At 41.6% G+C, this 72,089-nt stretch overlaps 2 protein-coding genes across 2 annotated transcripts in view; both read right to left on the reverse strand.

The window, feature by feature from the left end:
- Positions 1 to 14,281: 14,281 nt before the first annotated feature.
- On the reverse strand, positions 14,282 to 41,000 carry cavin2a (caveolae associated protein 2a). Its single transcript, XM_014163910.3, has 2 exons — positions 40,167 to 41,000; positions 14,282 to 19,253 (listed from the first exon to the last, which is right to left on the reverse strand). The coding sequence occupies exons 1-2, from the start codon at positions 40,710 to 40,712 to the stop codon at positions 18,453 to 18,455; spliced, it is 1,347 nt and encodes a 448-aa protein (XP_014019385.1). The 5' UTR covers positions 40,713 to 41,000; the 3' UTR covers positions 14,282 to 18,452.
- A 27,683-nt stretch (positions 41,001 to 68,683) lies between these two features.
- Positions 68,684 to 72,089, reverse strand: part of tmeff2a (transmembrane protein with EGF-like and two follistatin-like domains 2a) — a 196,949-nt gene continuing 193,543 nt past the window's right edge. Inside the window, exon 10 of the mRNA XM_014163911.3 lies at positions 68,684 to 69,354. Coding sequence (XP_014019386.1) covers positions 69,258 to 69,354 — 97 coding nt within the window. The 3' untranslated portion in view covers positions 68,684 to 69,257. The remainder of the gene's footprint in view (positions 69,355 to 72,089) is intronic.

A 72,089-nucleotide genomic window follows, 5' to 3' on the forward strand; every position in this document is an offset into this window, starting at 1 on the left:
AAGCAGAAACCAGCTTGAATTATGCACTAACTTTTGTCAATCTCCATCAGATGACACTCCTAGGACATTATGTTATACAATACATGCATTTTTTGTTCCATCAAGTTCATATTTATATCCAAAAACAGCATTTTACAGTAGCGTGAAATTCAGATTTTTTTCTTCTCTGAAATGCTTCCGGTGAACATAACAAAATTACTATTCGAAAACATTGGTAAATTATAATATTGTCATTCAAAGAATAATATATTATCATCTCGTAATTGCTACCGAATGGCCAGATCTCAAAATAACTTTACTGGGAAATCACATTTTGCAATAAACGGGGTGCTATGCTAAGAACAACAGGCTATGCTATACAGTTAGCATCATCTAAAATCGATAATAACATTGTAAATATCCCCTTACCTTTGATTATCTCCATCAGAAGGCAGGCATCCCAGGTCCGGAAGGCATCCCAGGTCCGGAACAAATGTGGTTTCTTTTGACAAAGTTCATAATTTATGTCCAAATAACACCAAGTACTTAGCGTTCATTATGCTCCCACAAAACGTGGTGGGGGGACTGTAAAATCACGCCGAAAAGCTAAAAAAAACTAGTAAATAATCTATTTATGTTCGTTCAAACATGTCAAATGTTGTTTAGCATTAATCTTTTGGTCCATTTTTAACGTTAAACATCAGTAATATTTTCACACAACCTATCCTTATGTCTAGATAAACAATGAAGACAAAACTCACGTTTCTCAGATTTATGCGCAGGCGCAAAAAAATGAAGTGATGACATGTCAACTTCCTTGGATTCTAATTTGCTCTCTGTTTATCATAGACGCTTCAAACAACTTTATAAAGATCGTTGACATCTAGTGGAAGCCGTAGGTGTTGCGAAATGAATCCTTTCTCACTATGGTATCTATAAAACAATGACACTAAATAGTACAGTCACAAAATTCAATTTTTTTTAAATCTATTTTTCACAGGTTTTTGCCTGCAATATGAGTTTTGTTATACTTACAGACACCATTCAAACTGTTTTAGAAAATTCAGAGTGTTTTCTATCCGAATGTGTTAATAATATGCATATCCTAGCTTCTGAGTTGGTGTAGGAGGCAGTTAAAAATGGGCACATATTTTTTTCAAAATGTCTCAATACTGCCCCCGAGCCCCAACAGGCTAGCCAACGTTTAATTACTTCTGCGTTATGAAAGGAACTAGACACGGACACGAATGATCCATTGGTAGTTTGTTGTAACCAAGTATTGGTGCTAACCGTGTGTTATAGCATGCTAGTTAGCTACGGCATCATAGGACACGGTGCACTGGGTGGGTTTCACGGAAGAATACTGTACCAAGTTATCTAGCTGAATAAACTAAGTTTGAGCCTATTCCTGGAAACATTGAACCACTGTAGTTTACATCAATTATAATTTCTAAAGTGGAAGTTGGAAAAGTTATATTTGAGTGTTTCAGTGAATGGTTAGTGAGGGAGGCCCTGCTCTCTCGCTTCCCCAGTTGTTTAGTTAACTTTCATTCCAATCTCCTTTGCATTAGCGTAGCCTCTCCTGTAGCCTGTCAACTATGTGTCTGTCTATCCCTGTTCTCTCCTCTCTGCACAGGCCACACAAACGCTTCACACCACGTGGCCGCCGCCATTCTAACCTGGTGGTCCCAGCGCGCACGACCCACGTGGAATTTCAGGTCTCCAGCAGCCTCTGGAACTGCCGGTCTGCGGCCAACAAGGCAGAGTTCATCTCAGCCTATGCTACCCTCCAGTCCCTCGACTTCTTGGCGCTGACGGAAACATGGATTACCACAGAAAACACAGCTACTCCTACTGCTCTCTCCTTGTCTGACCACGTGTTCTCGCATACCCCGGGAGCATCTGGTCAGCGGGGTGGTGGCACTGGAATCCTCATCTCTCCCAAGTGGACATTTCTCCCCTGACCCATCTGTCTATCTCCTCATTTGAATTCCATGCTGTCACAGTCACTAGCCCATTCAAGCTTAACATCCTTATCATTTATCGCCCTCCAGGTTCCCTTGGAGAGTTCATCAATGAGCTTGACGCCTTGATAAGGTCCTTTCCTGAGGATGGCTCACCCCTCACAATTCTGGGTGACTTTAACCTCCCTACGTCTACCTTTGACTCATTTCTCTCTGCCTCCTTCTTTCCACTCCTCTCCTCTTTTGACCTCACCCTCTCACCGTCGCCCCCACTCACAAGGCAGGCAATATGCTTGACCTCATCTTTACTAGATGCTGTTCTTCTACTAATCTCACTGCAACTCCCCTCCAAGTCTCCGACCACTACCTTCTATCATTTTCCCTCTCTCTGTCCTCCAACACTACTCAGTCTGCCCCTACTCAGATGGTATTGCGCCGTCGCAACCTTCGCTCTCTCTCTCCTGCTACTCTCTCCTCTTCCATCCTATCATCTCGTCCCGCTGCTCAATCCTTCTCCAACCAATCTCCTGATTCTGCCTCCTCAACCCTCCTCTCCTCCCTTTCTGCATCCTTTGACTCTCTATGTCCCCTATCCTCTCGGCTGGCTCGGTCCTCCCCTCCTGCTCCGTGGCTTGACGACTCCTTGCGAGCTCACAGAACAGGGCTCCGGGCAGCCGAGCGGAAATAGAGGAAAACTAGCCTCCCTGCTGACCTGGCATCTTTTCACTCCCTCCTCTCTACATTTTCTTCCTCTGTTTCTGCTGCTAAAGCCACTTTTTACCACTCTAAATTCCAAGCATCTGCCTCTAACCCTAGGAAGCTCTTTGCCACCTTCTCCTCCCTCCTGAATCCTCCTCCCCCTCCCCCCTCCTCCCTCTTTGCGGATGACTTTGTCAACCATTTTGAAAAGGAGGTTGACGACATCCGATCCTCGTTTGTTAAGTCAAACGACACCGCTGGTCCTGCTCACATTGCCCTACCCTATGCTTTGACATCTTTCTCCCCTCTCTCTCCAGATGAAATCTTGCGACTTGTGACGGCTGGCCGCCCAACAACCTGCCCGCTTGACCCTATCCCCTCCTCTCTTCTCCAGACCATTTCCGGAGACCTTCTCCCTTACCTCACCTCGCTCACCTCGTCCCTTCTGTCATGACGTTGGCCTGTGGGTAAGGTTTATGACCCCCCATAAATACCTTTCTCCCTTCCCCTCTTTTTCTGACCCTACTGAAGGACTGCTGTCCTGTTAAATATAGAGTCTGGGAACATCAAACAAATGGGGAAAGGAACCATATTTTGGTAATAAAACCAGTTGGAAATATGCTTTGGAACGTAATGAGTATGGATGTCAGTTCGGTTGTCATCTGAGACATTATGACTGATGACAGGACGACATAAAATGTACCTGGGAAAGTACACATCCTCTAGTTATCAGAGTCACATGGAATTGTTATGCAATTGAAATGTTTGATATTGAAATTGTTTGTTAGGAGATTAAATGTAATTTTAGCTTCCAAATGAGAGAATTGGGTTTTCATAAGGAAAGTTCCCTGCTTGATCAGTGGCCCACCCCTGTGAAGAGACAGGGGTTATAAACGATGAAACACATCCTTCCCCCTCTCCACTATATAAGCCTTTGACGAAAAGATAACCACATGTTCCAGTACGTGAGGTCTGCAGCCTCTACGTTAGAAGGACACACGTCAAGTACAGAACTAAGCCAACCTCGGCGTGAGCTTTGGTGGCGAATGGTATGAACTTTGAGCTTATTCACTACAGAAGTGATACTTCCTAGCCGTTGAGTTAGCAGCGGCCACTGTAGACGGGGGCTAGGAAAGGACGGACGACGGATTCAGTCTAACAGACAGACAAAGATACCACCACGTATCCAATTTACCACCAGAGACATTCTTCCGAGGACAGGAAGATCTGTTGGCCAACCCGGCCAGCATCTACGACCAATCTACCGAAGCGCAGCTCAGAGTAAATATTTATTGCATTTTCCTTTTCCAAATGGGCGGTAATTTAGAATGCATAAGATAATGTATTTACGATAGCATAGCTGCTGTTTCTTTGTTCCTAAGTCTTCCCGCTCTTTCATTCAAGCCCAACCCCCTTTCCTTTGTGTAACCAGCCATCATGTATGACATCATTTGTATTCGGTGTATTTGTAATTCTGTGTGATTAGTTTAGGTATTTAGTAAATAAATAATTAAACCCAATTTTTGTATTGCTGATTCAACTTGTTAGCCAGGGTTTGTGAAGATAGCCAAGAATTTACAACTTTCATTATGAGACTGAAAATTAGATAAGGGTTAATATTGACTGCTATCGATGTAAAATATGAGTTTATTCGGAAGATAACGGCTCTATAAACGTTCTTCCGTGGTGCCCCGACTTTCTAGTTAATTACATTTACATGATTAGCTTAATCAGGTAATATTAATTACAGAGAAAGGATTTTATAGGTTAGCATGTCATATCACTTAATCCGGCATAGCCAAAGACACGACACTTCCGTCTTCAAGAGAGCGACAGTTGCAACCCTTCTCAAAAAACCTACACTCAATCCCTCCGATGTCAACAACTACAGACCAGTGTCCCTTTTTTATTTTCTCTCCAACTCTTGAGCGTGCCGTCCTTGGCCAGCTCTCTTGCTATCTCTCTCAGAATGACCTTCTTGATCCAAATCAGTCAGGTTTCAAGACTGGTCATTCAACTGAGACTGCTCTTCTCTGTGTCACGGAGGCTCTCCACACTGCTAAAGCTAACTCTCTCTCCTCTGCTCTCATCCTTCTAGACCTATCTGCTGCCTTTGATACTGTGAACCATCAGATCCTCCTTTCCACCCTCTCCGAGTTGGGCATCTCCGGCGCGGCTCACTCTTGGATTGCGTCCTACCCGACAGGTCGCTCCTACCAGGTGGCGTGGCGAGAATCCGTCTCCGCACCACGTGCTCTCACCACTGGTGTCCCCCAGGGCTCAGTTCTAGGCCCTCTCCTATTCTCGCTATACACCAAGTCACTTGGCTCTGTCATATCCTCACATGGTCTCTCCTATCATTGCTACGCAGACGACACACAATTAATCTTCTCCTTTCCCCCTTCTGATAACCAGGTGGCGAATCGCATCTCTGCATGTCTGGCAGACATATCAGTGTGGATGACGGATCACCATCTCAAGCTGAACCTCGGCAAGACAGAGCTGCTCTTCCTCCCGGGGAAGAGTTTATCGTTGCCTCTGATAGGGGAAATGGCTACCTAAATATGATCCCCAGAGGCAATGCATGTTAGAATCAGCGATTACAGCTGTGAGTCTTTCTGGGTATGTCTCTAAGAGCTTTCCACACCTGAATTGTGTAACATTTGGCCAATTATTATTTTCAAAATTCTTCAAGCTATGTGAAATTGGTTGTTGATCATTGCTAGGCAATCATTTTCAGGTCTTCCAATATATTTTCAAGCAGATTTAAGTCAAAACTAACTCGGCCACTCAAACATTCATTGTTTTCTTGGAAAGGAAAATTCGGTCTTTGTGGGTGAATCTGTTTGAAATTCACTGCTGGACTGTATGTGTGTATTACCTGTATGTGTGGGGTACTGAGATGAGGTAGTCATTCAATAGTTATGTTAAACACTATTATTGCACACAGTCAGTCCATGCAACTTATGTTACTGAAGCACATTTTTACTCCTGAATGTATTTAGGTTTGCCATAACAAAGAGGTTGAATACTTATTCACTCATGACATTTCAGCTTTACATTTTTTATTAATTAAATTGTAAAAATGTCTAAACATAATTCCACCTTGATAGTATGGGGTATTGTCTGTAGGCCAGTACCCCAAAAATCTAATTTGACTCTATTTTAAATTCAGACAAACAAAACAAAATTTGGAAAAAGTCAAGGGGTGTGAACATTTTCTGAAGGCACTGTAACTCTGTAAGCCACCCTGCACTATCAATGAACCAACAGTATCGCCTAGGCCTATATGTTCTCTCCCCGACTCATGTATAGAAAGTTTGGAGCGTAGCATGAGTTAACCAGTCCATCCATTATGCATATTAATACAGTCTACACTCAAAAGCAATTACAAGAATATGTTTAATTTCGGGGTATCAGCTAGACCAATTATGTACATATTTATGTATTTCTGCCATGCTTAATGTGCGGTTGTCACGCCCTGACCATAGAGAGCCCTTGGTTCTCTATGGTGTAGTAGGTCAGGGCATGACTAGGGGGTGATCTAGTATGTTTATTTCTATGTTGGTGCTAATATGGTTCCCAATTAGAGGCAGCTGTTTATCGTTGCCTCTGATTGGGGATCATATTTAGGTAGCCAGTTACCCACCTGTGTTTTGTGGGATATTAATTGTGTTTGGTTGCCTGTCATGGTGTGTTGTTGCTTTATTGTTTTGTTTCACGGAGATTAAAAATATGTGGAACTATACTCACGCTGCGTCTTGGTCTGCTCATTTTCAAGAACGTGACAGTGGTAGGCTAGGTATTCTATAATGGCACAATCATTACTTTAACTCTGGGGTTTTTTTCAGGCTTGGGCTCATATTTAGGCCAAGCCTTTGCATAAGCTCTAATATGCATATGGCTGTTTTGAATTAATCATCACCTTAGAAAGTGCTGTCCATTTCGTTTTTAGGCTTTGAAACAACATCCACAATGACCATGTTTTCCATTAAGTTTAAACCTGTTGAACTTCATTCTTCAGACTGATTAATCACAGTGATGTGAGTTCTAAATGCATGATACTGTTTTGATGATCAATGTTTGATGTGATTTTTGATTGGATTTGAATTGATGTCAGAGTGGTTAGCGGGACAATAGAGCCCTAAGTAACAGGCAATTAGTGACCTGATGGTCATTAGCAAGTTGGGTACTACCATAAAACGAGATTACCGTGACTCGGTCACGTGGAATTTTAATGCGGTCATGACTCATGAGTGCCAGTGTGACGGTAATATGGTCACCATAACAACCCTAGGTGTGACAGTGTTAAAAGATTAGAACCAATAGGCATTGTAATTTGTCCCTATGGGGGAACCGTTTTGGGTGCAACATGAAAGTGTTTGATTTGTTCCTGTAGGTAGGGGAACCATTTTGAGTTACTTTTAGAATCCTCTTATGAAGAACCCTCTGGTTAGAAGGTAGAAGCAATGACATGTTTTACAGTTATACTTATAGGATACTTCAGATGTGCTTGTGGCATACACTGTTAAAAATTACCTGTTATTTGATAGTAAGTTACCAGCTACTGAGTTGCAGTAAAATTACAGTATATATATGTTTTACAGTTGAATGGTGTTATTGTTAAATCGTTGTTTACCTTTCATGACACTTTGAAATATAGATGGGGCAATGTGCCTGGCTGGGCTCATAAGCATATTTGGGGGCATGGTCTAAAATATGTTACATTTGTGCCAACCGTTAGTGGAAGTGTTGTACCAGTTTAAGGGGGTTTATTGTTAACCTGTTAGGGCTAGGGGGCAGCATTGACACGGCTGGATAAAAAACATACCCGATTTAATCTGGTTACCACTCCTACTCAGTAACTAGAATATGCATATACGTATTACATATGGATAGAAAACACCCTAAATTTTCTAAAACTGTTTGAATGGTGTCTGTGAGTATAACAGAACTCAAATGGCAGGTCAAAACCTGAGAGATTCCTTTACAGGAAGTGGCCTGTCTGACCATTTCTGGAACTTCTTTGCCATCTCTATCATTTACTAAGGATCTCTGCTCTAACGTGACACTTCCCACGTCGTCCATAGGCTCTCAGAGCCCGGGAAAAAAGAGAATGTCGTCATTCCAGCCCCAGGCTGAAACACATTATCGCCTTTCTCAAGTGGCCCATCAAGAGACACTAGCTTATGCGCGTGACCCCGACCGCCCCCGCCTTTGGGATTTTTTCCTCTGTTTGCCGAAAAGGAGATTCCCTGTCGGAATATTATCGCTTTTCTACGAGAAAAATGACGTAAAAATTGATTTTAAACAGCGGTTGACATGCTTCGACGTACGGCAATGGAATACTTTGAATTTTATTGTCAGGAATTGCGCCAAGCGCGCGACACTTCTTTACTATTTCGGATAGTGTCTGGAACGCACGAACAAAACGCCGCTATTCGGATATAACGATGGATTATTTTGGACCAAACCAACATTTGTTATTGAAGTAGACGTCCTGGGTGTGCATTCTGACGAAGACAACAAAAGGTAATGACATTTTTATAATAGTAAATATGATTATGGTGAGTGCTAAACTTGCCGGGTGTCTAAATAGCGAGCCCGTGATGCCTGGGCTATGTACTTAGAATATTGCAAAATGTGCTTTCACCAAAAAGCTATTTTAAAATCGGACATATCGAGTGCATAGAGGAGGTCTGTATCTATAATTCTTAAAATAATTGTTATGCTTTTTGTGAACGTTTATCGTGAGTAATTTAGTAAAATGTTAGCGAATTCCCCGTAAGTTTGCGGGGGGTATGCTAGTTCTGAACGTCACATGCTAATGTAAAAAGCTGGTTTTTGATATAAATATGAACTTGATTGAACAAAACATGCATGTATTGTATAACATAATGTCCTAGGGTTGTCATCTGATGAAGATCATCAAAGGTGAGTGCTGCATTTAGCTGTCTTCTGGGTTTTGGTGACATTATATGCTGGCTTGAAAAATGGGTGTCTGATTATTTCTGGCTTGGTACTCTGCTGACATAATCTAATGTTTTGCTTTCGTTGTAAAGCCTTTTTGAAATCGGACAGTGTGGTTAGATTAACGAGAGTCTTATCTTTAAATGGCTGTAAAATAGTCATATGTTTGAGAAATTGAAGTAATAGGATTTTGAAGATTTTGAAAATCGCGCCACAGGCTGGCAGTGGCTGTTACGTAGGTGGGACGAATTCGTCCCGCCGGTCCCATAGAGGTTAAGTTGATTAACCTCTTGGGGCTAGGTGGGACGCTAGCGTGCCACCCGTGGTGCACTCCATCAACAGCAGGTGCATTTCAAGAGCGGCAAATTTGAATCCAAATAAATGTCAAAATTCAAATTTTTCAAAAATACAACTATTTTACACCATTTGAAAGATAAACATCTCCTTAATCTAACCACGTTTTACGATTTCAAAAAGGTTTTACGGCGAAAGCATAAATTTAGAGTATGTTAGGACAGTACATTTACAAGAGTTGTGTGTAATGTTTTGTCAAGTCAAAGACAGGGTCACCAAAACCATAAAACCAGCTAAAATGATGCACTAACCTTTTACAATCTCCATCAGATGACACTCCTAGGACATTATGTTAGACAATGCATGCATTTTTAGTTCTATCAAGTTCATATTTATATCCAAAAACAGCGTTTTACTATGGCATTGATGTTGAGGAAATCGTTTCCCTCCAATAACCGGCAGTCAAGTCAGCGTCACAAATTAAATAATTAAAATTAGAAAACATTGGTAAAATATTATATTGTCATTTAAAGAATTATAGATTTACATCTCTTGAACTCAATCAACTTGCCAGATTTAAAAATAACCTTACTGGGAAATCACACTTTGCAATAATCTGAGCACTGCGCCCAGAAAAATACGCGTTGCGATACAGACTAGACGTCATGTTGGGGAGATCTAAAATCGAAAATACTATGTAAATAATCCATTACCTTTGATTCTCTTCATCAGATGTCACTTCCAGGTATCACAGGTCCATAACGAATGTAGTTTTGTTCAAAAAAGCTCATCATTTATGTCCAAAAATCTCCGTCTCGTTAGCACATGATGTAAGCCAGCCGGACTTCTCGTCATGAACGAGGGGAAAAAATATATTTCCGTTCGTTCAAACATGTCAAACGTTGTATAGCATAAATCATTAGGGCCTTTTTTAACCAGAACATGAATAATATTCAAGGTGGACGAATGCATACTCTTTTATAACGTATTGGAACGAGGGTACCCAACATGAACTCGCGCGCCAGGTGTCTAATGGGACATCATCGTTCCATGGCTCTTGTTCGGTCAGATCTCCCTCCAGAAGACTCAAAACACTTTGTAAAGGCTGGTGACATCTAGTGCCAAAATATTCCTAAGCCCCTGTGTTTTTCAATGGGATAGGTTTAAAGTCAATACAACACATCAGGTATCCACTTCCTGTCAGAAAATGTCTCAGGGTTTTGCCTGCCAAATGAGTTCTGTTATACTCACAGACACCATTCAAACAGTTTTAGAAACTTTAGAGTGTTTTCTATCCATATATAATAAGTATATGCATATTCTAGTTACTGGGTAGGATTAGTAACCAGATTAAATCGGGTACATTTTTTTTATCCAGACGTGCAAATGCTGCCCCCTAGACCCAACAGGTTAAGTTAGAGCACCTGATTTGTCTATGGCCAGCGGTACAATTTTTTTGTAAGAGCTTGTGACAATCAAGAGCTGAACTGTTTAAAGGTTACTCTGCTTTTTTCTGTAAGTTAATGGAAGTTGGTCACTGGGAAGTTCATGTTTAAATGTGAATAACTTACTGTCAGCTTGCTGCAAGTAGTAATTGTAGAATTCACAGAAACTTACTTTGGCTGATTTCTGTCACACTCACTGACCTGATGGTGTGGCAGGAAGGTCAGTTTGCTGCCAACCTAGATGTTGATGCCAGGTGAGGCTGGGTCCCCAAGTGTGCTCATGCCAAAGACCACATAATAGTTGTCACCTAATGTCATAAGCGTTCTTGTAATCAGAAAAGTTCCCTGAAGTTACAGTGAGCTACTGGCAGTTAGTTGCAAATATGTTACTGTGCATTTTACAATAACTAACTGGCAGCTTAATTAACCTGTTAGTGCTAGGGGGCAGTATTTGCAGGCTGGATAAAAAAATGTACCCGATTTAATCTGGTTACTAATCCTACCCAGTAACTAGAATATGCATATACTTATTATATATGGATAGAAAACACCCTAAAGTTTCTAAAACTGTTTGAATGGTGTCTGTGAGTATAACAGAACTAATTTGGCAGGCAAAACCCTGAGACAGATTCTGACAGGAAGTGGATATCTGATGTGTTGTATTACCTTTAAACCTATGCCATTGAAAAACACAGGGGCTGAGGAATATTTTGGCACTTCCTATTGCTTCCACTAGATGTCACCAGCCTTTACAAAGTGTTTTGAGTCTTCTGGAGGGAGATCTGACCGAACAAGAGCCATGGAACGATGATGTCCCATTAGACACCTGGCGCGTGAGTTCATGTTGGGTACCCTCGTTCCAATACGTTATAAAAGAGAATGCATTCGTCGACCTTGAATATTATTCATGTTCTGGTTAAAAAAGGCACTAATGATTTATGCTATACAACGTTTGACATGTTTGAACGAACGTAAATATATTTTTTCCCCTCGTTCATGAAGTGAAGTCCGGCGGGCTTAGATCATGTGCTAACAAGACGGAGATTTTTGGACATAAATGATGAGCTTTTTTGAACAAAACTACATTCGTTATGGACCTGTGATACCTGGAAGTGACATCTGATGAAGAGAATCAAAGGTAATGGATTATTTACATAGTATTTTCGATTATAGATCTCCCCAACATGGCGGCTAGTCTGTATCGCAACGCGTATTTTTCTGGGCGCAGTGCTCAGATTATTGCAAAGTGTGATTTCCCAGTAAGGTTATTTTTAAATCTGGCAAGTTGATTGCGTTCAAGAGATGTAAATCTATAATTCTTTAAATGACAATATAATATTTTACCAATGTTTTCTAATTTTAATTATTTAATTTGTGGTGCTGACTTGAATGCCGGTTATTGGAGGGAAACGATTTCCTGAACATCAACGCCACAGTAAAACGCTGTTTTTGGATATAAATATGAACTTGATAGAACTAAAAATGCATGCATTGTCTAACACAATGACCTAGGAGTGTCATCTGTTGGAGAATGTAAAAGGTTAGTGCATCATTTTAGCTGATTTTATGGTTTTGGTGACGCCTGTCTTTGAATTGGCACAACATTACACACAACTCTTGTAAATGTACTGTCCTAACATACTCTAAATTTATGCTTTCGCCGTAAAACCTTTTTGAAATCGTAAAACGTGGTTAGATTAAGGAGATGTTTATCTTTCAAAGGGTGTAAAATAGTTGTATGTTTGAAAAATTTGAATTTTGACATTTATTTGGATTCAAATTTGCCGCTCTTGAAATGCACCTGCTGTTGATGGAGTGCACCACGGGTGGGACGCTTGCGTCCCACCTAGCCCATAGAGGTTAACCTGTTATGGATAGGGGGCAGTATTTTCACAGCCGGATAAAAAACGTACCCGATTTAATCTGATTATTACTCCTGCCCAGAAACTAGAATATGCATATAATTATTAGCTTTGGATAGAAAACACTCCAACGTTTCTAAAACTGTTTGAATGGTGTCTGTGAGTATAACAGAACTCATTTGGCAGGCCAAAACCTGAGAAGATTCTGTACAGGAAGTACCCTGTCTGACCATTTCTTGGCCTTCTTTGCCATCTCTATCCATTACAAAGGATCTCTGCTGTTACGTGACACTTCCTACGGCTCACATGGGCTCTCAGAAGGCGTCAAAAAGCTGAATCGTGGCTTTGCAAGCTCTGGTTGAAACAAAGTAGCGCGTTTGGATAGTGGCTGGTTAAAGTACTGTGAGACTCAGGCTCGTGCCCGCGTCGACCGAAAGCATTGTTTTCTTTCCTCTGTTTACCTAAACGGAGATTCCCGGTCGGAATATTATCGCTTTTTTTACGAGAAAAATGGCATAAAAATTGATTTTAAACAGCGGTTAACATGCTTCGAAGTACGGTAATGGAATATTTAGAATTCTTTTGTCACGAATTGCGCCATGCTCGTAACCCTTATTTACACTTCGGATAGTGTCTAGAACGCACGAACAAAACGCCGCTATTTGGATATAACGATGGATTATTTTGGACCAAACCAACATTTGTTATTGAAGTAGCAGTCCTGGGAGTGCATTCTGATGAAGACAACAAAGGTAATCAAACTTTTGTAATAGTAAATCGGAGTTTGGTCAGGGCTAAACTTGGTCGGTGTCTAAATGGCTAGCCGTGATGGCTGGGCTATCTACTGAGAATATTGCAAAATGTGCTTTCACCGAAAAGCTATTTTAAAATCGGACATATCGAGTGCATAGAGGAGTTCTGTATCTATAATTCTTAAAATAATTGTTCTGTTTTTTGTGAACGTTTATCGTGAGTAATTTAGTAAATTCACCGGATGTTTGCGGGGGGTATGCTAGTTCTGAACGTCACATGCTAATGTAAAAAAGCTGGTTTTTGATATAAATATGAACTTGATTGAACAAAACATGCATGCATTGTATAACATAATGTCCTAGGGTTGTCATCTGATGAAGATCATCAAAGGTTAGTGCTGCATTTAGCTGTGGTTTTGTTTTTTTTACATTATATGCTAGCTTGAAAAATGGGTGTCTGATTATTTCTGGCTGGGTACTCTGCTGACATAATCTAATGTTTTGTTTTCGCTGTAAAGCCTTTTTGAAATCGGACAGTGTGGTTAGATTAACGAGAGTCTTGTCTTTAAAATGCTGAAAAATAGTCATATGTTTGAAAAATGGAAGTTTTCGGATTTTAGAGGAATTTGTATTTCGCGCCACGCCCATCATTGGATATTGCAGCAGGTGTTCCGCTAGCGGAACGTCTAGATGTAAGAGGTTAATTAACTGGCAACCTAACTGTCAGTATGTTCCTAGCAGTTGCTGTGAATTTTACAATAATTGAGCTGTTAGCTGTTTGCCAATTCAGAGGCACAAAATTCAGTAACAACCATATAACTAACTTCCATTAATTTACTGTCAAATACAAAGTAACCTTTTAACAGTACAGCACTTATTTAATGTCACATGCTCTTACAACAACTGCAAAACTGACCATGTTAAAAGAGGTATTCAACCTTTGATGACAACCAACCACTTAATCTGGTACACTTCCACTGATGGTTGGCACAAAAACACATATATTAGACTATGCTAATATACAAGAACAAATTCACATTTTCAATGACGGCCTAGGAACAGTGGGTTAACTGCCTTGTTCAGGGGCAGAATGACAGACTTTTGCCTTGTCAGCTTGATCTTGCAACCCTCCGGTTATAAGTCCAATGCTCTAACCACTAGGCTACCTGCCACCCCGGAGATGAGGTAGTCATTCAAAAATCATGTTAAACACTTAATGCACACAGAGTGAATCCATTCAACTTATTATGTGACTTGTTAAGCAAATCTTTACTCCTGAACTTATTTTGGCTTGCCATAACAAAGGGGTCGATTACTTATTGACTTAAAACATTTCAGCTTTTAATTTTTAATTAATTTGTAAAAATCTTGAAAAACATAATTCCACTTTGACATTATGGTGCATTGTGTTAGGCCAGTAACAAAATAAATCACAATGTAATCCGTTTAAAATTCAGGCTGTACAAAATGGGGGGAAAAGGTCAAGAGGTGAATACTTTCTGAATGCACATGTTCTTGGTAACAAAGATGTACCTGGTGGCACTGCTGAAACATTAATACATTTCCGCCTAAAGGCTTGTAAGTTCAAATCCCCAAAGCGTTTATGCACACATTACATCAAGTGTCCCTGAATACTGATATTTTCACATTGGTGTTGTCAGATAATTATAAAATTATTGACTTGATTCTGGGCAACTTCTAGCAGTGTGCAGAACTGTTTTCTCGCCATTACATCTGTGGCCAAGCTCTGTCATGCACATAGAGCTGGTGGTGTAGCAGGAAGTTCAGGTCATTAGCAACAAAGAGTTTGAGTTCAAATCCCAAGTGAGGTATAGTCTTAGGTAACTAGCATTCAGCAGAATGCTGTTGTTTTACAGCAATAACACCTTCATTCAGCTGTAAAAAATCAGTAACTTGTTGTTTACCTTCCTTTCACTGCAATCAGTAGCCTATAGTGTACCATGCAATTAAAGGAACTTTGCAACAGTGTAGCATTACATGGCATAAAAGGAAAACACCGTGGAGAGGGAAATAACGGGATGGTTCTGCACAACTATCACAGCAGTGAAGAACCCTTAATATGAAAAATAAAATTACCCTCAGCCCTGGCAAATACACTTTTTTTTCTTCTTTGGGGTGTATGCTGGTCCAGCATGGTCTAGCTGGACAAGCTGGTCTGCTAAACTACACTCATCATTGTCATATTTCCCAGCATGCTATATTGCAGTTTGATTTTCTAGAAAAGTTTGTTTTAATTAATCAATTAATTTATCTTATGCTACACAAAGATACATAACATACGTACTAACCCAATATCTTAGTTGAACTTATTGCACCCGTTACTGAAACTGTTCCAGTTTAGGTGGTGAACATTATTTTGTAGTAAGGGATACGTGGAGAAAATGGGATCTTTCTGAAATTATTATGGACAGTCCTACCTTCATCAGTTACATTTAAATTAAACCCTCCCTGAATGCTTGAAAAAAAAGTGACTCTCCCTTATACCCCAAATAATAATAATTAAAACAAAGTGGATAGTGGAGAACATGTCTATACCATTTATCCTCACATCTTGGATAGACCAGAGCCTTCTAGAAACAGTTTTAGAAAGTGTTCTTCTTCCTGTAAGCATTACATGGCAATGCAGGAATTTTGATAGCGCACAGGGCTGCTGGCCAGAAGGTTGTGGGTTCACAGACCACCATGGGCAAGAGTAGGGGTGGAAAGATCTCCTTTATAGTAAAAGCATTGCATGAATCTATCATCGTATTTGCAGGTCTGAGAAACAATAGCCCTTTCCCGTGGCTTAACCCAACGAGAGATGGTCACAACTGTTTCCCTAAAAGTTGTCTGGGTTTAAACATTTGTTGTACAGAAAGTGAATTGCTTAATCAATTGATAGTGAGAGAATTAGATTACTTCCCAAGCAAAGTATATTTTTTTGGTCCTCGGCTATAGAAGGTTGTGTCTCAGCCTCTGAATGTCAAAGAAACCAAAGCGCTCTAATATATCACGTTATATAATCGGATCAGTTTTAAAATCTTAAACTAACAAGAGGTAAGCTTGTGCTTTTTGCCATTTTCTTTCATAAAAAGTAGGGCTATAGCATACCCTCATACCCCCTCAATTTGAGTCTTGGTTTTAACCTAACAGCCCTTCACTGACATGGAATTGACTGACAAATATATCTATATAGCAGCCTATTGCCTAATTTAATCTGCCAAACAGATAGGCCTACCTCTTATTTCTTAAATATGAATAAATAGGCTCCAACACAAAGCCCTCTTGTTGTTAATGTCTAATTAATTATGCCTACTCAAATTTGCCCACTTTCAGCACCATGAGCAGTCAATTTCCAGTTGATTGTACCACAGCTGCTGTTTCAAGTTTCAGTCATCACAATGTAAGTTACTCAAATCTGGCTGATATTGAGGCCAATAACTCTGATCAATACACTTTCAGAATGGAAGAGTAACATTGTTTTTAATAAAATAAATTATAGAAGTAGCACGCAATCAAAGTTGATCTCAGGTCCTCGTCATCTTTGCGCTCTCCTTCTCAAACTGAACTGAACAGAACAAAGGCTTCAGGATAGTCCACACGCAAGAGTGCATTTTTGGATTAGGCCTAATCAAAATCATTTTTAGAAAAAGCCTTTGACTCTCCTCCTGAACTGCCACCATAGGCCTACACAGCACAGCCATTGGTTAAGTTTGTGCCATTCTTTAGTTTTTTATCTTGTGTTTGTTGTGTAGTAAATATTTCACCTGTATTTTAATCATTTTCAATTTATTTTTTCCTGTAAAGCACATTGCGTTGCATTCCATGTCTGAAATGTGCTGTATAAATAAAGCTTGATTTGATGTTGAGGGCAAAACCCTGGGCAGTCATTCTGAATGCAAATCGTTGGTGAATAAACATTACAATTGTTGGATATCCCCGTTCAGGCTGGATTCCATTAGGAATTAGACATCACTTTGCAAAGCCACCATAACGTAACTTGATGCGGGTTTTGCGGGTGGCCACCATATGCTGGAATGCTGGTGACCAGTGTCCAAAACACAATGAAGGCTGGTCACCAGCCTATGCTGGTATATGCTGTTTTTTTTCAACAGGGCTTCCAAAACAGGAATTCCTCACTCCAGGATGGCAGCCTGTATAAATTTGAAGAATTCCGTGCGTGTATAAGTGTGTGTGATTGTCTTTGTGGGTGCCTCGGTAAATATGTGCTAGTTAAGCAAGTGTTTGTGTGCATGTGTGTTTCAACCATATAGGAATGTGTCAACATTGTTCATGTGAGTGCTATGCTAATATTAGGTGCACCGAATGCACACGTAATCAACTCCAACATTACAATTTTTACAGTATATTTATGAAAGCCAGGTGACAGTACTCAAACATGAGTCTATATAAGTCGTTACGCTTACTGATATTTCACTCCCTACAATCAAATGTATACATAAACGTAAGATTATGATTGCCCTGATATAGGGTGTTTTAGGAAAATCCCAGTTTGTAAAGCCTTAAGGTCCCAAGTCATCTTCTGTCTCAGTGATGTACCCAGTAGACCTTACCCTAAAACAGAGATATCAACTTACCCTCCCCCAAAACCTTAACCACTTACCACTTTCAAGCTGTGTTTTTCCAGCTGTTTTTGTCAAGAGAGCTCTGATTATATATATTATGGCAAATAAATGAACTAAGGTAGGGATGGCATGAAATTGCCTTAATGCTATGGCTCCATTTTAACCCTGCACTCAGGTTGTATGGTTACATCCAGACCTGGGTCAAATGCATATGTCACAAACCTCAGCCTTACACCAACCTTGCTTTAGAAACATAGCTACCACCCCATACCAATGCCCAGACAACCTGGCAATGGGCTACCCTTCCCAAGCTGTGGGCTTTACCCTCTTTGCCAAAGATTTACCGGCATTCAAACGAGGCAGGAGAACAAAGAGACTATCCGTCAGACAGAGAGGCCCATGCAAAGACAGATACACAGAGCGAGAGAGTTGGCTCAACATCCTGGAGATGTGCTGTTCAGAAGCCCAGGTTCCAGTTGGGAAGGTGAGTTATAGTCCCTTGGCTTGTTGGTTCTTTTCCTAAGGTAGCCCCAAAGAAGGGTAGGTAGCTATACACACCAGGCAGGAGCAACTGATGCAGGATATCTTGATCACTCTTGATCAATCAGGATCTCTGAAATGGAAGCTTGGGATCTGGGATATGTCCATGGATCTCCTGGATCAATCGTACATGCAGGGCTGGAGGCATTGGAGGGCCAGGGATGCTTAAGGGCTCCGTATCATTAGCACTGGAGCTTGAGATTTTTCAGAAATTGGTAGGCTGGAAAGATGGAGGGATGACTACAGTGTTGGCATGTTAACATAAAATGGCCAGGGAATGTGCAGGAGCAAAAGATGAGAGGGATGAGATTGAGGCTTGCTCCACAGCAGATATGGGGGCCTTTACCTCCACTGGACTTTCCTACTCCTCTACCTCTTCCTCCTCCCCTATATCATCATCATGCTCCTGGAGAGCAAGCCCCGGGGGATGATCGGTGGTCAGGTCACATTCAAGGCTCCCCGCTTCTCCGTTGATGGTCAAATCGGCCTGCACGCTCTCAGTGGTAGAAGGACTAGCTAGCTCCTCTCCCCCCTCCACACCCAGCCCTTCCTGGGAGTACATCTCAGCCAGGGGCAGATCCCCATCCATGCTACCCAGGGGAGGGATCTCCACGTGGGCTTGCCCGCTAGGCGAGCCTCCGGGCTGTGTCGAGGCCTCCCCTTCGCCTCGCAACTTCTTCACATTGAACGTCATGGGCGACACCTTGAAAGAAGAGCTCTTGGCGGCGGGACTCTTAGGGTGGTTTGGTGTAAAGCTTTTCTTGATCTTCTCACGGCTCGCTGGCGGCACGATCTTGGTGCTGATCTTGGTCATCTTCTTCTCGATGCTCTGGCGCGAGAAGGCCTTCTTCAGGCTGTCCACCTTCTTCAGGCTGGAGCGCTTCAGCCGGTCGGCTCTGGATCTCTCAAAGGAGGGCAGGTCCACTTCTAGGTCCAGCTCTTCCTCTCCCTCCAGGGCTTCGTCGTCCTCGTGGAGACCCCTGGTGTCATTGTCGGAGGAGTACAGGCTGATGTTATGGAGACCCTCCTCCTGAGAGCGGTTGGCATCTGTGCCGGTGACGGCCGGGGCAGGTGCCGCAGGGGCGTCGTCCTCAAGCTGGCTGGCCTGGCGGGTCTTGGGGGAGTCCTTGATGAACATGCTTGAGGGGATCTCGTTGTCTTCCTGGAGAACAGAGAGGAGAGGACGGTGTTAGGATTAGGAAGGTGGTCATGTGAAGTTATGGGCTCACTTGAAACAAGCCTCAGGTCATTAATTTATTAATCAAGCAGATGAACACAAAACCATGCACACTATAATTGTATATGGTTATCAGATATAAGCATCAGCATTAAACATACCGATAACTGCCAAAATAAAGGAAACAGAACATTGTGTGTTATTAGGACATTGGACCACCACGAGCCACCGGAACAGCTTCAATGCGCCTTGGCAAAGATTCCGCAAGTATCTGGAAATCTAGTTATGCGACACCCGTCTTCCACGATAAATTCCATCATTTGGTGTTTTGTTGATGGTGGTGGAAAACGCTGTCTCAGGCGTCGCTCTCGAATCTCCCATAAGTATTCATTGTGTTGAGATCTTGTGACTGAGACACTCACACTCAAACACATTAAACCCCTTATGTTCCTTTGAGACCCCTCTTTCAAAGTCACTGAGATATTTTCTCTTCTAACCATGGTAGCCAAAATAATGGGTACAACTGGGCATTTTATTAATTTCTTAATTAACTCAGGAACCACACCTGTGTGGAAGCAACTGCATTCCATATACTTTGTATCCCTCATTTACTCAAGGTTTTTTCTTTATTTTGACAGTTACCTGTACATATGTATATACTGTATATCAGAAGCAGATACAACTTAGTCTAGTTAGATCTTAACTTAAATCAAACCCTGCATGTGCACTGCTACAGGACAGTGCCTTCAGAAACTATTCATACCCCTTGACTTATTCTATATTTTGTTGTTAGAGTCTGAATTCAAAAATTATTTCTCCCTGTCTACACACAATACCCCATAATGAAAAAGAGAAAATATGTTTTAGAACTCTTTGCAAATTTATTGCAAATTAATAACAGAAATATCTTATTTCAAAGAACCAGTCAAAAGGTTTTTCTTTATTTGTACTTTTCTACATTGTAGAATAATAGTGAAGACATCCAAATAACCCATATGGAATCATGTAGTAACCAAAAAAGTGTTATACAAATCAAAATATGAGATTCTTCAAAGTAGCCACCCTTTGCCTTGATGACAGCTTTGCACACTCTTGGCATTCTCTCAACCAGCTTCATGAGGTATTCTGCCCATTTTTTAAATTTGGAAATGTTATATGAATGTAGGAAAGAATAACGTAAAAATGTAAATGTAAAAAGATAATACAAAGAAAATAACATGCGCTTTGTTTTGTGTTTTTTTTGTACCATCTTTGAAATGCAAGAGAAAGGCCATAATGTATTATTCCAGCCTAGGCGTAATTTTGATTGTGGCCACTAGATGGCAGCAGTGTATGTGCAACATTTAGACTGATCCAATGAACCATTGTATTTCTGTAAAAATGTTTATCTATACACCCTTAAATGTGCCTAATTGTTTTATTAATACATTTTCAAGATCATAACTGTGCACTCTCATCACACAATAGCATGGTATTCTTTCACTATAATTGCTACTGTAAATTGGACAGTGCAGTTAGATTAACAAGAATTGAAGCTTTCTGCCAATATCAGATATGTCTGTCTTGGGAAATGTTCTTTTTACTTACAACCTCATGCTTACAACCTGTCCCATGGGGGACCCACCAATCCTGTAGAGGTTTTCAACAGGTGTGCCTTGTTAAAAGTTTAATATGTGGAATTTATTTCCTTATAAATGCATTTGAGTCAATCAGTTGTGTTGTGACAAGGTAAGGGTGGTATACAGAAGATAGCCCTATTTGGTAAAAGACCAAGTTCATATCATGGCAAGAACAGCTCAAATAAACAAAGAGAAATGACAGTCCATCATTATTTGAAGACATGGTCAGTCAATGCGGAAAAATTCAAGAACTTTGAACATTTCTTCAAGTGCAGTCACAAAAACCATCAAGCGTTATGATGAAGCTGGCTCTCATGAGGACCGCCACAGTAATGGAAGACCCAGAGTTACCTCTGCTGCAGAGGATAAGTTCAGAGTTCAAGTAACAGACACATCTCAACATCAACTGTTCAGAGGAGACTGTGTGAATCAGGCCTTCATGGTCGAATTGCTGCAAAGACCCCACTACTAAAGGACACCAATAAGAAGAGACTTGCTTGGGCCAAGAAACACGAGCAATGGACATTAGACCAGTGAAAATCTGTCCTTTGGTCTGATGTCCTAATTTGAGATTTTTGGTTCCAATCCGCGTGTCTTTGTGAGACACAGACTAGGTGAACGGATGATCTCCACATGTGTGGTTCCCACCGTGAATCATGGAGGAGGAGGTGTGATGGTGTGGGGTTGCTTTGCTGGTGACACTCAGTGATTTATTTAGAATTCAAGGCACACTTTACCAGCATGGCTACCACAGCATTCTGCAGCGATACACCATCCCATCTGGTTTGCGCTTAGTGGGACAATCATTTCTTTTTCAACAGGACAATGACCCAACACACCTCAAGGCTGTGTAAGGGCTATTTGACCAAGAAGGAGAGTGATGGAGTGCTGCATCAGATGACCTGGCCTTCACTCTGCGGTCCAACTCATCCCAAACCATCTCAATTGGGTTGAGGTTGGGTGATTGTGAAGGAAAAGCATCCAACAAGTGCTCAGCATATGTGGGAACTCCTTTAAGACTGTTGGAAAAGCATTCCAGGTGAAGCTGGTTGAGAAAATGCTAAGAGTGTGCAAAGCTGTCATCAAGGAAAAGGGTGGCTCCTTTGAAGAATCTCAAATATAAAATGTATTTTGATTTGTTTAACACTTTTTGGTTACTACATTTTCCATACGTGTTATTTCATAGTTTTGATGTCTTCACTATTATTCTACATCTGTCTGGGTTTTTTTTTTAACTAAGAAACCCTTAAATAAGTAGGTGTGTCCAAACTTTTGACTGGTACTGTAAGTATTCACAATACAGGTTAAAAATCACCTTTATCAGTGTTTACAACTGTGGTTCTTTCTGGGTAAGTTTCTAAGAGATATTCACACCTGGATTGTACAATATTTGCACATGATTCTTTTAACGTCTACAAGCTCTCAAGTTGGTTGTTGATCATTGCTAGACAGCCATTTTAAAGTCTTGCCATAGATTTAAGTCAAAACTGTAACTAGGATGCTCTGGAACAATCAATGTCAGTGTATATTTGGCCTTGTGTTTTAGGTTAGTGTCTTGCTGAAAGCTGCATTTGTCAGTGTCTGTTGAAAAGCAGAATAAAACTGGTTTTCCTTTAGGATTAGGCTTTGCTCTGTTAGTTTCCTTTTATCCCCCCCAAACTATCCTTAGACAAGCATACCCATAACATTATGCAGACACCACCATGCTTGAAAATATGAAGAGCGGTACTCAGTAAAGTGTTGTGCTGGATTTGCCCCAAACATAACACTTTGTATTCAGGACATAATGTTAAATTCTTTGCCATTTATTTTTTTCAGGTTTACTTTAGTGCCTTATTGCAAACAGGATACATGTTTTGGAATATTTGTATTTTGTACAGGCTTCTTTTCACTCTGTCATTTAGTTAGTATTGGAGTAACTACAATGTTGTTGATCCATCGTCAGTTTTCTCCTATCACAGCCATTAAACTCTGTAACAGTTTTAAAGTCACCTTTGGTCTGGTGAAATCCCTGAGCAGTTTCCTTCCTCTCCGGCAACTGAGTTTTGAAGGACACATGCATTTTGGTAATGACTGGTGTGTTGATATCATCCAAAGTGTAATTAATAACTTTACCATGCTCAAAGGGATATTCAATGTCTGCTTTTTTACCCATCTACCAATAGGTGCCCTTCTTTGTGATGCATTGGATAACCTCCCTGGTCTTTGTGGTTGAATCTGTTTTCAAATTCACTGCTCGACTGAGGGACCTTACAGATAATTGTATGTGTGGGGTACAGAGATGAGGTAGTCATTCAAAATCATGGTAAACACTATTATAGCACACAGAGTGAGTGCACATTTTTACTTCTTAACTTATTTAGGCTTGCCATAACAAAGGGGTTGAATACTTATTGACTCAAGACATTTAATCTAATCACGAATATAATCCACACAAATATTAAATAAAATAAAATGTTATTGGTTGCGTACACAGGTACAGTGAAATGCTTATGAGTCTAGCTCCAAAAGTGCAGTAATACCAAACAATACACACAAATCCCCCAAAAATGTAAAGACATAAATAAATATCATAATGAGCAATGTCAGAGTCTGGAATATAAATATCAACTTCACAGTACATAATTTGCCGCTGTATGCTTTGGCAGCCATAAACGGATGTCATGTTTCAAGTGTTTAATAAATCCCCAAATGACAGTTGGTGGTTTGCAATTTCAGAGCAGTAGTTATTCAACAGTACCAGTTACATGTACCAGCCACAACACCCTATAGTTCACAATCTACAGAACTGTGTGTGTGTGTGCGAGCGTGTGTGGGCCTCTCCACTGACTGTGAAAAAACTAAAACCCTTCCTTATGGGCTTCTCGCCACCCGCACTCCCACACACAGCACTCCTTCACACACCATGGATATTTAAACAGAGTAAGCCCCTATTCAGTTAGACTAAAATAGTATTCTATTGTTGCTGAAAAAAGTTTGGATTCTTGCACTCAACAAAACAGTGCAAATACACACTACGCCCTGGTCAAACAAACCAATCAAAATCAGATCAATCAAAACATGTCTGGAGATGAAATTAAAAGAAACTTGTCTTAATGTTGATACAAACATGTATTTTTCATACAAACTATCTCCTTAAAAATGCACTCAGGGCTCAAGATATGTCAGTATAACATGAACTTCTATGTAAATCATGCGTTGATGTCAAAAGTGGATTTGCTCAAAAGTTTGAGTAATATATCTCAAGTCAGTGGAAAGTGGAGTGGAAAGTAAGTGTATTTGTGTGTGCTTGTGCATGTGTGTGAAACTAGGAGTTTTTGTGCCCTCCGGAATCTATTACACAGCATGGAAGAATGCTGGAAACTAGAGGAAGGATGCCACACATTGCTTTTAGGACCATATCATGTGTCAATAGGCTGTCATTAGTGCAAAGTTAGGGACTGGACCAACCAGAAGGACAGGAAGAGCCCCTCCCACCCTGTCCATCACTCACTCACCACCAATTGCATGCCCTCCCTGGAAAGAACACCAATCAGTCACCCATTAAAAGTCAGACCAGTCAACCAATAGCACGTTTTTCATAAATTCAAATTATTCTTGATAGACTAAAGGCCTCTCTTTTTTTGAGTTGGTGACTGTGACACATGGATAATGTGTATTTTAAGCGTAATACGTTACAGAAAACACAAGTATGTTAATGTGCCATGTTACTTTGTGGGGGAAAAAACCTGGGTTGTACATTAGGGCATGCAACTTAAAATACTTTAAAACGCTGGGCGACAGGATAAAACAAAATGAGTCCAGGTATTCACTCCCTGTTTCAGTCCGTTCACATCCATTTGGTGCCTAATTAAGGTCTATTGACCAAAACATTGCTTTGACAGCCAATAAACACATTGTGGAGCATGCACGAATGCCAGTGTGCTGGAGTTTATTTTTTGTCAAACATTGAGATTCTATGCACCTGGATCTCTATATAAGGTGTGTGAACAACTCTTTTGATTTTATTTACTTTTGTGGTGGAAAAGATTGTACAAATTGTGTAGGTCTAGTGCTCAGAAGATAACACATGAAATGATCACGTAACACTTATTTGCAATGTGGTCCTGAACAGTGCATCGTATCAGACATACCTCATAACAAAGCAACCAATAATCAATCATAGCAAATCAATCAATCATAGCAAACCAATAAACAAAATAATTATACATTACCGGCCCTAACTAAATATTTGGAACTCTACTCCACCGTGAGAAGCCAAATGAAATACCATAGATACTCCTGATTGTTTTATTAACCTGCAGATACCAGATACCCAGGACCTTATCTAAGCCACGCACTGCATGATTCACAGCTCAGGTGGAATCAGGCGGATGCCAAGCATGTGCAGCTTCCAGTGACGGTGGAGGTAAATCTGTCATCAGTGTTCTGTTCTCTTGAGTTCATCATCAAGACTAAGAAAGCTTTTCATTTAAAGGCCTGCTGCACGGATTCACAGTTTCACTAATTTGTGCGTCCTATGGATAGACCAATCTTGTCAAAGCCTCCATTCACAGTCAATTACACAGTCAATAGCAAAGCTTCCAAGCTTTATTGTGGTATCCTTGATGATATTTTGATACACCTGAAACCCCACCTCTTCAAGGAATACCTGGGATAGGATAAAGTAATCCTTCTAACCCCACCCTTAAAAGATTTAGATGCACTATTGTAAAGTGGTTGTTCCACTGGATATTATAGGTGAATGCACCAATTTGTAAGTCGCTCTGGATAAGAGCGTCTGCTAAATGACTAAAATGTAAATGTAAATGTAAATGTAAAATGTAAATTTTAAATTGTATGAGGAGGCCTCTTTGGCTGAAATGCTCTTATGTATGTTTAAAAAAAATTGTCAAATGAATCAATCAATCCACGCGGTATACAATAGAACAGCACTTTTAATTTAGAGGAGTCAGTTTGAGGCAATGCTGCTCAGATTCCCTAATCTGTACGTCATATGGATAGACTCATGTTATCAAAGCCTCCATTGACATGGCAAACCATGTGATTGATGTTAGAAGACTCTGCTTTGAGGCAATGCTTCTCACATCCACTAAAGTGTATTTAATATTGATTAGGTCAATTAACATTGACAGGATTCTCAGGCTTTCCAGGAGCATTAACCTTATCGAAATTGTTCTGTGCAAAACAAATCGGATTGGTTCTTGTGAAAAGGTCAACTTTGTTTGAAAAATGTCAAGGAACCAGTTTGATAACATAAAAGGCTAATGTGTGTGTAAACGCCATTGTAAATGTGTGCTTCATGCTCAAAGGGCATGCCTTGAACAAGCAGTAGGAACTGACAGTGTTGTGATCTGTCAGGAAGCCGGGGTGGGATAGAGACGAATTCTTTAGGGCCTCCCGAGTGGCGCAGCGGTCTAAGGCACTGCGTCGCTGTGCTAGAGGCGTCACTACAGACGGGAGTCCCATAGGGCGGTGCACAATTGGCCCAGCATCATCCGGGTTAGGGGAGGGGTTGGCTTTACTTGGCTCATCACGCTGCAACAACTCGTGGCACACCGGGCGCCTGCAGACTGACTTCGGTCATCAGTTGAATGGTGTTTCCTCCAACACATTGGTGCAGCTGGCTTCCGAATTAAGCATGCGCGTCTTAAGGCGCGTGGTTTGGCAGGTCATGTTTCGGAGGACTCATGACTCGACCTTCGCCTCTTCCGAGCTTGTTGGGGAGTTGCAGCGATGAGACAAGATCAAAATTGAAAAGGGGAGTAAAATATAAAAATTATTATTCATCACATGAATGTCAAATCCCCTAACACACTTATAGCCAAATCTACTGTAGGATTCACATGAGCAATGGACTAGGTATGAGAATGGAATCATAATATAATTCCAGAATATCTACATGATTTGATTTATTTTATTGTAGTGTTGTGCATCTTCAGGATGCCCAGCCCCTCTACATGTTTACATGTTGGTAAATCCGGTACACAGCTTTATATTCATGACTCACTGTGTGCAAATTCCCACTTGTAATGTCATAGTGGTTTGAAAGGCTCTGCATTTTTTGTTGTTGACATATAACCCTTTTCTATATGCTAAAGAAATGTTGTATATGCTCTTTATCCCCAGTAGATGGACATTAGCAATCATGACTTTCCTGTGGCCTTGGCGATACCTGGGCAAGAAGATCATTATGTAAAATGTGTATAAATGTAAATAATATTCACACAATGTTGTTTTCTTGGAACTTTATAAAAATGTAAAAAAAAGTGTACTTTTTGAACAATACATACATTTGCACAAATGTCAACATGGTTTGTTCAGAAGACACCAAGACTTCTATAACGCTATGGCTGCAGTAAGCTGTAACAACTTTAATATACCATATGAAAATGATTTATACACATTTTTAAAAGCAAGTCTTATGATTTTGAACAGAGTAAGAGGAGCAGACTTCTGGCCATGGTAGGATAGAGTCAGGGCATAATGCACAGACAAGGGCATTGTAGGGTGCGAGTACAGTGGAGGTAAACCTAGGCATTGAGTGACGATGAGAGAGGCTGCATCTCTGGAAGCGCCAGTTAACCTAGGTGTGGTATCCGCATGTGTGGGGGGGTGGGGCAAGAGAGTTAACCGAGGCATGTAGAGCGAGCAAAACAATGAGAGCTATCCAAAACAACAGTATACAAGGCATATTGACATTAGAGAGAGGCACAAAGCAATCACAGGTGTTGATTGGGAGGGCTAAGACAACGGGTAAACAGCTAAGACAACAACAATGGGTAAAAAGCGATGAACGGGCAGAGAGGGTCAGTTAGCTACACACAGGGCCTGAGTTCAAGGCTGGGGCCGACAGATAAACAAAATATAGTACCATGTTAATTAACAGTCCAGTAGGCATCAGCTGTGTAGCCGAGTGATCATAGGGTCCAATAAGCAGCAATGGACGAAACAGGGAGCCACTCGGTAGTCGTCACTACACTAGGCGAGCGGGGGCTAGTAGCTGGGTCCTCACCGACATCAACGACGCAGAGGCCGGTTGAGAGCACATCGGCCAAAATACGTCAGCAGATCAGTCGTGATGCATCGGCGGGGCTCCGTGTCGACAAAGGGTCCAGGCCAATTGGCAAGAGTGGTATTGTAGTTGGTGTACTTCGTTTGCTAGCCGGGGGAATGGGTCTTGCTCGAGGCTAACTGGTGCTTGCTTCTGGACAAGGGCGATAGCCACTCGGTAGCAGCTGGCTAGCTGCGATGATCCGGTGTAATGGTCCAGAGCTTGCGGCAGGAATCCGGTTTTATAGTGGGGGGGGGGGGGGGGGGGGAAATAAATAAAAAGCAATCCAATATGCTCAGGGCTGATATCGCGCTGTGCAGACTATTATCCGGGCTAGTGGTTGGTATCTGTGCTAAAGTTAAAGATTGCTAGCAGTGGCTAACAATGACTAAATAGCTAGTAGCTAATTAGCTGGCTAGATTCTGATGGAGGTTCCAGTTATAAGGTCTAAAAGAATTGCAGATCCGTACCACGTTGGGTGAGGCGGGTTGCAGGAACATATTTAATTCGAACATGGAAAAAGAGATTGAAATGTATACAGAAAAATGAAAGCTGAATATTTCCACAGGACAAAAACGGGACAAAAGCAAACACGTCTTGCTGCTACGCCATCTTGGAAAATCAAATAATTCTAAATAAGAATAGAATGTTTCTAAACATTTCTACATTCATGTGGATGCTACCATGATTATGGATAATCCTGAATTAATCAGGAATGTTAGATACATATCATAACTTCTCACCATTACAATAACAAGGGAGGTTAGCATTTTTTGGGGGCTATGATATTTATGCCTCTAACTTTCTCACTCATCATTATTCATGATTTCGTGTTTCTAAAATACATGGTTCTGGCTATAGTTAGCTAGCTTGACTAACAAAATGTGATGTTATAAAATACATCAGTTTGTAAATCAGTGTTCATTAAAAACACTATACATAGCCTGTATACCTTACCTCTTCGGCTGACATGTTAAAAATAATGGCAATTGTTTACATAATCCATGCGTTGACTCCATTAGTTCTGGTCTGGCTCGGGTCCATGAAGATTCAGGTGCATCTTGATAGTCAATCAAATGGCGAGGTTATGAAGCTCATTGGCTGAAACTCTAATTGTTAAGGGGCTGGACCATGTGGACCAAGCTTGCAGTACTTCACCAAATTATTTGGAGACTCCCTCAGTATGCAAAATGCCAGCCCACAGCTTAAAAAGAAGTTGGTTTCCAACTAGGGATTTAGTGGCTAACTGAAGTAAGACAATGAATACGGTTATATACACACAATGCGATTATTGTGGATAGTCAGATTAATATAATAGTTTCATTAAAACATTTACATGCTTTGTAAGAAGAACGATTTCCCTAATAATCCTGTAACAATAATGCTAGTACAAACTCAAACACAGCAAGCAGAGGTAAGGGTCAATACAGAACTTTTACTTAGTCTTAACAGAAACAAGACAAAAGCACATTAATAAGACCTAAGCAAAGATCCAGGCCAACTGAGGAACCTAAATAACAAGGCAACCAGGTGAACAGAGGAGGTAATTAAACACAGGTGAATCCAATAAGTAATAATGAGGGTAACCTGGAAACTAGAAAACAGGGCAAGGGTTCCCACCAGCGGTAACCTAAGGAAACAACAATCAAATAACACAGAAACTGTGACAAATCCTGTTTACATGGACACATCTGAAATCAGGCTACCTGATGGCACTCTGATAAATGCAGAAAATCATCAAACAAAATAATTGTTCTACGACAGCGAACATGTTATTTTTTTGGGAAGCAAATTTGATTCTGAGTTCGGACATACAAAGTTTGTATGTGAAAACTACTTAGAAGACACTTACATTCAGTTGTTCCGAACTCACTTCAATTGCGAAAAAGAGGGAGGCTCACTTGTCTGGTGCTAACACATGCGCAGATCAAATACACTGTTGGAATGCCGATTAAGGTGTTTTCCAAATGAAACCAAATTGTATTTGTCACATGCACCGAATACAACACGTGTAGACCTTACAGTGAAATGCTTACTTACAAGCCCTTAACTCTTTAGGGATAGGGGGCAGCATTAGGAAGTTTGGATGAAAAGCGTGCCCAGAGTAAACTGCCTGTTACTCAGGCCCGGAAGCTAGAATATGCATATAATTAGTAGATTTGGATAGACAACACTCTGCAGTTTCTAAAACTGTTCGAATGATGTCTGTGAGTATAACAGAACCCATATGGCAGGCGAAAACCTGAGAAAAATCCAACCAGGAAGTGGGAAATCTGAGGTTTGTAGTTTTTTAAGTGATTGCCTATCCAATATACAGTGTAAATGGGGTCATATTGCACTTCCCAAGGCTTCCACTAGATGTCAACAATCTTTAGAACTGTTTAGAACGTTTCAGGCTACTATTGTGAAAAGGGAGCGAATAAGAGCTGTTTGAACCAGTGGTCAGGCTGAAAGCCTTTAGTTTAGTCACGCGCACGGCCGTGAACACGAGCTCCGTTCCTTTTCATTTCTAAAGACAAAGGAATTGTCCGGTTGGAATATTATTGAAGATTTATGATAAAAACATCCTAAAGATTGATTCTATACATCGTTTGACTATATGTGACCCGATTCAGGAAACTAGGCGTATGTCGCAAGTCACAACTTCACAGTGTCACGGGTGTCTTAGGGTAGAGACCAAGACGCAGCGGGAAAATGTACACTCATCTTCTTTTTTATTAGGTGAAGAAGGAAAACACATAAACGTATACAAAACAAAACGAACTTGACAGTCTCGTCAGGCAAACAGCTAAACAAGAACAATCTCCCACAAAATCCCATGAAACACAAACTCCTAATTATAGGACCCTCAATCAGAGGAAACAATAACCAGCTGCCTCCAATTGAAGGTCCAACCCCAATTAACTAAATAGAACATAGAAATATACTAACATAGAACAATGACTAACAAACCCCGGACTAATAAATCAAATACCCTCTCTAACCACGTAAAACAAACACCCCTGCCACGTCCTGACCAAACTACAATAACAAATAACCCCTATACTAGTCAGGACGTGACACACAGGAGAGCTGTTTGAATGTAATTTATTATTTATTTTTATCAAAATGTGTTTTTTGGCAGAAATGCCTTCTCGAACATGTGAACTTTCATGTGCCTTATTAACAAACTTGTATGCCATCCGTAAATACATATACAATTGTTCAATTATGAGCCTTGTTGGTTAAGCCACAGAAAAAGTCAGCAACCTAGCCATGATTGGCTGAGATAATGAGTGAGCTGGAAATGCAGAGAGAGGAGTTCAGATTGGTCTGCCATATAAACTAGCTAGCTAATGTTAGCTGGCTGGCTCCCTAGCTGATGTTATTATTTATTTCCCAGAGCCGTTTGTTTTTCTAGTTAGAGCTTAATGTTAGCGAGCTAACATTGAACCTGGTTGGATAGCTCCCAGCACTGTGGCATTGTTGGCACTTTGTTCATTGTTGATTAACTAGCTAACGTTTGCTGGCTGGCTCATTAGCTAACGTTTTGTGACGTGTGTGATCTTAAATGTTGTTTACCTAGTTAGGTTCATTGTTTACCTAGCTAGCTAGCTATATCTCTTAAGCTAAAGTGTACTGTTAGCAAGTTAGCTAACGTTAGCTGGCTGGCTATCTAGCTGATGTTATTATTCGTTTTCCAGAGCCTTTTGCTTTTCTAGTTAGAGCCTAATGTTAGCTAGCTAACATTGAACCTGGTTGGTTATTTTCCAGCACTGTGGCATTGTTGGCACTGTTCATTGTTGTTTAACTAGCTAATGTTAGCTGGCTGGCTCGTTAGCTAATGTTATGTGACGTGTGTACAACACCCGTTGAATATGGTTGGTGTCAGTAAACGTATGCAAAAAAGCGTAATGAAATTGTTGCCAGCAGAGCTGGTTAAGCTGTTTTCATGTTACCCAGAGGTAAACAAATCATTGGCCAGAGCAAGAGTGAAATGAGATGGGTGGTGCTAAAGGGTGTGAACGATGCTGAATAGGTGTAGACAAAGAAAAGTTCTTCACTAGATACCAAAACATTCAAAGGCGATTTTCTCAAAAGTGAGTTTACAAGTTGATCAACTTTCCCGTTGTTCCTCAAATGCAGTGTATGATATATTATTGTGTTGCTCTGAATCTCTACTTTTATCCAATGTTAAAAACACAATTTCAAATGTTGCTACATAAGACTGAATCCAGGTGGTGAGTCACATATTGCAGTTAGATGTTTTAAATTGTTTGTTTCAATATCTGTGTTTTTGCATGCGCATTGATTAATCAGCATAGAACATGCTGGTCGGCCTGCAGAACGCTAGACCCTGCTGCTTGACCAGCATCCGACCAGCACTGGGGTATTTGTCTCCGCTCTGCTGACAAGTATTTTTCTACTCTCATACAGGAGTCATAAAGGCCTAATGCACTCATTTGGTGGGAAAAAATATTTGTAATTTTATATATATATATATATATACTGCTCAAAAAAATAAAGGGAACACTTAAAGAACACAATGTAACTCCAAGTCAATCACACTTCTGTGAAATCAAACTGTCCACTTAGGAAGCAACACTGATTGACAATAAATTTCACATGCTGTTGTGCAAATGGAAGAGACAACCGGTGGAAATTATAGGCAATTAGCAAGACACCCCCAATAAAGGAGTGGTTCTGCAGGTGGGGAACACAGACCACTTCTCAGTTCCTATGCTTCCTGGCTGATGTTTTGATCACTTTTGAATGCTGGCGGTGCTTTCACTCTAGTGGTAGCATGAGACGGAGTCTACAACCCACACAAGTGGCTCAGGTAGTGCAGCTCATCCAGGATGGCACATCAATGCGAGCTGTGGCAAGAAGGTTTGCTGTGTCTGTCAACGTAGTGTCCAGAGCATGGAGGCGCTACCAGGAGACAGGCCAGTACATCAGGAAACGTGGAGGAGGCCGTAGGAGGGCAACAACCCAGCAGCAGGACCGCTACCTCCGCCTTTGTGCAAGGAGGAGCACTGCCAGAGCCCTGCAAAATGACCTCCAGCAGGCCACAAATGTGCATGTGCCTGCTCAAACGGTCAGAAACAGACTCCATGTGGGTGGTATGAGGGCCCGACGTCCACAGGTGGGGGTTGTGCTTACAGCCCAACACCGTGCAGGACGTTTGGCATTTGCCAGAGAACACCAAGATTGACAAATTCGCCACTGGCGCCCTGTGCTCTTCACAGATGAAAGCAGGTTCACACTGAGCACATGTGACAGACGTGACAGAGTCTGGAGACGCCGTGGAGAACGTTCTGCTGCCTGCAACATCCTCCAGCATGACCGGTTTGGCGGTGGGTCAGTCATGGTGTGGGGTGGCATTTCTTTGGGGGGCTGCACAGCCCTCCATGTGCTCGCCAGAGGTAGCCTGACTGCCATTAGGTACCGAGATGAGATCCTCAGACCCCTTGTGAGACCATATGCTGGTGCGGTTGGCCCTGGGTTCCTCCTAATGCAAGACAATGCTAGACCTCATGTGGCTGGAGTGTGTCAGCAGTTCCTGCAAGAGGAAGGCATTGATGCTATGGACTGGCCCGCCCGTTCCCCAGACCTGAATCCAATTGAGCACATCTGGGACATCATGTCTCGCTCCATCCACCAACGCCACGTTGCACCACAGACTGTCCAGGAGTTGGCGGATGCTTTAGTCCAGGTCTGGGAGGAGATCCCTCAGGAGACCATCCGCCACCTCATCAGGAGCATGCCCAGGTGTTGTAGGGAGGTCATACATGCACGTGGAGGCCACACACACTACTGAGCCTCATTTTGACTTGTTTTAAGGACATTACATCAAAGTTGGATCAGCCTGTAGTGTGGTTTTCCACTTTAATTTTGAGTGTGACTCCAAATCCAGACCTCCATGGGTTGATAAATTGGATTTCCATTGATTATTTTTGTGTGATTTTGTTGTTAGCACATTCAACTATGTAAAGAAAAAAAGTATTTAACAAGATTATTTCATTCATTCAGATCTAGGATGTGTTATTTTAGTGTTCCCTTAATTTTTTTGAGCAGTATATATTGAGGCCTCAGCACCCCAATTTCCCGGGGCTATGCTTGATTGTTCCAGTGTTTACTTGGAAACTTCTATTTGAGGTCAAAGGTCAAATCAACACAGATTTAGAATGAAATTCTCAAGCCCTAGTTTGTTGAAATAAAACCCATTAAAAGTGGGCTATTGTTTTCTCTTACCTCAGCCTCTCTTTTGGACCTTTAGACGTTGTCCTGTGACTGTGGATGAATGGCTGCCTGAGCCATGGTTCAAATGTCAAAAAGGAACAAAGAGAAGCAAGATGACATGAATCCCATCTGGATTGAGGCCACTGAAGGATAACTATTGTTTTCTCTTTCCTACAGTAGCTCTGTGAGACAATTAGCCTCTTTGGCTTGGTTCGATCCCCGCTGGTTTCCCTCAGTCACCTCTTCTCCTCCAATTAGATTCTGTAATCATTTCAGATAAATCACCTCCTGCGTGTGGAACATAACCAAAGCGCTTTGTGTCTGTGTGTGTCTGTGTGTGTGTGTTTGTGTGCATGAGTCATGACACACACACACACACTCCTTGGAGTTATGGGCCTTTGAGGACTAAATTTGCTAATTAAAATTAAGAAATACAAAAATATATATATATATCTGGATACAGTTGTGTGTTCACTAAACTGTTGAATTCTAGCCCTCACAGCATACAAATGGACTTAACCTGGTCCAAAATAAACATGTTTTTATTGAATAATACAATAGTTTGGGCTCATTTCCTAGTGTTATCATTTTGTCTAATTGACTTCACATATGTCCTTTCCTCCTTTCCCTTCTCTATCCCTCGATTTTTCTTTTCAGCTACTTCACTCTGTTCCCCTCTCTCTGTTGTCATTTTCTCTCTTTCTACTTCTAGCTCTGTCTATCCTTCCCCAGCTTTTATACACTTCTCTCTCTCCGTAGTCTGTTCAAAAATAGGGAGATTAAAATAGGAATGAACTTCAAAGGGAAAATGAGACCGATAACAAAGAGAGGAACCACAGGATAAACAAACAGGCTTGTTCACTTGAGTCTGTAGGACTACCTTTCTCTGTCTCCACAGACAGAGAGCCATATTAGGCTGTGGGACAGAAACAGGGTTGTGTTTTTTATATATTTTCAATGGAAAACTTGTTACAGTTAGTCCCTCCTTGTTCCAGTCTGATTTATTCCATTTGGTGCCTAATGAACATGACCCAGATGAGTATTGGGATTCAAGGCCCTCTTCCATGTTGCGATAGGTGTCACTGAACCAAACTCATCCATGGACATCGGGGATAACGAAACGGAAGGCTTTGTTGTTTGAAAGAGAGGTAAAAACAAGGAGAGGATATTTGTACGTGAGTGTGAGCTTCAGTGGTATTACCATGCCTTGAGCTAGGTTAAGTGAGCCTTGCCTACTGGAACATAACACCTGAGAGACGTAGACGCGCACACACACACACACACACACACACACACACACACAAACACACACACACACACACACACACACACACACACACACACACACACACACACACACACACACACACACACACACACACACACACACACACACACACACACACACACACACACACACACACACCCTCAAGCCAGTCTTGTTCTCCTGCTAGGACCTGTGGAAATAGATCTGTTCTATAACATAGACACTATAGAGTTGACTATGCATCCCTTAACTGACACATGTACTAACAGCTACACTACATCAACGTTGTTGAATAGAATGATATGAGAGCGTAATAAGCACAGTAACTGACTGGCAAGGCCTGAAGTTAGTTAATCATATTTATGTCTAGTTAGGCTTTTCCTGAGTTCAAATAATAGGCCTTGTTGGAATACTTTACAAATGTCTCCTTCCTTTCTACCTTCATTGAAGTAATCATATATCTGAATTGGTTGGATTGATAATGGGGTGGTAAAGTAAAGGGGTGGTAACCTTACTTTCAACTATCCAATCCCTTATAGATGTGTGCATATTTCAAGGAAACAAGGAGGGAAGGATGCATTTTTAAGTATTCAAAGAATGATTCGTTGAATCAAGGGTTAAATCAGAAAAAACTGTGTGAGGCAGCTAAAGCAGGACTGGCTCTACCTTATCCTGCATAAGGAACTTGGGTAAATAAACCTAATACCAGTGCTTACTCACTGCCACCGATGCTGACAAGCCTAGAGACCTTTGGTCAAGAGTTCTGTGACAATGGCAGTAAAGTCTTAATGAATCAAAGCTGACTACTGAAATCTTCAATTTAATTCAGAAAACTATTTATATGATGCCAAAATGTTTCATTCTTAATTCAAGTGTGTTTGTTAAAAATGATGATGACAAATACAATGGGCAAGACCAAGGTCACTCAACTTACGATCTGTTTACACTCTCCAGCACGAATACATTGTTATCCAAAGTTCCTCGGGTTGAATGTATTAAAGAACGTCTTTCGATAAGGCTGTTTCGTTTTCTTGATGCAGCATGTTTTATTTGGTTGTGAAGTGTGTTTTCATTCAATGCTGTTGGATTTGAATGTGTTTTGATTGTGTGTGATAAAAGGTCATCACTTCCTTTCCCATCCTACCCCTCCAATCCCACTACTCATCTTGAAAACTGCATACATGCACACACGTGCACACACACACACACACGCACACGCACACACACACAAACAGATGCCTGCACACGTGCACATGCACTTATGCATGCATGTGCACACTCATGCACAAACACACATCCATGGAACTGCACAGCAAAATGTGTCACATTCCACAGTTGTATTACTATACCTCTTTCCCATTTTAATGTAAATTAACGTTTACCCTCTCGCTAATCCAAGACTTTTCCCCTCCCCTTGGTATCAAGAACCAACTTTGTCACAAACAGAAGCTACCACATGGCATTGCACTCTCTGTTTTGTGGCTGGGAAGGGGAGAATATGTGTCTCCCCATGAAAGAGGGGAGGTCAGGGAGACATGAAAAGCACTGGAGCACAAACACAAACAACGGGCCAATCTACGAACTACACTAAGCACTACATTTTCCTCCGGCCTCGTTAGGGCTCGTTAAAGGGAGAGGAGCACCCGAGGGGCACGGATCTGTCAGCCTGTCCATGGCAGTGCCGTATTTACCGAGCGCCCTTGGGAGCAGCACGGCGGCATTTCCAACTTGTGTGGCACGTACAGAGCACCGTGTGTTCTCAATCAATGCGTGGACAAATACGCCAATCAGTGGAGAGATATTTTCTAGGCCAGGAGAAAATAAAAGACAAAAGAGAGCTCAGGGGTGCGGAGTGAGAATCTAAATGCCTTATCAGTGAGTTTTTTGTGACTCATAGCGTGTTCTTTGTAGCACTGTGTAACAGAATGGCATCCTCTGATGTTTGTTTTTTTACTCTTACTGTATGTTGCTGGTCATACAGTATTGATAATGCTATCATTATTACCCATCAGTATTCCCCATGACCCCATCATCATTATGTCACACCATTTTAGACCATAACACTATAAGGACTCAAAACAGTTAAGCAATTGCACGTAGGCAACAACTATAGGGATTACCTGTGGATAACCAACTCCAATGCACAACCACCAGACTAGAGTCATGCAGTTGGAGACAATGTGCAGTATTTGCACCTGTTGCTATTGAACAAGAGCAGTAGCACCTGGGAAACCAGATAAGATCAGTGACTATGAGCTCTCAGGGCTTAGCCTGTGTCAATATGACTTGCCTTTTTTCCTGACTGAACACATACAGTATCAAGCCCTTTCAAATCATTCAAGAATATACTGGCCACTCAATAATTCCGTATATTTAGTATAATGTGAGCTAGGACTGACCAAAGAGTAAGGTTGGGAAACACTATTCAAATACTATTAAAATCCTCTGATCACACCTTTTATGTGTTGGCTCAGTTGGTAAGAGCATGACACTAATATTGCTTAGGTTGCAGGTTGAATTCCCGCAGGGATCAAAGTCAATTATTAAATGTGGATTCAGTAATTGTACTGTAAGTGTCTGCCAAGTGGTATATTATACTTTTTTACATTATATTATTATTTATATATTGTAAATCACTTCAGTAATCCGAGAGGAGGAAAAGCAAGATGCATTCACTCTTAATGCATAGATCTAATTTAACTAGATTGGTGTAAGGTACTTTAAGTAAAAAATACTTTAAAGTTCTACTTACTTTGATTTTTGGGGTATCTGTACTTTACTTTACTACTTATATTTTTGACAACTTTTACTTTTACTTCACTACATTCCTGAATAAACTAATGTACTTTTTACTCCATACATTTTCCCTAACACGCAAACGTACTCGTTACATTTTGAATGCTTAGCAGGACAGGAAAATGGTCCGATTCACCCAATGAACATCCCTGGTCATCCCTACTGCCTCTGATCTGGCGGACTCACTACACACAAATGCTTCGTTTGTAAATTATGTATAAGTGTTGGAGTGTGCCCCTGGCTATCCGTAAATGTTAAAAACAAGAAAATTGTGCCGTCTGGTGAACTTATTTATACTTTTACTTCTGATACTTAAGGATATTTTAGCAATAACATTTACTTTTGATACTTAAGTATATTTAAAACCAAATTCTTTTAGACTTTTACTCAAGTAGTGTTTTACTGGGTGACTTTCACTTTTACTTGAGTCATTTTCTATTAAGGTATCTTTACTTTTACTTAAGTATGACAATTGGGCACTTTTTCCACCATTGATTGTAGGTCATTATACATAATGGCCATTTGGTCTTGAAAACAGATCTAGTTTAAGTGCGAGTAGTGATCTACGCTTTTCTTTATTATCCTCTCCGCAGTGTTCCCAGACACACACAACCATCCTCACACAGCTTGCACGCACACACACACACACACACACACACACACACACACACACACACACACACACACACACACACACACACACACACACACACACACACACACACACACACTCTCTCTCTCTGTAGTTACATGTTCACACCATGTCTCTCTCTCACACACAGCTGCAAAGCCTGTCATTTACACACAACACAAACATTACAGTGTAGACTGCACTCATAAACACCCTTACATTAGCTCCCAACGTCCACAATCAGTTTGACACACACACACACACACACACACACACACACACACACACACACACACACACACACACACACACACACACACACACACACACACACACACACACACACACACACTCTCTCTCTCTGTAGTTACATGTTCACACCATGTCTCTCTCTCAAACACAGCTGCAAAGCCTGTCATTTACACACAACACAAACATTACAGTGTAGACTGCACTCAAAAACACCCTTGCATTAGCTCCCAACGTCCACAATCAGTTTGACACACACACACACACACACACACACACACACACACACACACACACACACACACACACACACACACACACACACACACACACACTACTTTCAACATTCTCCCAAACCTTTTTAACATTGTTTCTCGCTCTCACACACTAGACACATATGCACACAAACACTTTTATACCCAATTTTCTCCCCAATTTTGTGGTATCCAATTGGTAGTTACAGTCTTGTCTCATCGCTGCAACTCCCGTACAGACTAAGGAGAGGCGAAGGTCGAGAGCCATGAGTCCTCCGAAACACAACCCAACCCAACCCAACCCAACCAAGCCGCACTGCTTCTTGACACAATGCCCACTTAACCCAGAAGCCAGCCGCACCAATGTGTCAGAGGAAACACTGTGCATCTGGCGACCGTGTCAGTGTCAGTGTGCACTGTGCCCGGTGCCCGGCCCGCCACAGGAGTAGCTAGTGTGCGATGGGACAAGGACATCCCTGCTGGCCAAACCCTCCCCTAACCTGGATGACGCTGGACCAATTGTGCGCCGCCCAATGGGTCTCCCGGTCGCGGCCGGCTGCAACAGAGCCTGGACTCGAACCCAGAATCTCTAGTGGCACACTGCGATGCAGAGCCACTGCGCCACTCGGGAGGTGCCACAAACAAAAACTTTTAACACGTTTAACATTGGTCCCTCTCCTTCTCTCACAACCCCCAAACACACTTCTTACATTTCTTTAATTCTCTCAATATTCTCTCTTCCTCACCCCTTTTCCCTTTTCCCCTTACACTAAACCACATCCATCCATCCACCCCTCTATCCCTACCTGGAAAATGAGCACTTTGAAATGGTTCCTCTTGAGCAGGTGTCCATGGTTGGCCTCCAGCCGCTTCACCTGCGACGCCTGCTTGTCCAGACGCTCCCGCACCTCCTTCATGTGGGTGTTGACCTTGTGCGAGCGCTCCAGCAGCTTGCTCATGCTGTTGGACGTGCTGGTGTGGTTCTTGGACAGGCGAGTCACGTCGCCTTGGACCCCCTGCACGGCGCCCTCCAGGTCAGCCTGGCGCTGCTCCATGCGCAGCTGGTTCTCCTGCACCGCCTCCAGCATGTTGACCAGCTTGTCAAGTAGAGCCACCACTGTGATGGCACTCACCTGATCCCTGGCCATGGGACTGGTGGGACTTCCGGGGCTCCCGGGGGTTTTCAAGCCCAGCCTGGAGAGGGTGTCAGTGTGGGAGGAGGGAGCCGAGCTGGGGCTGAAGCTGGGCACCAGGAGGTCCATGTTGTCTTGCTGTGCATGGTACTGCTGGGGGTTGACCAAAATGCTGCTGCTATTGCTGAGGCGCTCGGTGTGCAATGAGTCTTCTCCCATGGCCACAGGGTGGAGGGGGTTAAATGTCCTGTTTTGAAGAGGGAGAATGTGGATTGTCTAGTTTTGAGATGTGAAAAGTCTCAGTCAGTTGGTGGTTGTTGTTGTTGCTGTTTTCAGTAGCTCCAGAGGAGGAATGAGAAGGTAACAGAGATTCTAGCTCCAGAGGAGGAATGAGAAGGTAACAGAGATTCTCTTCTCTTGATTGTTTTGATGTCCCATCCCCTTTTTTACACTGTGTAGTAGAGCAAGAGTTGTATGTACACTCCCACTTTTCTCCTCCCTTTTTTCTCTCTCTCTCACTTTCTCTCTTTCTCTCTCAGTATCATATTGTGCAGTTTTATCACACCCACTTATCTACTCCTCTCTCTCTCTCTCTCTCTCTCTCTACTCAGTGGTAGGTTTTTAAAAACCTCCCCCAAAGCCAGAGGGAGGGGTGTGGTTGTCCTGGTAACAGGTCTTGCCCTAAATTGCTAGAGACAAGTGAGCCAGAGGTTGCCACTGTGTGCGTTCATGTGACTTCTCTAACTGCACTGTCTGTCTGCATGAATGAATGAATCTGTAATGTCAGTTTGAGTGCCAATTTAATTCTATGAGCATTTCTGATGTTGTGTATTTGCCTATTCCAGTGTTTATGTCTCTCTCCCAGGTTCAGATTTGTTTGTAGTTTGCAGATTGTTTGCAGTGTTCAGAGTTCTTAGCCAATAGAAATACATATACAATGCTGAGCAAAAAGGTACAGGTTGATAAAAGATTGTACAGTACATGTATAACACAGCCCCCCCATCACTACCTCCCTCCCTCCCTCTACTCCACTTCTGTTTTTCTCTCCTCTGCTCTGTAGCTTTGGTATTGGAACACTGGGACACATGGAAATGTGGAAATCCGTGTTTGAACAATGAGCTCATCTGTGCCTCTGGCACGGTGCCAGGATACATTTATTTTTACATTTTATTTATTTAACCAGGTAGGCCAGTTGAGAAGAAGTTGTCATTTACAACTGCGACCTCGCCAAGATAAAGCAAAGCAGTGCGACAAAAACAACAACACAGAGTTACACATAAACAAATGTACAGTCGATAACACAAAATAAAAGAAAGATTTTTCAATTTATGTACAGTGTGTGCAAATGTAGAAGAGTAGGGAGGTAGGCAATAAATAGGCAATAGAGGCTAAAATAAATACAATTTAGCATTAATATTGGAGTGCAGATGATGATGTGCAAGTACAGTGCCTTGCGAAAGTATTCGGCCCCCTTGAACTTTTCGACCTTTTGCCACATTTCAGGCTTCAAACATAAAGATATAAAACTGTAATTTTTTGTGAAGAATCAACAACAAGTGGGACACAATCATGAAGTGGAACGAAATTTATTGGATATTTCAAACTTTTTTAACAAATAAAAAACTGAAAAATTGGGAGTGCAAAATTATTCAGCCCCCTTATGTTAATACTTTGTAGCGCCACCTTTTGCTGCGATTACAGCTGTAAGTCGCTTGGGGTATGTCTCTATCAGTTTTGCACATCGAGAGACTGAAATTTTTGCCCATTCCTCCTTGCAAAACAGCTCGAGCTCAGTGAGGTTGGATGGAGAGCGTTTGTGAACAGCAGTTTTCAGTTCTTTCCACAGATTCTCGATTGGATTCAGGTCTGGACTTTGACTTGGCCATTCTAACACCTGGATATGTTTATTTGTGAACCATTCCATTGTAGATTTTGCTTTATGTTTTTAATCATTGTCTTGTTGTAAGACAAATCTCCGTCCCAGTCTCAGGTCTTTTGCAGACTCCATCAGGTTTTCTTCCAGAATGGTCCTGTATTTGGCTCCATCCATCTTCCCATCAATTTTAACCATCTTCCCTGCCCCTGCTGAAGAAAAGCAGGCCCAAACCATGATGCTGCCACCACCATGTTTGACAGTGGGGATGGTGTGTTCAGGGTGATGAGCTGTGTTGCTTTTACGCCAAACATAACGTTTTGCATTGTTGCCAAAAAGTTCGATTTTGGTTTCATCTGACCAGAGCACCTTCTTCCACATGTTTGGTGTGTCTCCCAGGTGGCTAGTGGCAAACTTTAAACGACACTTTTTATGGAAATCTTTAAGAAATGGCTTTCTTCTTGCCACTCTTACATAAAGGCCAGATTTGTGCAGTATACGACTGATTGTTGTCCTATGGACAGAGTCTCCCACCTCAGCTGTAGATCTCTGTAGTTCATCTAGAGTGATCATGGGCCTCTTGGCTGCATCTCTGATCAGTCTTCTCCTTGTATGAGCTGAAAGTTTAGAGGGACGGCCGGGTCTTCGTAGATTTGCAGTGGTCTGATACTCCTTCCATTTCAATATTATCGCTTGCACAGTGCTCCTTGGGATGTTTAAAGCTTGGGAAATCTTTTTGTATCCAAATCCGGCTTTAAACTTCTCCACAACAGTATCTCGGACCTGCCCGGTGTGTTCCTTGTTCTTCATGATGCTCTCTGCGCTTTAAACGGACCTCTGAGATTATCACAGAGCAGGTGCATTTATACGGAGACTTGATTACACACAGGTGGATTCTATTTATCATCATTAGTCATTTAGGTCAACATTGGATCATTCAGAGATCCTCACTGAACTTCTGGAGAGAGTTTGCTGCACTGAAAGTAAAGGGGCTGAATAATTTTGCACGGACAATTTTTCTGTTTTTTATTTGTTAAAAAAGTTTGAAATATCCAATAAATTTCGTTCCACTTCATAATTGTATCCCACTTGTTGTTGATTCTTCACAAAAAATTACAGTTTTATATCTTTATGTTTGAAGCCTGAAATGTGGCAAAAGGTTGAAAAGTTCAAGGGGGGTGAATACTTTCGCAAGGCACTGTAGAGATACTGGGTTGCAAAAGAGCAAGAGGGTAAGTAATAATATGGGGATGAGGTAGTTGGGTGTGCAATTTACAGATTGGCTGTGTACAGGTACAGTGATCGGTAAGCTGCTCTGACAGCTGATGCTTAAAATTAGAGAGGGAGATATAAGACTCTAGCTTTAGAGATTTTTGAAATTTGTTCCAGTCATTGGCTGCAGAGAACTGGAAGGTAAGGCGTCCAAAGGAAGTGTTGGCTTTGGGGATGACCAATGCAATATACCTGTTAGAGCGCGTGCCAAGGGTGGGTGTTGCTATAGTGACCAGTGAGCTGAGATAAGGCGGTGCTTCACCTAGCAAAGACTTATAGATGACCTGAAGCCAGTGGGTTTGGCGATGGATATGTAGTGAGGGCCAGCCAACGAGAGCATACAGGTCACAGTGGTGAGTAGTATATGGGGCTTTGGTGATAAAACGGATGGCACTGTGATAGACTATATCCAGTTTGCTGAGTAGAGTGTTGGGAGCTATTTTGTAAATGACATCGCTGATGTCAAGGATCGGTAGGATAGTCAGTTTTACGAGGGTATGTTTTTGGCATGAGTGAAGGAGGCTTTGTTGAGAAGTAGGAAGCCGATTCTATATTTAATTTTGGATAGGAGATGCTTATTGTGAGTCTGGAAGGAGAGTTTACAGTCTAACCAGACACCTAGGTATTTGTAGTTGTCAGAACCATCCAGAGTAGTGATGCTGGTCGGGCAGGAGGGTGCGGGCAGCAATCGGTTGAAGAGCATGCACTTAATTTTACTAGCATTTAAAAGCAGTTGGAGGCCACGGAAGGAGTGTTGTATGGCGTTGAAGCTCGTTTGGAGGTTTGTTAGCACAGTGTCCAAAGAAGGGCCAGATGTATACAGAATGGTGTCGTCTGCGTAGAGGTGGATCAGAGAATCACCAGCAGCAAGAGCGACATCATTGACATATACAGAGAAAAGAGTCGGCCCGAGAATTGAACCCTGTGGTACTCCCATAGAGACTGCCAGAGGTCCGGACAACAGGCCCTCCGATTTGGCACACTAAACTCTATCTGAGAAGTAGTTGGTGAACCAGGCGAGGCAGTCATTTGAGAAGCCAAGGCTATTGAGTCTGCCGATAAGAATGCGGTGACTGATAGAGTCGAAAGCCTTGGCCAGGTCGATGAAGACAGCTGCACAGTATTGTCTTTTATCGATGGTGGTGCACCAATGACCAGCTCGGAAACCAGATTGCATAGTGGAGAAGGTACGGTGGGATTCGAAATGGTCGGTGATCTGTTAAATAACTTGGCTTTCGAAGATTTTAGAAAGGCAGGGTAGGATGGATATAGGTCTATAACAGTTTGGGTCTATAGTGTCTCCCCCTTTGAAGAGGGAGATGACCGCTGTGTCTTTCCAATCTTCGGGGATCTCAGACGATATGAAAGAGAGGTTGAATAGGCTAGTAATGGGGGTTGCAACAATTTCAGCGAATAATTTTAGAAAGAGAGGGTCCAGATTGTCTAGCCCAGTTGATTTTTAGGGATTCAGATTCTTTAGCTCTTTCAGAACATCAGCTGTCTGGATTTGGGTGAAGGAGAAGCGGGGGGGTTGGACATAATCTTGATGTGATTGGCCTGACTGAAACATGGCTTAAGCCTGATGAATTTAATGTGTTAACCTCTTATGGCTAGGGGGCAGTATTTTCACGGCTGGATAAAAAACGTACCCGATTTAATCTGGTTACTAATCCTACCCAGTAACTAGAATATGCATATACTTATAATATATGGATAGAAAACACCCTAAAGTTTCTAAAACTGTTTGAATGGTGTCTGTGAGTATAACAGAACTCAAATGGCAGGTCAAAACCTGAGAGATTCCTTTACAGGAAGTGGCCTGTCTGACCATTTCTGGAACTTCTTTGCTATCTCTATCTTTTACTAAGGATCTCTGCTCTAACGTGACACTTCCTACGTCGTCCATAGGCGCTCAGAGCCCGGGAAAAACCTGAATGTCATCATCCCAGCCCCAGGCTGAAACACATTATCGCCTTTCTCAAGTGGCCGATCAAGGGACTGTGGGCTTAGGCGCGTGACTTGGCCGCCCCCGTCTTTGTGATTTTTTCCTCTGTTTGCCGAAAAGGAGATTCCCGGTCGGAATATTATCGCTTTTCTACGAGAAAAATGGCATAAAAATTGATTTTAAACAGCGGTTGACATGCTTCGAAGTACGGTAATGGAATATTTAGATTTTTTTTGTCACGAATTGCGCCATGCGCACGACCCTTCTTTACCATTTCGGATAGTGTCTGGAACGCACGAACAAAACACCGCTATTCGGATATAACGATGGATTATTTTGGACCAAACCAACATTTGTTATTGAAGTTGCAGTCCTGGGAGTGCATTCTGACGAAGACAACAAAGGTAATGAAACTTTTGTAATAGTAAATCGGAGTTTGATCAGGGCTAAACTTGGTCGGTGTCTAAATGGCTAGCCGTGATGGCTGGGCTATGTACTGAGAATATTGCAAAATGTGCTTTCACCGAAAAGCTATTTTAAAATCGGACATATCGAGTGCAAAGAGGAGTTCTGTATCTATAATTCTTAAAATAATTGTTATGTTTTTTGTGAACGTTTATCGTGAGTAATTTAGTAAATTCACCGGATGTTTGCGGGGGGTATGCTAGTTCTGAACGTCACATGCTAATGTAAAAAGTTGGTTTTTGATATAAATATGAACTTGATTGAACAAAACATGCATGCATTGTATAACATAATGTCCTAGGGTTGTCATCTGATGAAGATCATCAAAGGTTAGTGCTGCATTTAGCTGTGGTTTTGTTTTTTGTGACATTATATGCTAGCTTGAAAAATGGGTGTCTGATTATTTCTGGCTTGGTACTCTGCTGACATAATCTAATGTTTTGCTTTCGCTGTAAAGCCTTTTTGAAAACGGGCAGTGTGGTTAGATAAAGGAGAGTCTTGTCTTTAAAATGCTGTGAAATAGTCATATGTTTGAAAAATTGAAGTTTTTGTATTTTTGAGGAATTTGTAATTCGCGCCACGCCTATCATTGGATATTGGAGCAGGTGTTCCGCTAGCGGAACGTCTAGATGTAAGAGGTTAAATGAGGCCTCACCCCCTGGTTACACTAGTGACCATACCCCCGTGGATCCGACAAAGGCGGAGGTGTTGCTAACATTTACGATAGCAAATTTCAATTTACAAAAAAAAACAACAATGACGTTTTCGTCTTTTGAGCTTCTAGTCATGAAATCTATGCAGCCTACTCACTCACTTTTTATAGCTACTGTTTACAGGCCTCCTGGGCCATATGCAGTGTTCCTCACTGAGTTCCCTGAATTCCTATCGGATCTTGTATTCATAGCAGATAATATTCTAATTTTTGGTGACTTTAACCTGTTGGGTCTAGGGGGCAGCATTTGCACGTCTGGATAAAAAAAATGTACCCGATTTAATCTGGTTACTAATCCTACCCAGTAACTAGAATATGCATATACTTATTATATATGGATAGAAAACACTCTAAAGTTTCCAAAACTGTTTGAATGGTGTCTGTGAGTATAACAGAACTCATTTGGCAGGCAAAACCCTGAGACATTTTCTGACAGGAAGTGGATACCTGATGTGTTGTATTGACTTTAAACCTATCCCATTGAAAAACACAGGGGTTTAGGAATATTTTGGCACTTCCTATTGCTTCCACTAGATGTCACCAGCCTTTACAAAGTGTTTTGAGTCTTCTGGAGGGAGATCTGACCGAACAAGAGCCATGGAACGGTGATGTCCCATTAGACACCTGGCGCGCTACTTCATGTTGGGTACCCTCGTTCCAATACGTTATAAAAGACTATGCATTCGTCCACCTTGAATATTATTCATGTTCTGGTTAAAAAAGGCCCTAATGATTTATGCTATACAACGTTTGACATGTTTGAACGAACGGAAATATATTTTTTCCCCTCGTTCATGACGAGAAGTCCGGCTGGCTTACATCATGTGCTAACGAGACGGAGATTTTTGGACATAAATGATGAGCTTTTTTGAACAAAACTACATTCGTTATGGACCTGTGATACCTGGAAGTGACATCTGATGAAGAGAATCAAAGGTAATGGATTATTTACATAGTATTTTCGATTTTAGATCTCCCCAACATGACGTCTAGTCTGTATCGCAACGCGTATTTTTCTGGGCACAGTGCTCAGATTATTGCAAAGTGTGATTTCCCAGTAAGGTTATTTTTAAATCTGGCAAGTTGATTGCGTTCAAAAGATGTAAATCTATAATTCTTTAAATGACAATATAATATTTTACCAATGTTTTCTAATTTTAATTATTTAATTTGTGACGCTGACTTGACTGCCGGTTATTGGAGGGAAACGATTTCCTCAACATCAATGCCATAGTAAAACGCTGTTTTTGTATATAAATATCAACTTGATAGAACTAAAAATGCATGCATTGTCTAACATAATGTCCTAGGAGTGTCATCTGATGGAGATTGTAAAAGGTTAGTGCATCATTTTAGCTGGTTTTATGGTTTTGGTGACCCTGTCTTTGACTTGACAAAACATTACACACAACTCTTGTAAATGTACTGTCCTAACATACTCTAAATTTATGCTTTCGCCGTAAAACCTTTTTGAAATCGTAAAACGTGGTTAGATTAAGGAGATGTTTATCTTTCAAATGGTGTAACATAGTTGTATTTTTGAAAAATTTGAATTTTGACATTTATTTGGATTCAAATTTGCCGCTCTTGAAATGCACCTGCTGTTGATGGAGTGCACCACGGGTGGCACGCTAGCGTCCCACCTAGCCCCAAGAGGTTTTTAACATTCAAATGGAAAAGTCCACAGACCCACTCCAAAAGGCATTCGGAGCCATCATCGACTCAGTGGGTTTTGTCCAACATGTCTCTGGACCTACTCACTGCCACAGTCATACTCTTGACCTAGTTTTGTCCCATGGAATAAATGTTGTGGATCTTAATGTTTTTCCTCATAATCCTGGATTATCGGACCACCATTTTATTGCGTTTGCAATTGCAACAAATAATCTGCTCAGACCCCAACCAAGGAGCATTAAAAGTCGTGCTATAAATTCTCAGACAACCCAAAGATTCCTTGATGCCCTTCCAGACTCCCTCTGCCTACCCAAGGACGTCAGAGGACAAAAATCAGTTAACCACCTAACCGAGGAACTCAATTTAACCTTGCGCAATACCCTAGATGCAGTTGCACCCCTAAAAATTAAAAACATCTGTCTTAAGAAACTAGCTCCCTGGTATACAGAAAATACACGAGCTCTGAAGCAAGCTTCCAGAAAATTGGAACGGAAATGGCGCCACACCAAACTGGAAGTCTTCCGACTAGCTTGGAAAGACAGTACCGTGCAGTATCGAAGAGCCCTCACTGCTGCTCAATCATCCTATTTTTCCAACTTAATTGAGGAAAATAAGAACAATCCGAAATTTCTTTTTGATACTGTCGCAAAGCTAACTAAAAAGCAGCCTTCGCAAATGGAGGATGGCTTTCACTTCAGCAGTAATACATTTATGAACTTCTTTGAGGAAAAGATCATGATCATTAGAAAGCAAATTACGGACTCCTCTTTAAATCTTGGTATTCCTCCAAAGCTCCACTGTCCTGAGTCTATACAACTCTGCCAGGACCTAGGACCAAGGGAGATACTAAAGTGTTTTAGTACTATATCTCTTGACACAATGATGAAAATAATCATGGCCTTCAAACCCTCAAGCTGCATACTGGACCCTATTCCAACTAAACTACTGAAAGAGCTGCTTCCTGTGCTTGGCCCTCCTATGTTGAACATAATAAACGGCTCTCTATCCACCGGATGTGTACCAAGCTCACTAAAAGTGGCAGTAATAAAGCCTCTCTTGAAAAAGCCGAATCTTGACCCAGAAATTATAAAAAACTATCGGCCTATATCGAATCTTCCATTCCTCTCAAAAAATTTTGAAAAAGCTGTTGCACAGCAACTCACTGCCTTCCTGAAGACAAACAATGTATACGAAACGCTTCAGTCTGGTTTTAGACCCCATCATAGCACTGAGACTGCACTTGTGAAGGTGGTAAATGACCTTTTAATGACGTCAGACCGAGGCTCTGCATCTGTCCTCGTGCTCCTAGATCTTAGTGCCACTTTTGATACCATCGATCACCACATTCTTTTTGAGAGATTGGAAAGGCAAGGCAAGGGCTGATTTCAAGGTTTTACTGCTAACCTACAAAGCATTACATGGGCTTGCTCCTACCTATCTTTCCGATTTGGTCCTGCCGTACAAACCTACACGTACGCTACGGTCACAAGACGCAGGCCTCCTAATTGTCCCTAGAATTTCTAAGAAAACGGCTGGAGGTAGGGCTTTCTTCTATAGAGCTCCATTTTTATGGAATGGTCTGCCTACCAATGTGAGAGACGCAGACTCAGTCTCAACCTTTAAGTCTTTACTGAAGACTTATCTCTTCAGTAGGTCCTATGATTAAGTATAGTCTGGCCCAGGAGTGTGAAGGTGAACGGAAAGGCTGGAGCAACGAACCGCCCTTGCTGTCTCTGCCTTGCCGGTTCCCCTCTTTCCACTGGGATTCTCTGCCTCTAACCCTATTACAGGGTCTGAGTCACTGGCTTACTGGTGTTCTTCCATGCCGTCCATGGGAGGGGTGCGTCACTTGAGTGGGTTGAGTCACTGACGTGGTCTTCCTGTCTGGGTTGGCGCCCCCCTTGGGTTGTGCCATGGCGGAGATCGTTGTGGGCTATACTCGGCCTTGTCTTAGGACGGTAAGTTGGTGGTTGGAGACATCCCTCTAGTGGTGTGGGGGCTGTGCTTTGGCAAAGTGGGTGGGGTTATATCCTGCCTGTTTGGCCCTGTCCAGTGGTATCATCGGATGGGGCCACAGTGTCTTCTGATCCCTCCTGTCTCAGCCTCCAGTATTTATGCTGCAGTAGTTTATGTGTCGCGGGGCTAGGGTCAGTCTGTTACATCTGTAGTATTTCTCTTGTCTTATCCGGTGTCCTGTGTGAATTTAAATATGCTCTCTCTAATTCTCTCTTTCTCTCTTTCTGTCTTTCTCTCGGAGGACCTGAGCCCTAGGACCATGCCTCAGGACTACCTGGCATGATGACTCCTTGCTGTCCCCAGTCCACCTGGCCGTGCTGCTGCTCCAGTTTCAACTGTTCTGCCTGCGGCTATGGAACACTGAACTGTTCACCGGACGTGCTTGTTGCACCCTCGACAACTACTATGATTATTATTATTTGACCATGCTGGTCATTTATGAACATTTTAACATCTTGACCATGTTCTGTTATAATATCCACCCTGCACAGCCAGAAGAGGACTGGCCACCCCTCATAGCCTGGTTCCTCTCTAGGTTTCTTCCTAGGTTTTTGGCCTTTCTAATGAGTTTTTCCTAGGGAGTTTTTCCTAGCCACCGTGCTTCTTTCACATGCATTGCTTGCTGTTTGTGGTTTTAGGCTGGGTTTCTGTACAGCACTTTGAGATATCAGCTGATGTACGAAGGGCTATATAAATACATTTTATTTGATTTTATTTGATTTGAATTTGCTGCAGGGAGTGCTGAGAGTTTGGCTGGGGTAGGGGTAACCAGGTGGAAAGCATGGCCAGCCATGGAAAAATGCTTATTGAAATATCGATTGTCATAAATATATCGGTGGTGACAGTCTTTCCTGAAAAGTTGCATATCGCGGGGGCTATTCGATGCTAATGCAGAACGCCACAGGATGTTTTTGTGCTGGTCAAGGGCAGTCTAGTCTGGGGTGAACCAAGGGCTATATCTGTTCTTAGTTCTACATTTTTTTGAATGGGGCATGCTTATTTAAGATGGAGAGGAAAGGACTTTTGAAGAGCGAGCAAGCAGGCATCCTCTACTGATGGGATGAGGTCAATATCCTTCCAGGATACCCAGGCCAGGTCGATTAGAAAGGCCTGCTCGCTGAAGTGTTTTAGGGAGTGTTTGACAGTGATGAGGGGTGGTCGTTTGACCCCGGACCCATTACGCAAGCAGGCAATGAGGCAGTGATCGCTGAGATCCTGGTTGAAGACAGCAGAGGTGTATTTAGAGGGCAAGTTGGATGATATCTATGAGGGTGCCCATGGTTTCGGATTTAGGGTTGTACCTGGTAGGTTCGTTGATAATATGTGTGAGATTGAGGGCATCTAGCTTAGATTGTAGGATGGCCGAGGTGTTAAGCATGTCCCAGTTTAGGTCACCTAACAGTACGAACTCTGAAGATAGATGGGGGGGTGATATATTCACATATGGTGTCCAGGGCACAGCTGGGGGCTGAAGGGGGTCTGTAACAAGCGGCAACAGTGAGAGACTTGTTTCTGGAAATGTGCATTTTTAAAAGTAGAAGCTCGAATTGTTTGGGCACAGACCTGGATAGTTTGACAGAACTCTGCAGTCTATCTCTGCAGTAGATTGCAACTCCGCCCTCTTTGGCAGTTCTATCTTGTCGGAAAATGTTATAGTTAGAGATGGACATTTCTAGGACATCCGGGTTGGCAGAGTGTGCTAAAGCAGTGAATAAAACAATCTTAGGGAGGAGGCTTCTAATGTTACTGGCAACAGCCAGTGTAATCCCATGGGGCGATATTCAAATACCTTAGAAATGCTATTACTTCAATTTCTCAAACATATGACTATTTTACAGCATTTTAAAGACAAGACTCTCGTTAATCTAACCACACTGTCCGATTTCAAAAAGGCTTTACAACGAAAGCAAAACATTAGATTATGTCAGCAGAGTACCCAGCCAGAAATAATCAGACACCCATTTTTCAAGCTAGCATATAATGTCACATAAACAGCTAAATGCAGCACTAACCTTTGACGATCTTCATCAGATGACAATCCTAGGTCATTATGTTATACAATACATGCATGTTTTTTTCAATCAAGTTCATATTTATATCAAAAACCAGCTTTTTACATTAGCATGTGACGTTCAGAACTAGCATACCCCCCGCAAACTTCCGGCGAATTTACTAAATTACTCACGATAAACGTTCACAAAAAACATAACAATTCTTTTAAGAATTATAGATACAGAACTCCTCTATGCACTCGATATGTCCGATTTTAAAATAGCTTTTCGGTGAAAGCACATTTTGCAATATTCTAAGTAGGTAGCCCGGCATCACAGGGCTAGCTATTTAGACACCCAGCAAGTTTAGCCTTCACCAAAATCAGATTTACTATTACAAAAGTTTGATTACCTTTGATGTTCTTCATCAGAATGCACTCCCAGGACTTCTACTTCAATAACAAATGTTGGTTTGGTCCCAAATAATCCATCGTTATATCCAAACAGCGGCGTTTTGTTAGTGCGTTCAAGAAACTATCCGAAATGGTAAATCAGGGTTACGAGCATGGCGCATTTCGTGACAAAATAATTCTAAATATTCCATTACCGTACTTCGAAGCATGTCAACCGCTGTTTAAAATCAATTTTTATGCAATTTATCTCATAAAAAAGCGATAATATTCCGACCGGGAATCTGCGTTTCGGTAAATAGAGGAAAAAAAAGAAAGACGGGGGCGACCAGTGCACACGCCTAAGCCCACTGTCCCCTGATCGGCCACTTGACAAAGGCGATAATGTGTTTCAGCCTGGGGCTGGAATGACGACATTCAGCTTTTTCCCGGGCTCTGAGAGCCTATGGGAGCCGTGGGAAGTGTCACGTTACCGCAGAGATCCTTTGTTTTGGAAAGAGATGTCAAAGAAAGCCAATAAATGGTCAGACAGGCCACTTCCTGTAAAGGAATCTCTCAGGTTTTTGCCTGCCATATGAGTTCTGTTATACTCACAGACACAATTCAAACAGTTTTAGAAACTTTAGGGTGTTTTCTATCCATATCTAATAAGTATATGCATATTCTAGTTACTGGGTAGGAGTAGTAACCAGATTAAATCGGGTACGTTTTTTATCCGGCCGTGTAAATACTGCCCCCTAGCCCTAAGAGGTTAAAATAAATCAACACTGTTATTTTTACACCCACTTTTTACTGTGTAGGATCTTATTTGCGGTCAAAGAAAAAAAGGGCTTTTAGAAATACATTTCATGTAGTTCTACATTATTTTACATGACTGGAGACAATCTTTCAATACCACAACAGAGCATGACAATGAATGAGTGCATGCTGCATCACCAGAGAGGTTTTGATTTCTAAATAGGCTATTGTTAAAAAAAGTTCTAAGTTTGGTACAGTGCTAAAGTTGCCTATTAACTGTAAAAATCTTGCACAACAGAACCAATTACAACTGAAATATCTGATCATCAATGAATTCGAGAGAAAGCCACTCAGTTTTTTTAACACAGCGGCCACATATCATCAGGTAGGCCTATGCACTTTCATTAGGACATTCAGGGCTCTATTTTTGGCTGGTGATAAGGCGGCTGTTCCAAAACAAACCCCTCTTTTGAAAATATATTTCTTCAAAGCACCCATTAAGTCTATAAAAGTTAAAAACGAACTGATGGCAGAGTATAGGTTCTGAAATGAAATGTAAGGTTATTTTTTTAACCTTATATTATCCTAAAGCTCATACAGGGACCTTAAGGGACATTTTTTTTTACCTTAAATTATCCTTAAGGATCCCCCAGGAACCTTTTCTTTTTAGAGTGTAGTGTAAAACACCTGAGTTCGTATGCAATATCGACCTGTTAAAGCCAGCAGTCTGCTATTTTCAAACTCTTGCACAAGGATGGGTAATTTACCTGTCTTATATCAGCTTGTGCTCAGATAAAACGGGTGGAAATATTTGAGGTGTGTCCTTAAAAACATGATCCAACGTGCTAATTTCAGGCAGCGCTGGTAGGCATATGGCCAGGTCGCAGTTGTAAATGAGAAGTCGTTCTCAAATAGCCTACCTGGTTAAATAAAGGTGAAATAAATAAATAAATATTCAAGACCAACCAAAAGCTGGTTTTGACAGCGGAAACACAGCCTATCCAGCCGTGACGTACGCTGCCCATAGCACATGGAACAAGAGTAATGTGCTTTTGGTGCCTGGTTACTTATTATTTAGAAACATAGAAAACTAAGGTTTTTCCCATTTTATTTCATTAAAAACCAAGCATAGCCTCCCCTCCTCTCAATGAAGTCTGTTTTCTTTTTGTCCTGCCCAATGCAATCAAGTAGGCTAGTCAAGACCATCGATAAAAGGTGTGACTGGTGAAACCACTTGAACATCAATCCCAATCACCAAAGCTTTATTAAAAGATACATTTTGAGAGGAGCAAAACATTGACCTGATTTTACATTTCTATATGTATTATAGGCAGGCTTACATTATTATTGCTGTGCTTTGGAGGTGTGTAACCCCCCCATGATGTAGGCCACGTGTCCACGCCCATCATTAAACGAGAGATGAGAACCTCGTCAATACCGCCTATTTAGAAGATATTATTTAAGTGATTTTCCTGTAACAATTGCTTGCTTCCCATTTCCCATTTTTAAAACCAAAATCACTCAGTAGGCTACCCTTACCGTAGGCCTACAATACTCAACAAAAATAGAAATGCAACATGTAAAGTGTTGGTCCCATGTTTCATGAGCTGAAATAAAAGATCCCAGAAATGTTCCATACACACAGAAATGTCTCTCTAATTTGTGCACAAATTTGTTTACATTCCTGTTACTGAGCATTTCTTGCCAAGATAATCCATCCAACCTTAGGTGTGGCATATCAAGAAGCTGATTAAACAGCATGATCATTACACAGGTTCACCTTGTGCTGGGGACAATAAAAGGCCACTCTAAAATGTGCAGTTTAGACACACAACACAATGCCACAGATTTCTCAAGTTTTGAGGCAGCAAGCAATTGGCATGCTGAGTGCAGGAATGTCCACCAGAGATGTGGCCAGAGAATTGAAAGTTAATTTCTCTACCATAAGCTGCCTCCAACGTCGTTTTAGAGAATTTGGCAGTACATCCATCACAACCGCAGACTACGTGTAACCATGCCAGCCCAGGACCTTCACATCCAGCTTCTTCACCTGCGGGATCGTCTAAGACGAGCCACTCGGACAGCTGATGAAACAGTAGGTTTGCACAATCAAAATGTTTGTGCACAAACTGTCAGAAACTGTCTCACGGAAGTTCATCTGCGTGCTCGTCGTCCTCACCAGGGTCTTGACCTAACTGCATTTTGGCATTGTAACCGACTTCAGTGGGCAAATGCTCACCTTCGATGGCCACTGACACAGTGGAGAAGTGTGGTCTCGTCACGGTAAATCCCGGTTTCAACTGTACCCGGCGTCCTGTGGGTGAGTGGTTTGCTGATGTCAACGTGGTGAACAGTATTCCCCATGGTGGCGGTGGGGTTATGGTATGGTCAGGCAGGCATAAGCTACAGATAACAAACACAATTCCATTTTATCTAAAACGGAGCAATTTTTGTTACTTTACCAAGACATAGGCTTTCTATTGAAAGGAATTAACAAAGTGAAATGGTGATAATAGCATGCCTTAGTTAAAAAAAAGAAGCAATGAGCAAAGTCCAACTGTCGAGAAACATTTCTGAAAGCTTCTGAGCAAGTCTTGTTTTTGGGAAAGGGGTCAACCATTTATCTTTATCTTGCAAATCTCCTACTCTACAATTATTTAACGACCACTGGACTAGGAGCCAAGTAACACATTAAACCATATAGTCTTAACATTTTTAGGTTGTAAACAAAGAGGTTACATTAGGCTGGATGGATTAGGCAAATCTGTTTTTGGCTAAAGTCTTTTGGGGAATTTATCGGAAGGGCGGGGTCTTCTTCCCTGTAACGGCTGGCTATTGGCCAGCTAACCTCACCCATGGGCCACTTGGCAGGTTTAGTTGATCAGCAGGTTTTCCTTTTGGATATCATGGAAAATCCAGGCACACCTGTTTAGTTTACTGTCTTTGTCGAAACCGCCATTGTTGTGCCTTTAATTATTGGCTGTTGGAATAAAGTGTTAACAGTGGATCACCGGCTTGAAGCGTCTTTATAACAGACGACACTGGGGCTAGAGTTGCACTCAGCACATAACACACATAGTATCCTACAATATTGGTTAAACATTAACTCCCAGAATGAACAAATTGACTCTCAAATAAAAAATAAAATACAAATATTGGTCACATACACGTACACAGCAGATGTTATTGCGGGTGTAATGAAATGCTTGTGCTTCTAGCTCCGACAGTGCAGTAATATCTAACACTTAATATCTAACAGTTTCACAGCATATACCCAAAATACATGTAAATCTAAGTAAGGAATGGATTAAGAATATATACATACATGACAGAGCGGCATTGGACGAAGATACAGTGGCATAGTACAGAATACAGTATATACATATGAGATGGGTGATGCAATATTTACACACAATTAAAGTGACTAAGATACCGTAGAATAGTATAGAGTACAGTTTACACATATGAGATGAGTAATGCAAGATACGGAAACACTATTAAAGCGGCTAGTGTTTCATTTCCTTAAAGTGGCCAGTGATCCCTAATCTATGTCTATAAGCAGCAGCCTCTGATGTGCTGGAGATGGCTGTTTAACGGTCAGTGGTGTAGTATGGAATACAATACAGTTTAAACATATGAGATGGGTGATGCAATATGTAAACACAATTTAAAAGTGACTAAGATACCGTAGAATAGTGTGGAGTGCAGTTTATACATATGAGATGAGTAATGCTAGGTACGGAAACATTATTAAAGTGGCTAATGATCCATTTCTTAAAGTGGCCATTGATTCCTAATCTATGTCTATAGGCAGCCCCCTCTGATGTGCTAGTGATGGTTGGTTAGCAGTCCGATGGCTTTGAGATATAAGCTGTTTTTCAGTCTCTCTGTCCCAGCTTTGATGCACCTGTACTCACCTCGCCTTCTGGATGATAGCAGGGTGAACAGGCAGTGGATCGGGTGGTTGATGTCCTTGATGATCTTCATATGGCATCGGGTCAAGGTTTTAGCTGTTAAGCCAAATTTCTTTAGCCTCCTGAGGTTGAAGAGTTGCTGTTGCATGTTCTTTACCACACCGTCTGTGTGGGTTGACCATTTCAGTTTGTCAGTGATGTGTACGCCGAGGAACTTGAAGCTTTCCACCTTCTCCACGGTCCCATCGATGTGGATAGGGTGCTCCCTCTGCTGTTTCCTGAAGTCCACGATCATCTCCTTAGTTTTGTTGACGTTGAGTGAAAGAGTATTTTCCTGGCACCACACTCACAGAGCCCTCACTTCCTCCCTGTAGGCTGTCTCATCGTTGTTGGTAATCAAGCCTAGTACAGTTGTGTTGTCTGCGAACTTGATGATTGAGTTGAAGGCGTGCTTGACCACGCAGTCATGGGTGAACAGGGAGTACTGGAGGGGCTGAGCACGCACCCTTATGATTATTTTCTGAAGCTACTCTGAACATATCCCAGTCCGCGTGGTCAAAACAATCTTGAAGCGTGGATTCCAATTGGTCAGACCAGCGTTGAATAGTCCTTTCCACGGGTGCTTCCTGTTTGAGTTTCTGCCTACAGGAAGGGAGGAACAAGATGGAATCTTGGTCTGATTTGCCGAATGGAGGGCGGGGGCGGGGGAGGGCCTTATATGCATTCTGGAAGGTAGTATAACAAATTGTCTTTGTTACAATCCCCAGCTACAATAAATGCAGCCTCAGGAAATGTGGTTTCCAGTTTGTATAATGTCCAGTGAAGTTCTTTGAGGGCCGTCGTGGTATCGGCTTGAGGTGGTATATAGACCGCTGTGGCTATTATTGACAAAAAGTATCTCGGTAGATAGTACGGTCGGCATTTGATTGTGAGATATTCTAGGTTGGGTGAACAGAAGGATTTGAGTTCCTATAAGTTATCAGAGTTACATCATAAGTCGTTAATCATAAAACATATACTTCCACCCTTCTGTTTCCCGGAGAGATGTTTGTTCCTGGGCGGCGCGATGTACTGAGAACCCAACTGGCTTTACAGAGTCAGACAGTATATCTCGAGAGAGCCATGTTTCCGTGAAGCAGAGTATGTTACAATCGCTGGTGTCTCTCTGAAAAGCAACTCTCGCCTTGAGCTCATCAACTTTATTATCCAGAGACTGGACATTAGCGGGCACACTTTGAGGATCGGGCACACCTTGAGGAAACCTTGAGGAAACCCCCCCCCCACCCACCAACACAACAACAACAAAACTCTAACCTGGAACCCACTGGGAAAAAAGGAAACCAGGAAGACCCAGGAACAGCTGGAGAAGGTCTGTGGAGGCAGAGCAAGGTCTGTGGAGGCAGAACTTATAGACGTATAATCATCCTTGAAAGAAGTGAAAACCACCCAACACCGAGCCCACTGGAGGAAGTTTGTGAAAGACCTATGCTCCTCAAATAGCAAAAGGGTTTAAGTCAAGTAAGTAATTGCCTCCCACAGCTGTCTTCTATTGTCTCCTATTTAAAATGTACTGTATCTACTATCCTGCCTTGATAACAAACTAATCTCCCCACCAGAATATACAGCGTCTTCGGAAAGTATTCAGACCCCTAGACTTTTTCCACATTTTGTTAAGTTACAGCCTTATTCTAAAATGGATTAACTTCTTTGGGATAGGGGGCAGTATTTTCACGGCCGGATAAAAAACGTACCCGATTTAATCTGGTTACTACTCCTGCCCAGAAACGAGAATATGCATATAATTAGTAGATTTGGATAGAAAACACTCTAAAGTTTCTAAAACTGTTTGAATGGTGTCTGTGAGTATAACAGAACTCATATGGCAGGCCAAAACCTGAGAAGATTCCATACAGGAAGTGCCCTGTCTGACAATTTGTTGTCCTTCTGTTGCATCTCTATCGACATTACAGCATCTGTGCTGTAACGTGACACTTTCTAAGGCTTTCGTTGGCTCTCTAAAGCCACCAGAAAGTGGAATGGGGTGTCTGCTGTCTCTGGGCAAAGTACAGCAGCTCTGTTTGTGAGTGGTCAGCCTGGGGACAGTGACACTGGAGATGCGCGTCCATGAGACTTCTCGATTTTTTTCTTTCAGCCTTTGAATGAATACAACGTCACCCGGTTGGAATATTATCGCTATTTTACCAGAAAATAGCATAAAAATTGATTTTAAACAGCGTTTGACATGCTTCGAAGTACGGTAATGGAATATTTTGACATCTTTTGTCACAAAATGCGCTCGCGCGTCACCCTTCGTATAGTGACTTGAACGCACGAACAAAACGGAGCTATTTGAATTTAACTATGGATTATTTTGAACCAAAACAACATTTGTTGTTGAAGTAGAAGTCCTGGGAGTGCATTCTGACGAAGAACAGCAAAGGTAATCCAATTTTTCTTATAGTAATTCTGAGTTTAGTGAGCACCAAACTTGGTGGGTGTCAAATTAGCTAGCCTGTGATGGCCGAGCTATCTACTCAGAATATTGCAAAATATGCTTTCGCCGAAAAGCTATTTTAAAATCTGACGCCGCGATTGCATAAAGGAGTTCTGTATCTATAATTCTTAAAATAATTGTTATGTATTTTGTGAACGTTTATCGTGAGTAATTTAGTAAATTCACCGGAAGTTTGCGGTGGGTATGCTAGTTCTGAACATCACATGCTAATCTAAAAAGCTGGTTTTTGATATAAATATGAACTTGATTGAAAAAAACATGCATGTATTGTATAACATAATGTCCTAGGAGTGTCATCTGATGAAGATCATCAAAGGTTAGTGCTGCATTTAGCTGTGGTTTTGGTTTTTGTGACATATATGCTTGCTTTGAAAATGGCTGGGTGATTATTTTTGACAGGGTACTCTCCAGACATAATCTAATGTTTTGCTTTCGCTGAAAAGCTTTTTTGAAATCGGAGAATGTGGTTAGATTAACGAGAGTCTTGTCTTTAAAATGGTGTAAAATAGTCATATGTTTGAGAAATTGAAGTTATAGCATTTTTTAGGTATTTGTATTTCGCACCACGCTCTACCATTGAATATTGATGAGGCGTTTCGCTAGCAGAACGTCTGTCCCTAAAAGGTTATGGTGTCAGACCGAGGCTCTGCATCTGTCCTCATGCTCCTAGATCTTAGTGCTGCGTTTGATACCATCGATCACCACATTCTTTTGGAGAGATTGGAAACCCAAACCCAAGTTCTGGCCTGGTTTAGATCTTATCTGTTGGAAAGATATCAGTTTGTCTATGTGAATGGTTTGTCCTCTGACAAATCAACTGTACATTTCGGTGTTCCTCAAGGTTCCGTTTTAGGACCACTATTGTTTTCACTATATATTTTCAATATATATTTTACCTCTTGGGGATGTCATTCGAAAACATAATGTTAAATTTCACTGCTATGCGAATGACACACAGCTGTACATTTCAATGAAACATGGTGAAGCCCCAAAATTGCCCTCGCTAGAAGTCTGTGATTCAGACATAAGGAAGTGGATGGCTGCAAACTTTCTACTTTTAAACTCGGACAAAACAGAGAAGCTTGTTCTAGGTCCCAAGAAACAAAGAGATCTTCTGTGAAATCTGACAATTAATCTTGATGGTTGTACAGTCTTCTCAAATAAAACTGTGAAGGACCTCAGCGTTACTCTGGACCCTGATCTCTCTTTTGAAGAACATATCAAGACTGTTTCAAGGACAGCTTTCTGTCCAAAAATGATGCAGAAAAATTAATCCATGCTTTTGTTACTTCTAGGTTGGACTACTGCAATGCTCTACTTCCCGGCTACCCGGATAAAGCACTAAATAAACTTCAGTTAGTGCTAAATACGACTGCTAGAATCCTGACTAGAACCAAAAAAAGTGATCATATTACTCCAGTCCTAGCCTCCCTACACTGGCTTCCTGTTAAGTCAAGAGGTTATTTCAAGGTTTTACTGCTAACCCAGTGACTCAGCCTTAGGTAGGAGCAAGCCTATATATCTTTCCGATTTGGTCCTGCCGTACATACCAACACGTACGCTATGGTCACAAGACGCAGGCCTCCTAATTGTCCCTAGAATTTCTAAGCAAACAGCTGGAGGCAGGGCTTTCTCCTATAGAGCTCCATTTTTATGGAATGGTCTGCCTACCCATGTGACAGATACGGACTCGGTCTCAACCTTTAAGTCTTTACTGAAGACTCATCTCTTCAGTGGGTCCTATGATTCAGTGTAGTCTGGCCCAGGAGTGTGAAGGTGAACGGAAAGGCTCTGGAGCAACGAACCGCCCTTGCTGTCTCTGCCTGGCCGGTTCCCCTCTCTCCACTGGGATTCTCTGCCTCTAACCTTATTACAGGGGCTGAGTCACTGGATTATTGGTGTTCTTCCATGCCGTCCCTAGGAGGGGTGCGTCACTTCAGTGAGTTGAGTCACTGACGTGGTCTTCCTGTCTGGGTTGGCGCCCCCCCTTGGGTTGTGCCGTGGTGGAGATCTTTGTGGGCTATACTCGGCCTTGTCTCAGGATGGTAAGTTGGTGGTTGAAGATATCCCTCTAGTGGTGTGGGGGCCGTGCTTTGGAAAAGTGGGTGGGGTTACATCCTTCCTGTTTGGCCCTGTCCGGGGGTATCATTGGATGGGGCCACAGTGTCTCCTGACCCCTCCTGTCTCAGCCTCCAGTATATATGCTGCAGTAGTTTATGTGTCGGGGGTTTAGGGTCAGTCTGTTATATCTGGAGTATTTCTCCTGTGTTATCCGGTGTCCTGTGTGAATTTAAGTATGCTCTCTCTAATTCTCTCTTTCTCTCTTTCTTTCTTTCTCTCTCTCGGAGGACCTGAGCCCTAGGACCATGCCTCAGGACTACCTGACATGATGACTCCTTGCTGTCCCCAGTCCACTTGGCCGTGCTGCTGCTCCAGTTTCAACTGTTCTGCATGCGGCTATGGAACCCTGACCTGTTCACGGGACGTGCTACCTGTCCCAGACCTGCTGTTTTCAACTCTCTAGAGACAGCAGGAGTGGTAGAGATACTCTCAATGATCGGCTATGAAAAGCCAACTGACATTTACTCTTGAGGTGCTGACTTGTTGCACCCTCGACAACTACTGTGATTATTATTATTTGACCATGCTGGTCATTTATGAACATTTGAACATCTTGGCCATGTTCTGTTATAATCTCCACCCGGCACAGTCAGAAGAGGACTGCCCACCCCTCATAGCCTGTGTCACGTCCTGGCCAGTATAAGGGTTAATTGTCATTGTAGTTTGGTCAGGACGTGGCAGAGGGTATTCGTTTTATGTGGTTCGGGGTGGTGTGTTTATTGAAGGGGCATTTGATTTAAGTATTCCGGGGTTTTTGGGCACTGTTTGATTTTCATGTATTCTATGTTTAGTCTAGTGTGTCTGTTTCTATGTTTGGTTAATTGGGGTTGGGGCTCTCAGTTGAAGGCAGGTGTTGTCTATTTGCCTTTGATTGAGAGTCCCATATATTAGGGTGTGTTTGTGTTTGTCATTTGTGCGAGATTGTTCTGTGTTTAGCCTTGTGCCTTGCCAGACTGTTTTGTTGATCGGTCGTTCTTTTGGTGTTGGCTTGGTTTTTGCTCTGACATGCACTGTCAACTGTGGGACCTTATTTTGACAGTTGTGTGCCTTTCCAAATCATGTCCAATCAACTGAATTGATCACAATTGGACTCCAATCAAGTTGTAGAAACATCTCACAGATGATCAATGGAAACAGAATGCACCTGAGCTCAAATTCGAGTCGCATAGCAAAGGGTCTTAATAGTTACAGTTGAAGTTGGAAGTTTACACACACTTAGGTGGAGTCATTAAAACTTGTTTTTCAACCACTCCACACATTTCTTGTTAACAAACTAAAGTTTTGGCAAGTCAGTTAGGATATTCACTTTGTGCATGACTCAAGTCATTTTTTCAACAATTGTTTACAGACAGATTATTTAACGTATAATTCACTCTATCACAATTCCAGTGCGTCAGAAGTTTACATATACTAAGTTGACTGTGCCTTTAAACAGCTTGTGGAAGGCTACCCAAAACGTTTGACCCAAGTTAAATAATTTAAAGGCAATACTACCAAATACTAATTGAGTGTATGTAAACTTCTGACCCACTGGGAATGTGATGAAAGAAATTAAAGCTGAAATAAATAATTCTCTCTACTATTATTCTATTATTCTGACATTTCACATTCTTAAAATAAAGTGGTGATCCTAACTGACCTAAGACAGTGAATTTTTACTAGGATTAAATGTCAGGAATTGTGAAAAACTGAGTTTAAATGTATTTGGCTAAGGTGTATGTAAACTTCAGACTTCAACTGTATATGATATAGTCTTATTTGAACTAACCTAATGTTAGCTAGCTAGCTAACAAGCTGGAAACGCACCAACATTTCTTTTAGAAAGTTGCTTTGAGTTACATGGTTTTCTATATTGGCATATACTAAATTCATTTTCAAATGGATGGGTTTATTGGTGTTAAGGTTATTTTGGACCACCAGGATGCTGATGTAATGCTGCCTGTTGTTTTTGTGTTCATACTGTTTCACAACGTCAACAACAAATTTGATGTTGGACGACAATAGAACGTTCATGATATCACTGCAACAACTGTCTACAGACATGTCGATAGACGTAGTATAAACCAGCCTTTAGTCTTGAATCCTTTTGTTGTGCACTGCAGTAGTCACTATGTTTAGCACATGGCCTTAATTGATGTAGTTCTGTCCTTGAGCTGTTCTTGTCTATTAATGTTCTGTATTATGTCATGTTTCATGTTTGGTGTGGAACCCAGGAAGAGTAGCTACTGCTTTGACAACAGCTAATGGGGATCCTAATAAAATACCAAATTCCAAAAATGTGCATCCTTAAAGAGATGGGTGGGGCTTAGGCTTAAGAGGGTGTGAACAAAGCTGAATGGGTGTAGACAAAGAAGAGCTTTCCCAGTAGGTGTACCAAATTATTCAAGGGCCATTTTCTCAAAAGTGGGGTTACCAGCTTATCAACTTTCAAAACAGAATTACTTTACAATTGTTCCTCAACTGTGGTGTATAATATACCATTTTCTACCTCTGAGTCTGTACTTTCATCCAATGTAAAAAGCACAATTTCAAATGTTGCTACATAAGACCGAATCGAGTTGGTCGATCACAATTCTGAAGGTAATGGGTCGATTCATTCAAGTATACGGTTTCAAGGTTGTTGTTTGTGTTGATAAAAAGTCCGTGGAAGGGCACAATTTAATGAAACCACAGGAAGGATGCTGGTAGGAAAGTTGATATGTTGTTCTTATACCCTCAGCTTCCCAATTGTCACCCTATATAGTGCACTTCTTTTGACCAGGGCGCATTGGGGTCTGGTCAAAAGTTGTGCACTATATAGGGATAATGTACCATTTGAATGCATCCACTGTAGGCCTACCCGTGGGATGCTGGAGTTGGGTATGCATAGTTTTCAGCTGACCACCGGATTCTATGGTTTACTGGCTTCAGAATGAGATGGAACGGGACAAGGTGTGTGATTTTGGGGAGAGGGGTGTGTTTTCTTGCGTGTGCATGTGTGTGTTCATGTGTGTGTTTGTGGATGTACATGTGTGTGTGCGGTCTGTCTCTGTCTAGACCGGAGTAAACACATGGGGCCATCTGGGAGATGAGGAGCCTGGGTGAAAGGGCCATTACCCACTCCAGACAACCCAGGACTAATCCCTATATACTACTTCAATTTGACAGAGGGTGCCTCCCTTCATTGCCTCCTTTTAAGGGCTCCTCGAGTCATCACGAATTCATCCATTTTTGGTCTTTATAGCCTCACATGCATGCACGCACAGACACGCTCACACCCCTCTCGTGTAAACTAGGGTCATGCAAATGGATGCAAATGTTCAACGTAATGACACATTTTAAATCCAAATATAGCAGAACATTATCAGAAATTGGATATCAGACTAGTGATATGAAAAACATCACTTTAAAAATCACACATTATAACCCACAAGCAATTACTGACAGATTTTCACATGAAATGTATGTTGCATTCAAATCGATGACCACCATGACTAAAGCACTCTTCATTGTCCACATTCTGATTGTGCCTACCTCCAGTTGGTCAGGAAGATCAGATCACAATGAAATCTCAAAGCATTTTTAATTGTCTACATCTGTCTAAAAATGTGGGCACAATCAGAATGTGGACAAGATCAGGACAAAGGATGCATGTTAGCATAATATATAAATGGGGCTTTAAGGACTGAGAAAACATTTAAACAGAGATGGAAAAGGAAGCGAGATATCCCACTCCCTCATTTGTTCTGTTTCAATGGATGTCTATGAACTAAGTAGACTAGACCCAGCTGCTATCGCATTGATGTCTATGGAGTCCCACCCCCTTAACCTGTCTGGGATAGGGGGCAGTATTTTCACGGCCGGATAAAAAACATACCCGATTTAATCTGGTTACTACTCTTGCCCAGAAACGAGAATATGTATATAATTACTAGATTTGGATGGAAAACACTCTAAAGTTTCTAAAACGGTTTGAATGGTGTCTGTGAGTATAACAGAACTCATATGGCAGGCAAAAACCTGAGAAGATTCCATGCAGGAAGTGGCCTGTCTGACAATTTGTAGTCCTTCTGTTGCATCTCTATCGAAATTACAGAATCTGTGCTATTATGTGACACTTTCTAAGGATTCCATTGGCTCTCTAAAGCCTTCAGAAAGCAGAATGACGTGTCTCCTGTCTCTGGACAAAGTACAGCAGCAGAGTTTGTAAGTGGTCTGCCTGGGGACAGTGAGACTGGAGATGCGCGGTCACGAGACATCGCCATATTTTTATTTTCCTCTTTGAATGAATACAACGTTGTCCGGTTGGAATATTATCGCTATTTTATGAGAAAAATAGGATAAAAATTGATTTTGAACAGCGTTTGACATGCTTCTAAGTACGGTAATGGAATATTTTGAAATTTTATGTCACGAAATGCGCTCGCGTATTACCCTTCGGATAGTGACCTGAAAGCACGAAGTCCTGGGAGTGCATTCTGACGAAGAACAGCAAAGGTAATCACATTTTTCTAATAGTAATTCTGAGTTTAGGTTGCCCCAAACTTGGTGGGTGTCAAATTAGCTAGCCATGATGGCTGAGCTATGTACTCAGAATATTGCAAAATGTGCTTTTGCCGAAAATCTATTTTAAAATCTGACATAGCGTTTGAATAAAGGAGTTCTGTATCTATAATTCTTAAAATAATTGTTGTGTATTTTGTCAACGTTTATCATGAGTAATTTAGTAAATTCACCGGAAGTTTTCGGTGGGTATGCTAATTCTGGACATCACATGCTAATGTAAAAAGCTGTTTTTTGATATAAATATGAACTTGATTGAACAAAACATGCATGTATTGTATAACATAATGTCCTAGGAGTGTCATCTGATGAAGATCATCAAAGGTTAGTGCTGCATTTAGCTGTGGTTTTGGTTTTTGTGACATATATGCTTGCTTTGAAAATGGCTGTGTGATTATTTGTGGCAGGGTACTCTCCTGACATAATCTAATGTTTTGCTTTCGCTTTTAAGCCTTTTTGAAATCAGACAACGTGGTTGGATTAACGAGAGTCTTATCTTTCAAATGGTGTAAAATAGTCATATGTTTGAGAAATTGAAGTTATAGCATTTTTGAGGTATTTGTATTTCGCGCCACGAGATTCCACTGGCTGTTGAATAGAGTGGGACGCTAACGTCCCACCTAGCCCAGAGAGTAGACAGGAACTGACCATTTTTTTCAATAGTAAGCAATCTGAGTGAACTATCTTCATTTATCCAGTCTTTGATTTAAAGGTAATTTAAATAAAGTTGGATTCATTTTGAATTTGAGATGGAACGCTCACGTACCATGATAAATATTTAATTTCTCAGACATTTTCTCTCTCTCACAGAATCAGATTGTTAGGATTAACCACATCCTATGGGTAAAGTGTTTCATTACACAACAATCATTGCAATCAGTCATTTATGTAACCTGTGACGAGGACAAACATCTAATTGAACACTGTTGACCTTCCTGAAGTGAAAACTAAACAACATAAATCTGTTGGTGGAATCCTGGTCCCAGAATGATAACATTCCTATGGTGTATATCTGGGCAGACATGCAGACACTCTGAGTTTTCTGCTCCACCCTTACCCCCCGAAGCTGGAAAAATGAGGGGAGAGTACAGGAAGATAGAGGACTCCACATGCTCGTCTGTGGGGTGAACTGGGAAGTTACCCCCCGCTGTGTCTGTGGAATTTGTGTAGAATCCTGCAGTCTGGTGGTGTAGCCTTTGCGTGACCCTGACTATCATTCTAGTCAGGTCAGCTTAACTTTGAACACAATAGAACCTGGTCAGTAAGACCACATCGAATATTTCTCCACCGTGGTGTGTACAATGAAAAATTATGCATTTGACAACTTGACGATCTTGAACACAATATCAGACTTGTAAAGTTACCTGTATGATATTTGAAATCTGTCAGCTGTGTATATAAAGTGTGTGTATGTGTGTGTGTGTGTCTGTGTGTGATGCATAGAAAAGACATCACCTGCCATAGCTCATCAGGTACGGCTACTATAACTTAGCTACTCTAACTCAGTTCTCTTGTATAGGGTAGGCATATGTTGAAATAGTACCTCCTCATGGCAAGACAGCTCCTCACCATCAATTACAGTCCTCAAGGGCCAAAGTCCTACTGGGGCATGTTCAGGAAGGCACAACGTTATGGAATATTCAGATATAAATAGGTTATGTAGAACAAACATGCCTCTCTGACATTCTGAATGAAGAGTCATCATGTCTTGTCAGCTGTAACACACATTTCATCACATTTCTATTCGCAATGTTCCACAATGTTGGAGTTCAGGTTTTCTTTTCTATCTGATAGTTAATTGATCAATTAATGTCACTGATTGCCGGGGTGTTTACCCACCTGTGGCCCACTATAATTGATAGATTCCAAAGTGAAGATCTGTAAATACACCTTTCATCTCAGACAAACCTACCCCACCGTTTCCTCCTGAGTGATGTTATCTTAACTGTAAATGTGAAAATTGACACCCAACAGCGATATTTTAAAGATGGGCCAAAGTTACTTTTGTGATATAAATTATTTATTTACATTACAGAAAAAATACCCCACCAAGACAATGTAATAACTATTGGAAATAGATCAGTAATACATAACCAAATAGAGCTGTACTGTAGTACCATAGTTTCCTCTCCGGTGACCTATACCACAGGTGCAAGGCATCACGTGTAGCCCCCCTCCCCCTCCCAACCCCCCATTGCTTCTCCCCCTAAAAACAACCAACATCCCCCACGAACATCAGCTAACCCACTTCAATACCCCCCCCCCCCCCTCAACACACCAACCCCCAACACACTGACCCTGTATCCTCACCCCCAAAGCCCATTGTTCAATGCATCATCATTGGTGTCGGGGCAAAGCGCTGGTCTCCAGAAGGATGAAGTTGCCCCTAGAGGCTGATCTAAGGTCAGTTTTGCATTTCGTCCCCCTCCCACCACCCAATCCTTTATAGTTCATTCAGGTTGGGATTGTAGGGAAGTACAAGAAGGGTGAAGCTGATCCTAGATCTGTGTCTACGGGGCAACTTGAACTCAGAGAGAAGCGGGTCTCAGGGTTTCCCCCATCGCGGGGCGGCTCAGTCAGATGAGGCGGGTGGAGGCGCGCATGGTGTTCTCCGAGCTGTAGTGGGTGGCATTCTGCTTCTGCCGATTGACCCTGTTGCTCCGCGGGCACTTCCTGTCCAGACAGGAAGTGGAGTAGAGGAGAGAGAAAGGAGAGAGAGAGACAGAGAGAGGGGAGGAGGTATAACATTAGAGAGAGAGATAGAGAGAAAGAGAGTACTGTAAGCCATTTGTTTTATGTTCATTATCCAAGGGTTTAATGCCGAAAACAGTTTTTTTTTCATAATAAAGAAATAGTTCTGATTTATTGACCCTCAGTTGCTTTTATCTTTTGGTTGCTCATATACTTGAAGGGAAATCAACAAGTCAAAAAGGGAACTAACTAGGGAAAAGGGTATTGAATTGCTTTGGAAATGCTTGTTATAAAAAATGTGATAGCCTTCATTGCCACCTAGTGGCGCGGTCAATGATATGCAAGTACATAGAGAAAAGTCAGCAAATACAAGATAACAAAATACACTGAACAAAAATATAAATGCAGCATGTAAATTGTTGGTCCCGTGTTTCATGAGCTGAAATAAAAGATCCCAGACATTTTCCATATGCACAAAAAGCTTATTTCTCATTTTTTTGGGGCACACATTTGTTTACATCCCTGTTAGTGAGCATTTCTCCTTTGCCAAGATAATCCATCTACCTGACATGTGTGGAATATCAAGAAGCTGATTAAACAGCACAATCAATACACAGGTGCACCTTGTGCTAGGGACAATAACATTTTGAGGGAGTGTTCAATTGGCATGCTGACTGCAGGAATTTCCACCTGAGCTGTTGCCAGAGAAATGAATGTTCATTTATCTACCATAAGCCACCTCCAACATCGTTTTAGAGAATTTTGCAGTACATCCAACTGCCTCACAACCGCAGATCACGTGAATGGCGTCCTGTGGGTGAGTGGTTTGCTGATGTCAACGTTGTGAACAGAGTGCCCCATGGTGGCAGTGGGGTTATGGTATGGAAAGGCATAAGCTATGGAAAACGAATGCAATTGCATTTTATCGATGGCAATTTGAATGCACAGAGATACCGTGACGAGATCCTAAGGCCCATTGTCGTGCCAGTCATCCGCCGACATCACCTCATGTTACAGCATCATAATGCACAGCCCCATGTCACAAGGATCTGCACACAATTCCTGGAAGCTAAAAATGTCCCAGTTCTTCCATGGCCTGCATACTCACCAGACATGTCATCTATTGAGCATGTTTGGGATGCTCTGGGTCGACGTGTACGACAGTGTGTTCCAGTTTCCGTCATACCCAGCAACTTCGCACAGCCATTGAAGAGGAGTGGGACAACATTCCACAGCCCACATGTGAAGGTGATGTGTTGCGCTGCATGAAGCAAATGGTGGTCACACCAGATACTGACTGGTTTTCTGATCCACGCCCCTACTTTTTTTTAAAGGTATCTGTGACCAACAGATGCATATCTGTATTCCCAGTCATGCGAAATCCATAGATTAGGTCCTAATGAATTCATTTCAATTGACTGATTTCCTTATATGAACTGTAAGTCAGTAAAATCTTTTAAATTGTTGCATGTTGGGTTTATATTTTTACCAGAGCGCACATGTTCAAACCTTTGCACCGCCAGGGTTGTGGGTTCGATTCCCGGGGCCACCCATATGTAAAATGTATGCAAGCATGACTGTAAGTTGCTTTGGATAAAAGCTTATGCTAAATGGCATATATAAATAAATACGTATAAGTGGTAGAAATCCGCTAAATTAATGACTCAAATAGTTTCTATAAGAATGTAAAGGAAAATGATTCCCTCAACAGTCAATAAAGGACATCAATAAACATCAATATAATGCATTATATTACAACTCCTGTTGATCTTCTACTTCATTGATACATATAAAATGGTTGGTACCTAAGTATAGAAAAGAGCTATTATGTTCGTATTCTAAATATTCTGTACCGCATTCTATAATTTGCATCTCTGACACTGTAAAACCAATGCACCTAGGGATTAATTACGCAAACCATTAAAAACAGAATTCACTAATTAACAGAAATTCGATTAAGCAGCCTGGAATGTGGATATGGGGAGACACCATTTCTATAATGAAGCACAAATTAGCCTATACACTGTGAACAAAAGGTGCTATAAATGAATGGTAATGTAGTATAGTACCTGAATGCAATATTTTCAAAATACATAGATTGGTCTTCGGCCTGTTCTTTTGAACACTTGGTATTTTAACTATTTGTTCCCTGTATAAATAAATTAAAGGGTTCGTTCACCGAAATTACAAAAAGACACATTGGTTTCCTTACCCTGTATGCAGTTTAATGACAACATATGACAGCAATCCATGCTTTGCTTAAGTTTCCTTGGCACTGTTTCCACATGCTAATGCTTTAGCATTTGTGGCACAAATCGCATTCAAATGTTGGTTCAAATATTATATTTTTTTGTGCATCATGTCCAAATCATACGAAAGTAACTAAAATTAATTGTGAAGGTCAACAAAGTCACTTATAGATGTTTTGAACATGATGCGTGAAAAATGCTAATATCGGTCCCATTACTTGAATGGGATTTGTGTCACAAATGCTAAAAAGTTAGCGTGAGGAAACATTGCCAGCGAAAACAAAGCATTGATTTCAGTTATATCTGCTGTCAGGGAAAGGAAACCAATATATAATTTTGTAATTTGGGTGAACTATCCCTTTAAATTAAATGTGTGCATTAAGAATAATGGGGAAGTGTGAGGGCCTAATGTACTAATGTGAGCGAGTCGTAAAACGCATGCGTGTCGTTTGCTACAGAAGCAATGTG

Source organism: Salmo salar, chromosome 21, assembly GCF_965601325.2.
Source record: "Salmo salar chromosome 21, fSalSal1, whole genome shotgun sequence".
Taxonomy (NCBI): Eukaryota; Metazoa; Chordata; class Actinopteri; order Salmoniformes; family Salmonidae; genus Salmo; species Salmo salar.

Excerpts from the sequence above, each read along its gene's own strand:
- cavin2a (XM_014163910.3), bottom strand. The coding sequence starts at position 40,712 with ATGGGAGAAGACTCATTGCACACCGAGCGCCTCAGCAATAGCAGCAGC. Across the intron at positions 19,254-40,166 it reads TCAAAGTGCTCATTTTCCAG|GAAGACAACGAGATCCCCTC; the intron begins GTAGGGATAGAG and ends TCTGTTCTCCAG.